The 72,089-nt window shown below is 38.7% G+C and overlaps 1 protein-coding gene across 2 annotated transcripts; it reads right to left on the bottom strand.

The window, feature by feature from the left end:
- Nucleotides 1-16,670: 16,670 nt before the first annotated feature.
- Nucleotides 16,671-30,121, bottom strand: FAM174A (family with sequence similarity 174 member A). Of its 2 annotated transcripts, none has more exons than XM_082784391.1 (3): nt 29,746-30,121; nt 20,130-20,300; nt 16,671-17,011 (listed from the first exon to the last, which is right to left on the bottom strand). In XM_082784391.1, the coding sequence occupies exons 1-2, from the start codon at nt 30,042-30,044 to the stop codon at nt 20,156-20,158; spliced, it is 444 nt and encodes a 147-aa protein (XP_082640517.1). In that variant the 5' UTR covers nt 30,045-30,121; the 3' UTR covers nt 16,671-17,011; nt 20,130-20,155. The 2 variants fall into 2 exon arrangements, with proteins under 2 accessions (XP_082640517.1, XP_082640518.1); XM_082784392.1 differs by having other exon boundaries at nt 20,166-20,300; nt 29,746-30,114.
- Between the last annotated feature and the right edge of the window lie 41,968 nt (nt 30,122-72,089).

The following is a 72,089-nucleotide window of genomic DNA, read 5'->3' as shown; positions in this document are numbered from 1 at the left end:
ATATCTTTTTTTTTTTTTTTTTTTTTTTTTTTTTAATAGGAGTGCACTGTTAGAATTTAAATATAATTTTACATGGTTATTCAGATTTGGACACTGCTGAAAAGGACTATGAAAATATGTATTTGTGGCTATAAACCTACTTTTTTTTTTTCTTTAGATAAGCAGCACAATATGATAAAATATTATTATTATTTTATATGTATTTAGAATAATGTGGCTAAAGCAGACCTAATTTATCATGATTCCAATTTATAGCTTGATTTAGCCTTCCTCATTTGATCTTCTAAAATGTCAGAAAGACAGTTCAGCTCAGTTCTTTGCATCCATGTTAAGTAAAACTGCATTTTTCTCTACTTTTATATGAATGACAAAGCTCCTGTAACTTTATTTCTATTAATTCAGTTTACTATCCTGGTGGAACCAAAAATGTATCGTTATGAAATATTTCAGTACTTAAAAATAGATATTTATAAATTAAAAACATTATCACACAACAAAGAATTAAAACAGATGTTAATAAAGTGCTTTATAAAGCAGCTGACAGTGAGAAGACAATGACCCCTGTACTCGGCTCTGGTGAGGCTGCACCTCAAGTACTGTGTTCAGTTTTGGGCCCCTCGCTACAAGAAGGACATCGAGATGCTCGAGTGAGTCCAGAGAAGGGCAACGAAGCTGGTGAGGGGTCTGCAGAACAAGTCTTATGAGGAACGGCTGAGGGAGCTGGAGAAAAGGAGGCTCAGGGGTGACCTTATCACTCTCTACAGGTACCTTAAAGGAGGCTGTAGCGAGGTGGGGGTTGGTCTGTTCTCCCACATGCCAGGTGACAGGACGAGGGGGAATGGGCTTAAGTTGTGCCAGGGGAGGTTTAGGTTGGCTATGAGGAAAAACTTCTTTACCAAAAGGGTTGTTAGGCATTGGAACGGGCTGCCCAGGGAAGTGGTGGAGTCACCATCCCTGGAGGTCTTTAAGAGACATTTAGATGTAGAGCTTAGTGTTACGGTTTAGTGGAGGAGTTGTTAGTGTTAGGTCAGAGGTTGGACTCGATGATCTAGAGGTCTCTTCCAACCTAGAAATTCTGTGATTCTGTGAAAAATATTTAACTTCAAGGTCATGTTTCTGACACATCAATGTTATTGAATTTTTAATGGTTCTTTTTATCTGTTTCAGAAGCACAATAAACACCTTGTTGGATGTCCCATTCTTCACACGTAGTCTGTATGAACATATTGGAAGACTAAAGACCTACTGCTGCATTATGAAGATGGGTCTGACAGCCTCAAAGAGAACTGTTAAACTGACCCAGAACCCTGCAGTCACCTATAACTCTGTAATGGCAGGATTCTGTCATGTCTACGTATCAGTTGGAGAAAGGGCATCACAAAATATTAAGTTTCAATGCAAATGAAAGCCTTAAAATCAAGCTCATTACTGAGAATTGTCTATCTTTGCATGCTATACACCTCTCCCACAGTCTGCTTAACTTCTTCTTCTTGGTGCAACAGTTACCATGGTATAGGTTGCTTGCTTTAAAGAAATACTACTAACTCAGACATGCAATTTAACCTGTTGAGTTAAATTGCTGATTTATTCATAAAAGAACAAAGGTTAAAACTTCCATGTTGAGGAGAACACCAGTTCAGAACATGAGCACCAGCACAGTTTATTTTACCATAGAAGTGAAGATGATAGTGTTTAAATAGTTTATGTGAAAAAATGCTTGCTTTGTAAGCTGTGAAACTGCCATTTACAATCTTAATGAAGAAAAGTCATTGATATTCTGTAAGAACAGCTTGATTTCTTAGGAGAATTACATCTTTTATAATCCAGAGCTTGGAGAATTTGACTGAGTCTCCTTAAATTATGGTATCCAAGACACAGTAATATACAGGATATGGTTCTACACATTCTGCACATCATGGTAGCATTGTGGCTTTTTGCAATTTTATTTAGATGTGTTAGCCTTTTCTTTATAGGTCAGTTATAAATCATGCCTACTAGCAGGCACACTACACAAAATAGGATTCAAGTGAACATTTACAGGACATTTAAGGGGATCATTAAATTAAACATGAAAAGTAGAACTTCTTATTGGTTTTCACCAAGATTCCTAATAGTTAGACATTAAAACAAACAAACAAACAAACAAAAAGCACCACAACTAAGGATGCAATTATTGATAGGTTTTTAAAAGCAGAGAACAATCACAACAAACGCAAACAAAATGCATTTTTTTGCAGTACATAAGTTTTCAATAAATGGGGTTTGTCATCCTTTAGTTGTCCAAAAGCATTCCTAAATCAGAAGAAAAACCTTATTTGTTTCAGGAAAGAGTGAAGACACATTAAATATTTTCCACTAATTGATACTACGTGAATCATGAGTCATTTTATAAACAATATTGGCTGTGTTTTAAAATAAATACTTTCCTTACATTATGAAAGGTGTTTTTTGTTGTTGTTGTTTTGTTTTTTTGTTGTGTTTTTTTTTTTTTTTTCTTTTTGTCAGGGGGAGAAATGTAAGGTCACACTTTATTGTTCTAAAATTCTCCAAAATGCAGTTATATTGTTCATTTGAAGTTTGGCAGTATATTTTACAACGCATACAACATTTCTGATAGATTTTTTATCATAATTAAAAAATTTCTATATTTAAAATACAGTATTTTAATTTTAGTTACAATTAAATTTTAATGTTTTATTAAATAGGAATAACATTATTTCTTAGAAAAAGATAAGTTCAGCTGTTCAGTTAGATAATTTTCTAAATAAAATGGATCTAAATGTAATGAAAATATTTTTTTTTCTTGTCTTCATTCATACCTGAAATACATTTGAAAGCTTTGTTGCTGGTATTAATTCATTCACTGTTCTGTGGAAAATTCTAGAGTGAATTTGGAAAACTCATGGTCTTAGTCAAGTAGCTGCTGCATCTGGCTTGATTTCCTTCTTGACAACTTTGAATAAAGTACTTTCTTTCACTTCAATACTTATTCCCCTCTGCTTGCAGCAAGTTAACGCAAGCATTGTTCTGGGGCATTGATGTCAAGTTGCAGCAATCTGTCAGAGACTCCGCTTGTTAACAAACATGAAATTAGAATTGATGTTCAGCTTAAGAATGGAGACTGCAAACAATAATGAGATACTGAGAGTCCTGCAGTTGTGTCTGGCTCAGCAGGGCATTAGAGGAGGGAGTCTTGAACTCCTCACTCCTCCCTCCCTGGCCTGGTGAGCCCCCTTGAAACATACATGTTTAGGAGCTTACTGCTGCCACTTGGCTAACAAAATGACCACGGACATCCCCTAAAATTTCTAAGCTATTACTCATCTTAACAACAGGAAATCAAAGATTTGTTTTGTTTTGTTTTCTTGAGGGGGAGGGGGAGGAGGAGGAGGGAGGAGGAAGAGGAGAGGGAAGGGGAGGGTTTGTAGAGCGAGAGTAAAGGGGGGGGGGGGAAGGAAGTTTTTATTTCCACAGAAAATTACACAACGTTTAATTAAAGGAAATGAAGGAGAGGGGGAAAGGACTCAGATGAGGAAATCTTGGTTGCCAAGTCAACAGATTCTACCTTACTAGAGCAAGATTAAGCCCAACTGTATAATTTATGTGACATGGTAAGTAGGATGCACCTTTCCATAAAAAGACATCCCCAGAAAAGATACCTTGCTTAAAACTGACCTTTAAATAAAGATGTTACAACTGTTTATTATTCGCTAATATGAACCATAAAAAGGAATGCTTCTGTTCTCATTTTTTAAGTGAAAATTTACAAGCAGTTAGTTAGAATATCAGTTTCTGGTGTGCCCAATCTGATGCAAACTATGTGGCAAAGTTGGTAGTCGACACCACACCTTTTTGTAAAATGAAGACACTTTTGTCTATTACCAGTTGTCTTTTTCTCCTGCTTAGTTTCTAAGCTCTTAGTCCGTTACTGTATTTGTGGTGAACCATAAGTAAGGCCTTAATATCATAGAATCACTAGGGTTGGAAAAGACCTCCAAGATCATCTGGTCCAACCATCACCCTGCTACCAAAGTCACCCACTAAACCACGTCCCTAAGCATCACATCCTTAAACACCCCCAGGCATGGTGACTCCACCACCTCCCTGGGCAACCCTGGGGCCTCCTCTTTTCCAGACTAAACAACCCTGTTCCCTCAGATGCTCCATACAGGACTTGTGTTCCAGGCCCCTCACCAGTTTCATAGCCCTGCTCTGGACACATTCCAGGGCCTCGATGTCCTTCTTGTACTGAGGGGCCCAAAACTGAACACAGTGCTCGAGGTGTGGCCTCACCAGAGCAGAGCACAGTGGGATGATCACCTCCCTGGTCCTGCTGGCTGCACTATTCCTGACACAGGCCAGGATGCTGTTGGCCTTCCTGGCCACCTGGGTACACTGCTGGCTCATGTTCAGGTGAGCATCAATCAGCATTCCCAGGTCCTTTTCCTCGGCAGAGTTTTCCAGCCACTCTGCCCCAAGCCTTTAGTGCAGCATGGGGTTGTTGTGGCCCAAGTGCAGGTCCTGGCACTTAGCCATGTTGAACTTCATCCTATTTGCCTCTGCCCATCGACCCATCCTGTCCAGGTCCCTCTGCAGGGCCTTCATACACCCTGGAAAATCCAAACTTCCCCCCAACTTAGTGTCATCTGCAAACTTACTGAGGGTGCATTCAATTCCCTCATCCAAATTATCAGTAAAGATAATAAAGAGGATGGGCCCCAACACTGACCCCTGGGGAACACCACTGGTGACCAGTCACCAGATGGATTTCATTCCAGCACTACCACTGACTGGGCCTGGCTGCCCAGCCAGTGTTTAACCCAGCAAAGAGTGTACCTGTGCAAGCCATGGTCTGCTAGCTTCTCCAGGAGAATACTCTGGGAGACCTTGTCAAAGGCCTTGCTGAAGTCTAGGTAGACTACATCAACAGCCTCATCCAGCAGGCTTGTGGCATCTTAAGATTCCTCTCATAAACATAACATAGGAATCAATTTTTTTACTTTTACAGATAAACAGAGAAAGTGATAGAGAAGAAAACACACAGAACAAATAGCTGTACCACAGCAAGCCAGATAAATTACATGTATTTGTTACAAACTGGTGTCAAACATATCCTCAGACAGAATTAAAAATGTACTCCTATCAGTTAAATGGTTCCTTCAACCTACTGGTCTGCCAGGAACTAAATTCCCACTGTTAAGTAGTAACTACAGAATTCTGGATAATTCCTGCACCTTGTAGATACAGCTTTGATACAGGTTGAATAACCTGTAAATACAGGTTATTCAAAGCAAATGAATTCAGAACTAGTTTCTCTAGGAGAATTAGGTATATTGAAACCTAGGGAATGCACACTACGAAAACTGACTACTCTTCCCAAACCACCTTTTATGTTCTGCCCTCAAAGAAGTCCCCTTTCTCTCAGGGGAAAAAAAAAACAAACAAACAAACAAAACAAACAAACAAACAAATCCTCTAATTAAAGATTCCAAAACAATAATGAATTTAACTGTTCCCAAGTTCATCCTCCTTTTCTTTTTCTTTTTCTTTTCTTTTTCTTTCTTTCTTTCTTTCTTTCTTTCTTTCTTTCTTTCTTTCTTTCTTTCTTTCTTTCTTTCTTTCTTTCTTTCTTTCTTTCTTTCTTTCTTTCTTTCCTTCTTTCCTTCTTTCCTTCTTTCCTTCTTTCCTTCTTTCCTTCTTTCCTTCTTTCTCTCTTTCTCTCTTTCTCTCTTTCTCTCTTTCTCTCTTTCTTTTTCTTTCTTTCTTTCTTTCTTTCTTTCTTTTTCTTTTTCTTCCTTCCTTCCTTCCTTCCTTCCTTCCTTCCTTCCTTCCTTCCTTCCTTCCTTCCTTCCTTCCTTTTTCTTTTCTTTTCTTTTCTTTTCTTTTCTTTTCTTTTCTTTTCTTTTCTTTTCTTTTCTTTTCTTTTCTTTTCTTTTCTCTTCTCTTCTCTTCTCTTCTCTTCTCTTCTCTTCTCTTCTCTTCTCTTCTCTTCTCTTCTCTTCTCTTCTCTTCTCTTCTCTTCTCTTCTCTTCTCTTCTCTTCTCTTCTCTCTTCTCTTCTCTTTTCTCTTCTTTTCTTTTTTTTCCCTACAGATTACTAGCCCAGTTCTCCAAAGATAAATAACCTTTCTTTAATCATAGCAGGAGAAAGTTGACCCCTTGTGCATATGTTCTGCAATAGTCCTCATTAATATAATCAGAAACTATTTTTCCCAAAGGACCATGCCTCGTTCAGCATACTAGATGAAGTGCACTTCTGGAATGAACTAGGGTTGCATGGTGATTAAAAAACTATATACTTAATTACAAGGGTAAAAGGAAAAAAGAAGGGAAACTAAACTGAACTAAACAGACTGAGTTTCCAGGTGATGCTGAACACATTATTTGAAACAAAACTTGTCCTGTTCATAATTCACTATCTATTTCTTATTTTCTGTTTGGCTAAATTAAGATTCTGGTTCTGATCTGTAAAGCTTCTTACAACACAACAATGAGTAAATGCACAGAGGGTAGCTAGGCTTTACAGTGTCCTCTGGAAGCCACCATCCCCAGACCTTCTGATAATTAGCTGTTGAGACATTAACGTTAAAATAATTCTTCATTCAGAATGAAAATTGCCCTTTTTTCATACATACTTAAATATACTTTACATACTTAAAACATGGAACACTTCAACACCTTGACAAATCAGTCTGTAGGTGTTTAACTACAAGTTAAAGTTAGTCTGAAACTAACTTAGTAAAGGTAGCAGCACGTAAGTCTCTCACAGTCTCAGTATCCAATTGGTAAAATGGAAATAGGATGAAACTTCTGATGTTTGTTTGAAAATTGATTTATTTTTATATATTTGAAGGCTGAAGCCACTATTGGAATGGGTGTCTGGAAAAAAAAAAAAAAAAAAAAAAAAAAAGAGTAAAAATAGAACATTGTTACTCCAAGCAAATGCATCAAAGGCCAAAAAAAACTTCAAAATTAGCAACATTGAGGAAGACTTAGAACAGATGTTAACCAATGCATGCAGATTTATTTCTGTATTAAATATACTCATATCAGACAAGAACCTTCAAAGCAAATCAGTTTAGTTTTGAAGATATTAAGGAATTTGATTGCCTAGTGAAAGCTGGTTTAATTTTTATTTTAATTCAAAACAGTGAATAATATTTAACACTGCACGTGGCTGAATTTTCAATATTGCATACAAACATTAAATATATTATTGATATTTTTAAGTCAAATGTGTGGTCCTTTTCTTGGTCCACTGGAGCATCTAACCTGCTGAATTCACATGATGAAAGTGGTTTGCAAATTCTTTGTACGTTGCCACTAATCATTTAAATACAGCTACTGCAAAGTGAGTCAAAACTCTGTGGTTTATCAATTTTTGCTGTGACACAAATTACTGAAATAAGCAGGGCATTGTGTCTGCCTGTGTATCCCCACAGGGAATGGCTTTCCAGTAGCTGGGTATTCTTAGTTTACTCTTGCAAAGGGGAATACCATTGCTGTAGTAATTTACAATATTTCCATATCTTAGCTGAGCAGAGGCATTAGTCAGGTTAAAACCAGTTGATCTCTATAGGAGTTAAGCATATAATTAAGAGCTTTCATAAGCTTCACTATTAATGTGTTAGTATTTACAAAGTATTACAAAGCAGAGCTGTGAGTAGTGCAGTTATTCAAGAGTTAGAAGGTATGCATCATTTGTAACCAAACTTTCTCCTCTTAGTACACTGTGTAGCATGCAGGAATATCTCTTGGAGTTGCTAGAGGAAAGTAGATATGTTGTGATGAGACGAGACATAAAACAATCAGGTCTAGATTGATCCTTCATATCAAATCGAGATTTGAAAAGATGTTATCATCTGCCTGTCTGAGCTTACATCTGTGTAAATTGAGCTTGGTTGCCCAGATGAATTCACCCATTCCAGCCCAGAAGCAGGCAACAAGGGACAAGCACTGCAGCAGGTTGGCCCTGCACAGTTAGCATAGTTACACTCAAGGTGCCTGTGGCACCACCTGAAACATTTACTGTGAGGGCCACAGACTTCAGGAGGTGTGTCAGCTCCAGCAGAGCCTGCCCACAGACAGGACACCCAGTGACTGACACAGGGAGCCTGCTCTCAGTCAAAGTATACAGTGAAATAACAGCACTGTCTGAGCTTTCACATATACTTAGCTGAAGTGATTCGAGCATACTTACAGTAAACATACTGGCTGTAAACAATACTTATAAGTATCTGTACCAGAACTTCAGCAGCTGTTTCTTGTGATAAGCTTGCCCCTGCTTCAAACCGGGAACAAGAGCTACAGCATTGTCAGCAGCACTGCCTAGCCTCTGTTGCTCTGGTGGCTGAAATTGCTCTTTAAAGTCATCATAGCCACTGGAAATTCAGTGGGTCTTTATCTTCTGCCAGGTGACCATGAATTGGGCCTTCAGGCATCTCCATACACAATGGCACTGTCTTCTATCTGGCAGGATAATGATATGCTGTAGAACTCATACCTTTTTTAAGGAATGGCAAACCCATCCAACTTGTTGGCTTGCAGTAGAACTGCATACTCTGTGATGGCCAACTTCCATTCAGCCAACAGCAACCTTTAATACTGCTTTCTTGTTAATTGTGCCATAGGTGCATGTTTTTTTTTGTGCAGTCTGGGCTTATTCCAAATAACTTATGACCCTATTCTTGCCTTTTCTCTCTGCAATGCAACTTTACTCCTATTTTTTTCCTCACTTTGCATTTGTGGGTGCAAACCTTGGCACCCACATTCCATCAGTTTTTCCTGTTCACCTATTTAGACATGAATTATGTCTTCTCGCTGTTATCATAGCTAGTACACTTCCTCTTCCAAGAACATGAACAAGCTACCCAGAGAGAAATCTCCCTCTTTTTGTTCAAAGTCACCTTTTACCTGATAGTACCACTTATCATTACCTACCTGTAACAAAGGACTTATGTCAGAAAACATACTTGTAGGAACATACATTGCTTCTGGACAGTGATCCTCTTTGGGAGGATGTCACTAGGATGAACATTCCTCTTTGCAAGCACTCATTACACACTGGTAAAGGGTGGATAGAAGGAGTGAGGAAAGGAAGAAGGAAAGAAAGGGAGGAGAAAGGGAAGGAGAAAGGCAGGGAGGGACAGAGGGAGAACTTGGAACTGTCCGTGGTTCAATAAAAGACAATAATGTGCTTCATTTACTCAGTATTTCCCACATCCACCTGTGAATACCTTCACAAGGGGGTTCACCTTCCCCTTCATTTCACAGTTTCCTGGAGGTAGGACCCTCCATTTCATTTCACGTTTCTCCAAGTGACCTGGAGACACCATCACCACCCTCAGAAGGTGAGTCACATACAGGTAACATTTACATGTCACGGGAAGAGTGAAACTTTCAGCATTTTTGAGATAGAAAATCTTCATTTTGCTACATGCAACTATTTTGTTGCTTTGTCAGCACCCTCTTCCCTTCCCCCATCCCCTCTCTCCCCAAATGGATAAATTTGCAATAAAAGGTGATGAAATATATTGCCAGTACTGTGATAACTTTCTCTGGCTTTTGCTCACTAGAGAATACTTCCCAAAACTAGATGCATGCTACCGAAAACTAAACTTGTGCATTTGCTGTGAAAAACAAACAAACAAAAAAGTTTCAACAGAATTTTGCTCTAAAATCTCATATTCAAGACAAGCCTCATGCATTGGCATAAGGAGTGTTGAGCAGTTACTTTACTGCAGAAACCAATAACACTCCTCATACTCAAAAGTTCACTGAGGTGACATAACAGTGACAACTGCAACATTACCCAAATAGATATTCTAAATCTAGTTAGGAAAAACCCTAAAACTTTCTTGTTCTGGAAGAACTGTGTGGTTAAAATTCTAGATTGTGAATCAGAGAAAAATAAAAGCCTTTACATCTTGACTATTTTAATCAGAATTTTGCCTTTAACAATTTGAGAAAGAAGACAAAAAAAAAAAAAAAAAACCTGTTAATTTTTAATTTTATTTAAAATTCAATACTTTATGAACAATTTTGTTTGGGGACTTAGTAATTCTATCTAGCCATGCAAATGGACAGAAAATTATCTAGTGTTATAAATTGAGGAAGATATTTCAGTTTCATAGGTACTGAAAACAGGTGCATCTCCACTATGGAAAACGTACTTTTCACATTCAAATTTAAAAGAACAACACATCTTTATATATATATCTATATATTTAAAAACAAGCAAACAAACAAAAAAAAAAAAATCAACTTCTGGCATATATCTTACTTTACTTTTACCTTTACCTTTCTTGAAACTTACATCAAAACAGGTGAATTTAAGGGATTTTCTTAATGACAGCTAGAGCTGTCTAGGTCATCAGTTAAAATCTTAATCATTCTTTGCTGTTTATATCCAGAAGACTATAAACATTTTAGTTACGTTAATACTGCACACTGGAGCTCAGATATTTCTGTATTATGTTAGTAGAGACCATACTGGAATGGTCTCGACCTTTGGAATCAGAAGCACCACAGCTGCTCAGGCAAATAAGCTCTGCTGTCATAGCCTCTCTGGGAAAATGAACTAAAATCTCTTAATGCTGTTATGTACCAGCTTGCATTGAACAAAGCTACAGAACCTGTGTCCTGCTTATAGATGTACAGCACATGTAGTTATTCACATTTAATTTAGAACCCTGTTTTCTTCATATTTACTTTATTTTACCAAATGGTTCTAATCCTGCCACGAAATCTAAGGCCTCTGTATTTACAGAGAACACTCAAGTTGAAAATGTGGTGAGTAACATCTCTTACCTGGGGAACAGAAGAAAGAAAAAAAAATCTTAAATTTGAAAATTTCAGAAAAAGAATTTAATGCAAATCATTAAATGATGCACAAACCTTCAATCAGTGAGCTATAGCTAAGTCTTTTGATCACCCCTTTCACAGAATCACAGAATCACAGAACTGTAGGGGTTGGAAGGGACCTCGAAAGAGCATCGGGTCTAACCCCCCTGCCAAAGCAGGTTCCTCAGAGCTTCCTGGCTGCCCAGGTAGGCATCCAGACAGACCTTGAATATCTCCAGAGAAGGATATTCCATCTCATCTAGGGGAAAAGTCTAAGAGGAAACATCAACCTGCTAATCTTTTTTTTTTCAGATGAAAATTTTTGCAGAAAAGCTCAGCAAACATGCATGCTGCACTCAGGTAAGATGTGGCCAATTAAATTCAAGTATTGCTTCAGCAGGAGAAGTTGTTTAGCTGAGTCTTCTCTAACTACTATTTTCTGAAAACTACATCTAAATGACATAAAACAGTACTTCATAAACATCTGATCCAAACAAGCTGGTTTAGATAAGCAATAGGCATTTTAAAAAGGCCAGATCAAGTACTGAGTTGGTATAGGTAAGCTCCTTTCACTCTTGAAGTTGGTGCAGCACTGCCATATGCCCAGATACATCAGACACATAAAAGTTCTAAGATTATCCCTCAGCATGCATAAACACACTTCAATAAAAGACTTTCAGCACAGCATTGTTGGGGTAGTTTGAAAGCCTTTTACATTGTGCTACCAACCACACATAAAGAACAGTATTCAGACATCCAATACCCTTTAATCTTAAAAACAAACAAACAAAAGCAACAAAACACAGTGATATTATATAGCTATAAGGATAGGTGGACTTTGTACGCTGAACTGTTGCTGACATACTTTCTACTGATGCAATCTCATAAACAGCATCCACCATCTTTTAGACATTGCAAATCAGAATGTGGAGTGTATAGACCAGCCAGTTTGTTTTCAGAATAAAAGAATAAAATGGATTACATATCTACATAAGACTACTAGGAAAAAAAAAATGAGGGTACTTCTTGAGATAAGAAAAGACAGAGGGGGGATATAATCATCTTCAAATATATGGCACAGTTTAAGGGAGCTAAGCTCTTTCCACAATTCTCTATAGCTTAAGTGCAATAGGCTTAAAATTTTGAGAAAAAGATTTTAGATTATACATCATGAAAAAAAATAAAACCCAATCTACTATAAAGGATAGATAAGCTTTGAACAGTCTTCATACTTGGAATTGCAAAAACAGTTTTCAGAAAAAACGCAACAGTGTCAGTATATTTGCAACTGCTTTGATCAGTTTGCTTAATCTTCAGAAACTGTTTTCTGTGTTTAGAAATATGAGGGGCACAGAATAAGAAAAGCTGTATTTAGTCTGAAAAAAAAAAAAAAAAATCCACCTAATCATGAATTTATTCCTGGACACGGTGAAAGCAGGTTTAAGAGAAGAAGAATAGGGCAAACATACTGCACTTCTGCTGAGGAATCTCCAGGTTTCAAAGCGTGTGTACCCTACTGGATTTTGAAGTGATCTCTTGCAGAAGTCAATGCTAGTCTAAAACCCCTAAAAACTGGAATGTCATAAAGATTCCTCGTGAATACCATTTACCCTACCTATAAGCATTTCCCTTCCCCCCCCCCCCCCCCCCGCCCCCCATTCTACAGCAAAAGTTGCAGAAAGAGTGGAGTTCATTGGTTAGAAATTAGTAATTCTTTGTACAACACTTCATCCAGTTGGGTATCTGTTGAACTCACACCAGCTTTCCTTCAGCACAAGAACAATGAAAAGTTTGAGCGAGCATTTGTATAGTTTCATTCCATATCTTTAGGGACTGATTAGGTTTTCTGAAGCTGTTGTAAGTAAGCCTTTCTTTCTGTTAAACAAAATGATGCCTTCGGAAGATCAATGAACAAATTGCCTTTTCAGAATATTAGTTCAAAAGGTTCTCTTGCATTAACTTACACCTTTGACTTCAGACTTTGTCCTTGCTCTATATTGTGCAAAGCATACTGCCTGTAAGCATCCAAAATTCTTATACGAAAAGAACAGACAGTGTCAGCTAAAAATTTTAAAAAAGGGACTGTTTCTCCAACAGCAGAAAGCAGGAAATTGTGTTTAATAAATAAATAAATAAATAAATAAATAAATAAAAATAATAATGATTTAAGATTTTTATTTTTACCTCTTAATAAAATCAACACTTGAACTTATCCACCCATCCATCCTGATATTATCTTTAATAAATCTTCTCATTATTCTGTGCCTTAAAATAAGAATTCTTCAACATGTAGGCAGAACAGAGTGCAAGCCACTTGGAATAAATAAGCAATTGTGGATAGATAAAAACAGGCAATCATATGATTAGAACACAGTAGTTCAGAGAGATCTGGGACAATTCTGCAGTGGCATAGCAGTTAACTTCAAACAATGGCATCACTAGTACTACCATGAGACAAAAAAATTGCAGCAAATAGCAAATCTATTCTAAAACTAAGCAGTCGGGCCACATGGGGTCTTTTGAGACCTGTGTGTTTCAATTAACGTATACATTAAAGTTTTTTCCTGGCTCTTACTAGTCAAGAAGAAAAATGCTTTTTGCCTCTTCTGCCTCATGGATTTCCTATTCTCAGAACAGTCTGCAGTTTGAGGAAATACTCTTATTCTTTCAATGCAATGAACTGGTTTGTTCAAATTTGATCAGGAACTACAAGCTTTGTCTCACATTGCACTAATGAACAAAAAAATGACAAAGCCCCAACAAACAATAAAAGCTCTGCTAGTTGTAAAATCTGCAAGGCCATCTTTAAAAAAAACTTGTTTTCCTGGAGTCTTCCAAGACTTCACTCCACATTCAGTTTCTGTCTCCAGCAGTCATATGCCTCTCCCCCAATAGGTTTATTTCCTGTATCTCCCAAATTGGTTTATTTCTCATTAAACCTGGGCCTTCTTATAAACAGCATTATTTCAGCAGATAGCTCCCATTCTTTACTGGTCTATTAACACTTTGTCTCAAACAGGAATACTAGTAGGTGAAGTGTAGCTATTCAACTTCATAATTAATGGTCTTCATCTTTTTGACCTCATGTTTTACAACAAATTGTAATGTGATAAATCTACTTGATACAGGCTTTAGTCCCATTTATACATAGATCAGTTACTGGCCTCTGTGATGACATATTCTTCCCCACAAAAGGTGCCAAATTTTTGTAAGAAGCTATTGTAACTTCTTTTTTATCAACAACTAGAAGGAGCTTTGGTGATGGTGTGTGTATCAACAGGGGCTGAGCACAACTCAAAGCAGATTTCTATCTGTTAAGACCAAGACAGGTGCAACTCAGGCATTTTGGAGAAAGTTCGTGTCGATGACTATCCAATTCAGCTCCTGAAATTAGATACTGCCTAGAAAAGATTGAGGAAGTTGCACCATGAACCACATAGTATCTGAAATACCAGAACGCAAAATTGTATCAACTTATTACTAGTTTTATGATTTCTATATAGCCACCTATGTTATATCCTCATAATTTTGAAGGAATGAACCCAAGAAGTCCACATACCGTTTTGAAAAATCTGTTTTATTGTTGTTTGTTTAAACCCAGAAAATTTGTACTTATCTATGCTTAGCAAGCTTAACAGCTCTTCAGGATGTATTCAGCTGAAGGCCTAGAAAGTTTCTACAGAATTTTAGGAAGTCAGGAAGACAGCCTTCTATGCTAGGGTTCATGTTCAACACCACTAGAAACACCATGTTCATGTTCAACACCACTAGAAAATAAATAAATAAATAAATAAAAATCTAGTGAAAGTATACAATTACACTGAATTTTAACGTTGATGGTCCCCTTTACATACGGGAGCAACATGCCTTACATTCTATCACACAACTAATTTGTTGTTCTCTCACCTACCTACAGTCTATGACACAGCTATTCCTCACAATGTTTCTTTCTGGATTCCCCAGCTAAACCTTTCTAAAGCTCAGTGCTGTTCTCATTTCAGTTTTAAACATGCAGAGAAAGAAAAATGCACAGAAGAGGGGAGGAAGTAAAATAAAGACTTGGTATATTGTAAATACAATATATTTCTAAGCAGTGTACAACATATGAACAAACTGTAGACAAACTTTACCTTAGGAAGCTGATTTTGCATCCATTAATTAAGACCCAATCTAAGTTTTTACTATGGCAAAATAGTAAATAGTAATATGGTTTCAGTACACATCATCTAGTAGATGGTTAAAAAATCTTTAACGCAGACACCCCTCATCATTATAGAAATATCCTCAAAGGCATTCCTACTGAAGAATCTGAAGAGGGAACTGAAGAATCAGGGAAAATACCCCCTACCCCTTTTCCAAACTACAAGAACTTTCAGGAAAAATAGCCAGCTGCACCAATGCTGCTAGAAGGTTTATGCCTTGATACTAAACATACACAGAATTTGTAATGCATTTACACTAATGTAATTTTAATAAACTAGACCTTGAACATTTTACCTACAATACACTTTACAATACACAGTTTTACAATACACTTCCTTTAATTTCTGGGGCACTGGCTAAAACAAACAAAAAAAACCTTCTGGTTTCATCTGCATTCATATGAATGTTACTGCACATTTCACAGTTTACATTTCACCAACTGCTTCTGATGTCACTTTTACATTTTAGATTTATGATTCAAGCTTAGTAATTGCCCCAGATTTAAAGAGTACAAAACTAAACAAGCTTAACTGAAGTCTTGAACTCTTGCTCAGGTGGCCAAGAAGGCCAACAGCATCCTGGCTTGTATCAGAAGCAGTGTGGCCGGCAGGGCTAGGGAAGTGATCGTCCCCCTGTACTCGACTCTGGTGAGGCCGCACCTCGAGTACTGTGTTCAGTTTTGGGCCCCTCACTACAAGAAGGACATCGAGGTGCTTGGGCGGGTCCAGAGAAGGGCGACGAAGCTGGTGAGGGGTCTGCAGAACAAGTCTTATGAGGAGCGGATGAGGGAGCTGGGCTTGTTCAGCCTGGAAAAGAGAAGGCTCAGGGGCAACCTTATCGCTCTCTACATGTACCTTAAAGGAGGCTGTAGCGAGGTGGGGATTGGTCTGTTCTCCCACGTGCCTGGTGACAGGATGAGAGGGAATGGGCTAAAGGGAGGTTTAGGTTGGATATTAGGAAGAACTTCTTTACCGAGAGGGTTGTTAGGTATTGTAATGGGCTGCCCAGGGAAGTGGGTGAGTCACCATCCCTGGAGGTCTTTAAAAGACATTTAGATGTAGAGCTTAGGGATATGGTTTAGTGGAGGACTTGTTAGTGTTAGGTCAGAGGTTGGACTAGGTGATCTTGGAGGTCTCTTCCAACCTAGATGATTCTGTGATTCTTTACCTATTCTTTCTGTCTGAATAGTGACACCACGTGGCATATACCCGTAAGTCAGTGGACCAACATCTGCTCACACCAGTTAAAGATGGCCCTCCCAAGTAAATTAAGCCAAAATCAGTAGTTTTATCAGCAAAAAGGTTCTACATTTCTGGTTCAACAAGACTAAGTAATATCCTTAATATCTATAAAGTGTTGAAGTATTACACCTAATGTTAGGAACATTGTGAACAGTCTTTATTTGTTCACTAAAACTTACATACAACATGTTAATTAGTTAAAAAAAAATCTCAACACAAAAAGCAGTAGTTGGAGTTTTTATTTCCAAAGGGCAAAACATCTAAAATAAAATTAAGTTCTAACAATTCTGAGAAGTCCACAGAGGATAAGTTTACTGATAATTTAGTATCAGAAAAAAAAAAAAGAAAAAAAAAAAAAGAAAAAAAAAAGAAAAAAGAAAAAAAACTGTTAACATTCCAGATTACTGTAGAAAAAGTGTATATCACACTTAGGGCATATAAGATTTACAGCAAACAAAAAATACCCTGTTTTAAAAGTAATCTCCCTTCCAAATAGGTTTTCATTTTAGTGCATCCTATCTCATAGACTTTACATTTACATTTCTCTATATACAAAAAGGTACAACAAATTGGTACAGTATTTATTGCAACAAATTAAGGATGCTATAATATACACAGTTTTAATTAGCCCCTCCCCAACTTGCATATCCTCTTGCTTCTTACTCCTCCCTTGAAGCAGTCTCAGGTTCTAAGATTAAGTTCTTTCATTGAAAGGCACGTACTTATCTACAACAGAAGAAATCAATGCATTAATGTGGAATATCTTGTTTCAAGAGTAACTTTAGCCCGTATTTTTAAAGACCAAATTTTAAGACAACAAAGAACTGTATTACATTAGTAAATTTATCCATAAAAACACTTAGTTACCACATTATTGTGAAGTGTCATAAAACACCATTCATTTAAACCTCCCAAATAGAAAAACAGTGCATTTCAAAGACACATTTGCCCTCTTCCACACGTTAGACGTATTTTTGAAGTAGACGGGTTAAATAGTGAATAGATATCTTGTCACATGAAGCGAACTACATGCTTCATATTTAATTACAGATCTCCATATATTATTATTTTTAATATACATATATATATGCACGCAGTTTATAAGATTAAATACCACTTAAGACACACTGAACTTACAAGGCTCTTGAGTTCCTATTCAAATTTTGGTAACTCTAAGTAGCATTCCATAACTGGAATGCTATCATAAATAGAATTATTGTTTACCTTGTGACTTGCAGTGCAGCAAGTAGAGCATGCATGAAGTGATTCAATGAAGACTGTAAACTATCAGTGTGATTGCACTGGGTTTACGTGGAAAGGGTTTTGCTAGCAGAGGGTTGCATGGGTGGCCTCTGTGAGCAAAGCCCAGCAGCTGTCCCACGTTACATCAGAGCCAGCACCAGGTGGCTCCAAAAGGGAGCTGCTGCTGGCCACAGCTGAGCCAGTAAATCTCGCTGGTTGGGCCTTTGGAAGAGCAGACTTAAGAAAGGGGAAAAAATTTTGCTGCACAACAGCTGAATCAGCTTTTGTGCAGATGCTGCTGAACCAGCACCACAGGTGAAGGCAGCAGGAGGGCAGGAGGTGCTCCAGGCAGGCAGCAGCAGTTCCCCTGCAGCCTGTGCAGGGAGAGGCCCCTGGTGGAGCAGGCTGTCCCCCTGCAGCCCATGGGTCCCACATGGAGCAGATCTCCACGCTGCAGCCCCCCCATGGGTGGAGGAGTCCACGGTGGAGCAGGTGGATGTGGCCTGGAGGAGGCTGCGGCCCATGGAGAGCCCCCGCAGGAGCAGGCCCCGGGCCGGAGCTGCAGCCCGTGGAGAGGAGCCCTCGCAGGAGCAGGGGGTCTGGGGGGAGCTGCCGCCCACCTGTGGGGGACCCGTGCTGGAGCAGTTTGTTCCTGGGGGATGGATGGAGCCCGTGGGACGGAGCCGTGTGGGAGCAGTGCTTGAAGAGCTGCTGCCTGTGGGCAGCCCCCGCAGGCTCAGTTTGGGAAGGGGCATCCTGTGGGAGGGACCCCACACTGGAAAGAAGGTGTTTTTCCTTTTGGGGGGTAAGTGGTTTTTTGTTTGCTTTCAGTTCTCACTGCTCTAGTCTGTTAGTAATAAGCAATAAAGTACATTAATCTCCAAATGCTGAATCTGTTTTGCTCATAATGTTAATCGGTCAATGATCTTCTTATTCCCATGAGCCTTTTTTCTTATCTTCTCCCTCCATTCTTTAGAGGAGTGAAAGCAGCATGGTAGAGCATAGCTGCCCATCAGCTTAAAACCACCACAATCTGTCATGCAGATACAAAAGATGTAGTTGAAAGAAGGTAAAATAAACTAACTGAAAAAGTGTATTCCTAATTATTGATATATGTTATATACATATGTAAATAAGGTGTTCGATATCAGCTTTCAAGCTTTCTTTCCAGCAATGCTGTCCCTTTGCAAAGTTCAGGCAGCATTTTATTAACCTGATCTATACTGAGCTTTGTTGAGCACATTCAGATTGTCCAGAACTGTTTTTCTCCTATGCGCAAACATTATTTCAAGATAACAGTAACTTCTGTTAGAAGAAATTTTTAGAGCTTCTCCCTACACAGAAAAACACAGCTAGCTCTCAGTATACGTACGCAGAGTAAATTTGCTTTATCGACTATATATAACTTATTTTTTTTCTCATAATGGCTTTGATCACTTAAACGCTTACTTTCTGAGCTATTCTGAAAAAACAGTAACATTTTCTTCCTCTATTATCTATTGTTATTCACTTTTGTGGTTATTACTTTTATTCTGTTTATTTCCTCAGCACGTTAACAGAAACATCTGCTGTACATTATCACCTCTTCTGTAAGCCAACACCATTACATTTCATGCCATTTTGGAGGCCCGAAAGAGAGAAGAAAGAGAGGTATACCTATCCTACAAGTTATATCACTATATATTTATATAGTGATATCTATCACCCCAGGCTATGACATGTTCTAACCTTGTTCAAATATTCCACTTTTCCCACTTTTTCTGAGCTTTTGGACTTGGATCAAAACATTGTGTATTTTTAGTTTTCATCTGAAACTGATGCTTTTAAATCAAATACTATGTATGCACTGGAGGTTCTTCTATCAACAAGATGCCACAGTATGTGAGGAGCTAATTGTTAATGTTAACACTAATAAACACTTGACTTATCTTACAACAGCTATGTCATGAGATAAACGAACTACTGCTAATCTATTCAAATTGTTTGTACTCTATGTCATTTAGACAACTATTTTTAAAATGGTCTGATCAGTAAGTTACTTTCAAACACTTCCAAATTACTTGGTATATCTAAAGCAAACTGATTTGCTGCAGTACTGAGAATAGCTGAACAGAAGTTGAGTATTTGGGACAGCTTTTTCCTCAACTACAACACTACGCCATAATGTTTTGTTTTTTTCTTAGATACCAAAGTTAACAGCAAGTGTAGTCTGGGGCCTGCTGTCTACAGTTGTAAAGCACCTTAGTGTAAAACATACTGCAGCCCTTACTGTTGTTGGTTCTATTTCATCCCGTAAGGAACGAGAGTGAAATACCGAAGAATGGAATAACTGAAGTATGTAAAGCAGATAAACTTGGTTAGCTTTAGTAATGACACTATTTTTAACCAAAATATCCTACCTTCCTCTCCATTTTTCTGGAACTCATATGCTGAAGACAAATGGTGTTCTGGAGTAGATCAAGAGTAGCAGAAGTACTAAGTTTATCTTCTTGACCACTTAATTCTTGCCCATTTAAAATTTAAATGATCTTGATACCCTTTCTCCAACCACGTATGAAACAAAGTAGTGAGCTGTTTCAGTCAAGATACTTATCATCCATACCTTCACTGCGCAGACATACAGCTCCTTTATACAAACCTTCGAGGATGATTGGCATCAAATAGTGTTGTATCATCATCATCATCATCTTGCTCTAAGGGAGTCAGCTCCATGTTTTCTATGTTTGTATCCAAAACTCCGTATCTTCGGGTTTTTCTGTTACGTCTTCGGAGCCTGAAATGTATTGTACAATATATAAGTTCTACAGATTTATCACTACTTTCAATTCCAACAATGCAAGAAGACCATCCCTTAAAACACAGCTATATTGATACTGATCATAAGTTTTAAGAAATTACCATATTTACACTGTAACACCCTTAGCTCAGTGAAATTCAGACTGTACACAATTCCAAGTGTGAAGAATTTACAAGAAATGACTGAAGCCAATAAAAATTTGTCACCTTTACTTTAGTATAGAATTACTGCAGAGAATACAAAAAGGCACTTAATAGCTAATACAAAAAAGTGAATACAAAACAGTGGTTAGTAACTATATGCAAGAGCCAGATAAAAACATATGCAAGCACACTTCTAGCAGATCCTACAATTAAAAAAAATCACCTTGCTATGAATTTGGTACTTGCTTTATAAAACAGCAGATCAAATCAGAGATAAACTCAGCAAAACTAGATTCAGCACAAGCCATGGGTTCCATCATTTTAAACCTGATGCCTAGAGAAGACTTCACAAATAACATTAAGAAGCTTCATTGTTCATAATTAAGTCAATCACCCATAAAATAACTAGCAGTAAAACATGCAGAACAGAGTTTGAAAAAAACAAAGATCTCTTTTTCATAGTAATGAGTAATAAACATCTTGCATTAATAACATTGCATATATAAAAATCCACTACCTCTTATATTGTAAGTGAATTTGTTTAGACCTTTGACCTTAAGTGTGAAATAGAATAAATTCTTGACATAAATGAAAACTTATGTGTAGAAGAGAATTAACTTTTTCAAACCAACTCATGGTGAAGGAAAACCTAAAAATACTCAGCAGACACTCACTATTCATCAAGGTCATCATTGCTACTGCAATCAGGAACTTGAGAGGTCAATTTCCTAATTTTAAAAACTAACTCCTCAGTTCCTCAGCTATTTCCTCTTCAATACCGAACCTTACATCCTCAGTTGTAGGATTTTTATTTTATTTTATTTTATTTTTAACATTTTGAAGTAAGAGAGAACTCGTAGAATCTATGTCATTTGCATTTCACAAAATTGATTCACAAAGTGATTCGTATTTCAAGATTAAGACAGTACTTACAAACACAGTCTGAATTTTCCTTTCTTATGTTCTCTGTGTGGGCCTTGGTCCCATGTAAGCCTCAAGCATGCTTTTGGCTTTGCACAACTATAGGCATTGAATAGACCTTGCTCAACTCTTTGAGGATCAGGAACTCAAGATAACTAGCTTCTCAGCTAACAATATACAAAGGTGTCTGTTACAAAATGCTGACAGAGCCACTTTCAGCTAATTCATACTCACAAACAGCAGCTATGTGAGAGCGGTATGACTGAGTAAAGTTGTCTTAAAAACAAATACTTTCTAGACATTTAGTTAAAACCACAGAGACACAACATTTCCTCTTAGCAACACCTAAAATAAAATTTACAAACCTACATTAAGTGCCTAGGAAAGGCATTCATGGTTTTCAGGAATTTAAATATGAGATGTTTCAAAGCTAATCATCAAAAAGAGTATAGTAAGTTATGCTTAAATAATATTATATACACTATACTATTGCTATACAACATATAGTCACCTCTGAGGCACCACTTCAGTCATCTTGTTAGAGAGACGAATATGATATCGAGAGTTACGGCTTCAGTTTGTCCTGAACTCTGGTATGCTTCTAGAATTCTTTTTATTTTTGCTTATTTATTTTTTAGATGTTACAGAAAAGAACCATCCTTTTCACATTAAGCAGCATCCATTCTTGGTCTACATTATATCCCAGTGAATTAGACCTCCTTTTGTAGTTGAGAAGCAAATACTAACATGTTCAGATGAGAAAGGTATAAAATATATACCTTTTTTTGAAGCATGCAAACATGATATTATATAAAAAAAAATAAATAATTATCAAGATAATTTCCTCCTCCTGATTTGAAATAGAATCAACTGTTTGCCATACGTGCTTTAGTACAACTTATTGCTTAAATCTAAGGCTAATCACAAAGACACGCAAATATCACCTTTCCGCTCAAGATAAAATTCATTGTTTTTCAACAGTCCTTAACATAGAAAGAAGTGGTATACTATAAAGTACCAAGCAGAAGAAAATTAGAAGCCTTATGATGAAAAATATGGTTGCTTCATACACATTGTGTCTTTCATTTTTGCTACACAACTTACACTTGGACAAGCACTTGTGGACATGTGAACAGTAGAAACCCTCTGCCATCCAGAGGGACCTTGGAGAGGTGGGCCTGTGCCAAACTCATGGGGTTCAACAAGGACAAGTGCAAGGTCCTGCATCTGGGCCAGGGTAATCCCAAGCACAAATACAGGCTGGGTGGAGAATGGGTGGAGAGCAGCCCTGAGGAGAAGGACCTGGGGGCGTTGGCTGAAAAGAAGGCCAACACGAGCTGTCAATGTGCACCTGCAGCCCAGAAAGCCAACCGTATCTTGGACTGCATCAAAGGAAACATGGCCAGCAGGGCTGCAGAGGTGATTGTCCCCCTCCACTCTGCTCTCTTGAGACCCCACCTAGAGCACTGTGTTCAGCTCTGGAGCCCCCAGCACAAGGAGATGGACATTTTGGAGTTAGTCCAGAGGAGGGCCACAAAAATGATCAAGGGTCTGGAGCACCTCTTCTACAAACACAAGCTGAGGGAGCTGGGCTTGTTCAGCCTATAGAAGACAAGACTCTGCGGAGACCTTATAACAACTGCCTGATACCTAAACGAGGCCTGCTGGAAAGCTGGGGAGGGACTCTTTGTCAGGGAGCATGATGATAATAGAAAGAGTAATGTATTTAAACTAAAAATAAAAATAAAAATATATATATAGATTCAAGTGAATGCTGTTGAGAAACTGACAAAAGAATTACTAGTGACATAAAAACTTTATCTGTATACAGATTAGTTACCAAACTGAAGCTAAAACGATACTGGAAATGCTTATATGACATACCTGTATGATTACTAGGACACTAAAGCACTGTCAAGAAAAACTAACTTAGGTCTGGCTACCATGTGACTGTTAGGAAGAAAACGTAGGACAAAAGCCCAATTTTGTTCAAGTCTGTAGCATTCTCTACTGCTCTCAGCAACTTAATGCAGACTATTTTTATCTCTGTAGTTACAACTTGTGGTCTAAGAAGATGAAGTTACAAAAAATGGCATTAAAAGTACATAAAAAGACATATTTTTCTGTGTTCAGTTCCAATCCTTTTTCAAAGACAGCTGACAGCAATAGAGGAATCTGCAACAAAATACAAGCAAATAGTATGACAATAACATCAGAGATGGTATAAATAACAGACTGTTAAAAGGGGAGATAAATAAGAAATACTGGTGGTCAAAAAAAAGGCAGAAAATATAAGAATATGAGAGTAGAAGCAAAACAGGTCAAGTTCAAACCACATCTAAGAAACATGAAAAAGGACAAAGGACATAGGAGGGTGAGGGGGTGAGATTTTTTTTTATACTACCCTAACTTGTGCAGTACAAGCAACTACCCTTGCTACAAACCACAAAGACTGAAAACAAGATCAGATCAATACAGTATGAATTGCTAATTAACCTTTCTATGTAAAGTGCCTTTCTACTAGAAGCTTTTTACTGATAGTAAGCTCTCCAATAAACCAATCTCCCCTGTTCCCTACTACTCAGCTTCACAATACTTTAGAGGATTCTGCGAAGTACATGACAAGGGAATTGTAGCTCTCCAATCACCTCAAGCCTCAGCTGTTACTTACAGGCCAGCAGCATATATCGCCTTAAAAGTGAAAATCATCATTTTTTGATCAACATTTCCAAAGACTGACTACTTTCAAATATGTGGATAAGTTGAAGTAAGCACAGCTCAGGAAAAAAAAAAAAATATGTCATTGAGGAGTTTGATAATGGTCTTTGTGACAGAACTAAATTTTAGCTGTCCCAGAGCTGACCCAGTGTTGGGAAAGTCACACCCTAAAGTGTAGTGCCTGGTATGAGCAAACAACAAGATACAGCCCATTCACATTCTCCATTAATGAATATTTCAAACTACATGGATTCTTCCTGAGCCATGAACTGGGTCAGTTACAAAACACATTCTCAATAAAAATAAAGTTATCACTATTTCACCCTAACTGAGCCCTCCTTTTTCTCTTTTTTTTTTTCCTCCCCTGTGAAGGGCACGCATGAGCTACACGTTTATATCCATAAAAGAAATTCAACAATCCAAATCCAAAGGCTTACAAATAACTTCCTGGAAAAGTACTTTAAGTTGACATTATGGAACACAATTCATGCTGAACCATGTGCATGTTCTGTCTTAACATGTCGCATTGTGTAGCACACTAACAGCTGTCTAAAAGAAAAAATAGCCATTTCATCTCATCTACTACACTTGCTTTCTCATCATCTCAGAAAGACTAGAGAACTAATGGCGTGTACTTCTTCCTACATAAACACCAAAGACAACTTTTGACTGCAATAGGCTTCATGTAAAAACAACAGAGCTGTACAGACAAAAGGAAGGAGGGAAAACAAAGGATGCATGAATTGCAACACTGGCTTTTCTGTGCATCATAAAGTGCAAACAGAGCGCATTTTTTGTAAAGTATCAAATCTAAGAGGCAAAAAAGGCAATAAAACTAAAGCTGGTAGACTAAACAAGGCATCATACTGTCCAAGCTTTCTTACTCCCAGCTTTGATGGATGTGCTGTGTGATCTTGTTTCTACACATATTGTTCCTTGAAAATCTTCCGTTATAAAAGGAAGGTGCAGGCAGCTCAACCTTTATAACAAGGCGAGTGAAACAAGTCCCACATATAAAACTAGAAATAAAATCAAGATACATTGTTTTCCTGACAGAGAAACTGCATCATCAGCAATGTCAGCGAGAAGGTCCACGGGAGCTTCCTATAGTTTACACAACCATACTCGGAAAAAAAAATAGTTATAGCCACAACAGCAAAGTTGTAACAGCTCTCAAGTTTTTCTTGAGAACGGATTTTCAGGGAACCACCTTGAAACAAAGTCAAATGGCTCTGAAAAGAGAAAAGTCATATCTTTATCAGAATGTACAAAATTTATTAATTATCGACCTCCATTAAGAAAGGTTGCAAGTTTCTGATGTGGTAAAGAATGTGTAGTGGCTACAGACTGAATTGTTTTGTAAAGAATCTTCCTCACCATTCAGTTTCTATACCTGAGCTATCTTTAATAATATCTAAATTTCTGACAAATAATTGTTTGAGTGTAACAAAACTACTCTGCTAGAAGAAAGATAAAAATGGCCGTAAAACCTCAAAATTGTTGAGAGCACAAATAGAACGTGCAGACATTTTCTCTCAGACCAACAGTAGCAAACAAGCATTTATCTCACTTGGATTTAAGGTTGCTGCTACAAGTCAATCTCCAAGTTAATCTGAACTGCTTACTACAGGCATAGATTGAATGTTTCAGACAAGCACTTCTAACCAGGAGCACCTTAAAAGTGCAGCTGTCAGGAACTTATCAATCCCAAAATGGACTGGTGCAAGCGGTGATTGTTTTTGTGCACTAAAAACAAAATCAACTGGGCATGCACTTAAACTAAACACAAGAGTGTACTTGAAAAAAAAAAAAAAAAAAAAAAAAAAGAAAAGGCTTTTAAGATCTAATCCTCTAAAGTGGTAACTACTTATTTAGTTGTCCCTAATCCTAACAAGACAAGTACAGAGCAATTTTTGTTTGTGTTTTGTTTTGAGAGTGGGTGTGTGTGCTGTGCTAATTTAAGCAAGACTTTCACTTCACGTTACCCCAGTGCTGGGCAACTTTGTGTTCATTCCGGAAGAGGTTTGTTTAACAATGTTTCCCAAAACAAAACAAAACAAAACAAAAAAAAGTTAACTGCATATTTATTTTCTAGATGTTGTAAAAAGCTCCACTGAAACTCTAGTGGACATGGTTCTTAAAACAAAGAATTAAAATCAGCTGCTAATGAAGTTGTGAAGTGTATAAGTAAATCCATACAAGCTTGAAAGAGTATTACATCTGTTTAAAGAAACAGCCTGATAACAGGCTGATTTGGTAACAACAAAAAGTGGAAGTATTCACAGCCCTGTGCGGTGGGTTGACCTCAGCTGGCTGCCCAGAGCACACCATGCTGCTATCTCAGCCCTCCACAGCAGGGCAGGGCGAGAAAACGAGATGAAAAAAATTCCTGGGCTGAGATAAGGTGTGGGAGATCACTCACCAGATACTGCTGCAGGCAAAACAGACTCAACTTGGGGAAGATTAATTCAGTGCCGATCCATACCAGAGTAGCGCAGTGAGACCTGAAAGTTATGAACACCTTCTTCCCTCATCTCCTCCCGACTTCCCAGGCTCAACTTCACTCCCACTCTTCCACCTTCTCCCTGCTCCTAAGCACCTCAGCAGGGTGAGGAATGGGGGCTGTGGTCAGATCACAGAGCTTTTATCTGTGATAAAAGCCCATACTGTTCCTCTGCTCCGGCGTGGGGTCCATCCCAGGGGATGCAGCTCTTCACAAGCTGTTCCAACAGGGGTCCCGATCTCAAGCAGGGGAACTTCTCTGGGGCCTGCAGCACCTCCTGCCCTCCTGCTGCACTGATCTGTGTGTCTGCAAGGCTGTTTTTCACTCCTCTCCCAGCTGCTGTTTCACAGCATTTTTTTCCCTCCTTCAACCTGCTCTCCCAGAGGCCCACCCAGCGTCGCTCCCTGGCTCAGCTCTGGCCAGCAGCAGGTCCCTTTTGGAGCCATCTGGAGCTGGCTCTGCTCTGACATGGGGCAGCTGCTGGGCTCTGCTCACAGAGGCCACCCCTGCAGCCCCCTGCTACAAAGCCTTACCACATCAACCCAATACAGATTTCACTTGCTGAGTCAAGGTGCATCTGGCAACTGAATAATAATCTTGCTCAAAAATACAATCAAATTTGAACTTGAGGTGTAATTTCCTAATATCATAGAATGGTTTGGGTTGGAAGGGACCTTAAAGATCACCTGGTTTCAACTCCCCTCCCATGGGCTGGGACGTCTTCCACTACACCAGGTTGCCCAAAGCCCCATCCAGCCTGGCCTTGAACACCTCCAGGGACGGGGCATCCACAGGTTCCCTGGGCAACCCAGTCCTGGTGTATTCACCACCCACTGAGTGAAGAATTTCTTCCTTACATCTAATCTAGATCTACCCTCTTTCAGTTTAAAACCATTACTCTTTGTCCTGTCACCACACCCCCTGACAAAGAGTCCCTCCCCAACTTTCCTGTAGGCCCCCTTTAGGTACCAGCAGGCAGCTATAAGGTCTCCACGCAGCCTTCTCTTCTCCAGGCTGAACAACCCCAACTCCCTGAGCCTGTCTTCGCAGGAGAGGTGCTCCAGACCTCTGATCACCTTTGTGGCCCTCCTCTGGACTCGTTCTATCATGTCCATGTCCTGCTTGTGCTGGGGGCCCCAGACCTGGATGCAACACTCCAGGTGGGGTCTCACAAGAGCAGGGTAGATGGGGACAACCACCTTCCTCAAGCTTCTGGTAATGCTTCTTTTGATGCAGCCCAGGATATAGTTGGTTTACTGGGCTGTAAGTACACACCACCCCGGCTCACACTGAGCTTCTCATCAACCAACACCCCCAAGGTCCTTCTCCTCAGGGCTGCCCTCCACCCATTCTCCACCCAGCCCATATTAGTGCTTTGGATTGCCCCGGTCCAGATGCAGGACCTTGCACTTGGCCTTGTTGAACCTCATGAAGCTCACATAGGCCCACCTCTCCAGCCTGTCCAGGTCCCTCTGGATGGTATCCCTTCCCTCCAGCGTGTCAACCGCACCACAGAGCCTGGTGTTATCAGCAAACTTGCTGAGGGTGCACTCGATCTCTCTGTCCATATCACCAACAAAGAAGATAAACAGCACCAATCCCAGTACTGACCTCTGAGGAACAACCACTTGTCACTGATCTCCACCTGAACATTAAGCCGTTGACCACTACTCTTTGAGTGTGACCATCCAGCCAACACCTTACCCACCCAGTGGTCCTTCCCTCAGACCCATTACTCTCCAAATTAGAGACAAGGATATCATGGGAGACAGTGTCAAATGCTTTGCACAAGTTCACACAGATGATGTCAGTTGCACTTCCCCTGCCCACCAATGCTGTAACCCCACTGCAGAAGGTCACCAGATGTGTCAGGCATGAGCTGCCCTTGGTGAAGCCATGTTGGCTGTCACCAATCACCTCCTTGTTTTCTATGTGCCTCAGCACAGTTTCCAGGAGGATCTGTTCTGTGATCTTGCCAGGCACAGAGGCGAGACTGACCGGCCTTAGTTCCTGGGGCTCTCCTATTTTCCCTTTTTTAAAATGATGATTATTTCCCCTTTTCCAGTCAGTGGGAACTTCATTAGACCACCATGACTTCTCAAATTAGATGGAGAGGGGAATAGCAACTACATCCACCAGTTTCCTCAACAGCTGTGGATGCAACCTATCCCATGGTCTTGTGCACCTTCAGGTTCCTTCGATGGTCTCAAACCTGATCTTCATCATTGTCCTAGGCCTTGCCTTTGCCTTCTGGGGCCTGGGCCATGTGGCTGGAGCTTTTGTCAGTGAAGGCTGTGGACAAGATGTCACTGAGTACCTCAGCCTTTTTCATATCCCAGAAACCAGATCTCCCATTTCCTTCCAGGGAGGGCCCACGGTTTCCCTCATCTTCCTTTTATAACCAACGTACCTACAGAAGCCACTTTGAGCACCTGCAGAGCCAGGTTGGCTTACACTTCAACAACACCAAGTTCTTATACTGTACCAGCTTTGAATTTAAACCAGCTTTTTTTTGCCATAAAATGGGATTACTTATGTCATGGTAAAATATGCCATATTTAGGTTAGAATTCTGCTTAGTAAAGCCAGTGTGAAGGAATTATTTTTCCTTTGCTCTCAATAAGCAAAACTTTACTCAGCACTTCTCATATCAAGTCACTATTCTGGTTAAGTGCCAGATTTTTGTTTTCTTTTTTTTTTTTTTTTTTTTTATTACTGTTTTGCATATACACAATGCATCACCTTGAATCTAACTTTGTGTTCCCTCCAAGGACAGGGAACCTGTTAGTCACAGAGTAATGAAGCACGGCTGTAACTTGGAGCACGAACATTCATCTGCCTCAGAGAATCTGTGAACGAAGTGAGCTCAGCGCCCCTTCCTCCCATTCACAGGCACTTGAGACCATCAAGATGAGGATGATTTTCTCTGCAGCACCCCAGCGGAGGAGCACACACCAGTACGGACGGTTCCAGACCTCACACAAGGGGCTGCAGACACTGGACACACAACACCTTCTGAGACGCTCTTCCTGCAGCTCAAGCAACGCCAGGCACTTATTCATTCTGCTTCCTTGGCCTCCCCATACTCGCACTCCAACCACCTCCCCCGTCCCCCCCGCGGCGCCCCGCTCCCTCACCGCACGGTCCGGATGACGAAGTAGACGATGAGGGCGGCGCTGGCCAGCACCAGCACGGACAGGGCGCGCTGGGTCATGGGCTGCCCCTGCTCGGGCGGCGCCGACACCTCGGCCAGCCGCCCGCCGCCGCCGCCGCCCCGCGTGGCGCTGCCGCCGCCGCCGCCGCCGCCCGCCGCCTCCGTGGGCCGCGGGGAGGCGGAGGTGGCGGAGGCCCCGGCAGCGCCGCCGAGCGCTTCCCCGCAGCGCGCTGCCAGCACCAGCCCCGCCAGCAGCCAGGCGGGCGGCGGCGGCGGCCACATGCTGCTGCCCCCCGCCTTCCTCCTCCTCCTCCTCCCCCTCTTCCTCCGGCTCCGGCCCCGCGGACCAAGCGCGGCCGGGCCCCGCCGCCGCCCGGCCCACGGAAGCGGAAGGGGTCGGCGCCCGGCGGCTGCCGCTGCCATGTGGAGGCGCCGGGGGGGGCCGTGGCTGCGGGGCGGTGCCTGCACACACAGGGCGGGTGCCAGGCACGGGGGTGTCCCCCTCAAGAGAACGGGGAGATTAATGCAGTGTATGGCCTGTCAGTAACAGATGAGAGCAGTGACGACTGAAAGCAAACGCAAAAGACTTCACCCAAACACCCTCTTGCACCTCCTCTACCCAGGTGGCGCCCAATGCAGCCTGGCTTGTTTTGGCTTTCCCAACTTGGAGGTAGCTGCTGTAGGTCAGAGTAGCAGAGGGTGCCCGTCTGGTAATGACGGTCACACCTTAATGTTTGGCGATTACGAATCAGAATTGTCATCTCCTTGGCTTTTCCTATAAGAAGCTTTTATGCAAAGTGTTTAAAAAGGGAGAAGCAAAAGGAGAGTTTGGAAGCAATAGTGTTTGAAGAGCTCAGATCCTCTTTCTGTTCAGGTAAATGGTGGATCAGGAAGTGAGTGTGTCTCCACTGGTGCCAACAACTCCACTAAGGCCATGGAGCCATCAATACCTTAACAAGCTAGTGGAAATTCATGAACTGGAGAAGTGAGACCCCAAATTATGTTCAGTTTTTGTATAGAGTGAATCCACTGTGATATTTATGCTGCTTGTGTAATGTGCGTGTCTACAGTGCAGTTCCTTCAGTAAATGTCATCCGGTAGGATAATCCTGTAATTATTCTTTAATTAGGGGGTTGTTTTCTTTGGCTCTTTTTTTTTTTTTTTTTTTTTTTTTTTTTTTTTTTTTGTGAATAGTAAACTACAGCAAGGAGTTCAGAGATCTGATCTGCATACTGAAGAAGAGGAAATAAACCTTTGCACTGATCCCCACTCTCTTAGCATGCTAGTTCAACCAGTTTTCAACATACTTCATGGTAAATCAAGGTGAAAAAAAATAAAGAAAAAAGACAAATCAAAACACCAAGCCAACCCAACAGTCTTTGTAACAGCTGGAGCAAAGTGCTACAGGCCCTGTGGGTCAGATGGCCTACGGTGATGGCCCCCACAGCCCTTGCTGCTTATCTTGGGGCACCAGCAGAGGCCACATCAGCCTGGCTCACGCCTGGACTCCAGCCGAGCGCGTGTGTGAGTCTTGGAGCATTGAGCAAGGGTTTGGTGGAGCTGTGCTGTGGGGCTGCTGGCAGCCTCTCACAGTGCCCATCCCTGCAGCCATTTGCATGTTTCCGTGGCCCTGCCTCGCTCAGGGGTAGGGGGTGGGGGGCATGGGATGGAGCAGCTGCAGGGCCAGGGGTTTCTGTTGAGGGGCTGGGGCATTGCTGCTGCTCACCCCAGCACAGCGAGTGACTCTGGCCCTTGTACGGTTTGGGACACCCTTTGGCAGCTGCAGCTTTGGGGCAGGGGAGCAGCTCTTTGACCTCAGCTCTCCTCAGCCCACAAAGAGCCCAGTGGTCATGGACATGCTATTGGACTGGATGTGCCCAGCCTGTGGGCACAGTCAGGATGATTTGACTCTGTCTCCACCAGCCTTGCTACACCTGTGCACTGCGGTGGGCAAAGAAAAATCCAAGTTGTCCCCTCTGCAATGAGACAATCAAGACCATCAAGTACTTGGTGAGGTCAGCCGACAATTACTTGGAGTGTGCTGCCCCAGAGTCCACAGAGTGCTTGGCTGAGGGCCAGGAGGATGGGCAGGGGGCTGCGGAGCTGGTACCCAGGGTTCCTGAGCTCAGCTTCCCACACAAGGTCTGGGCAGCCTTTTTTTGAGAGCACCTAGAAAACATCAAGTCCCTGCTCGCATGGCTGCAGCAGGAGCTGGAGATGATCTCTGGCGCCGAGTGGTGGGAGGTGGCTGCAGGCCAGAGCACTGTGATTGGCTTCCTGTGCCTCTACAAGCTTGACGAGGAGGGATTGGTGTGGGTGCTGCAGCCTTGCCTGAAAAACCAGACACTGCCATTTGTGGTGCGGCTCACCACTGCCGCTGTGGAGCTGTGCAGCACAGAGATCCACCAGCAGCACGACCACCAGGATGCCCATGCTGCAGGGGGCCAGGAAGACAGCCCCACAGCCACCCATGGCTACACCACTTCTCCACAGAGAACTCATGCCCATGGCCCAGACCGCTCCATCAGCCCTGTGGGCAGCAGCACTGTGGAACCCATGGACATATTGGTGGGAGTCCCAGGCACCCCCCAAGTGCCCCTGCCACCCCACAAGAGGAGGAGCCACCTGAGGAGCCAGGGCAGGTGGCAGCAGGTCCCTCTGCCCAGGGCAGGGAGTGCTTTCCTGGGGCGTCCCAGTGAACCCCAAAAAGGAGGGCCAGCAGCAGCCCCCAGGACTCTTCCCAGCCCTGCAAGAGGCCAACCCAACAGCAGGACTAGATGGGCACCCCACAGCTGGCAGCATCACATCTCAAGGGGGCTGGGAGCCACTCCATTTTCTCTCACTCTACCTCTTAGAGAAAATAACGAAATGCTACCAAAAGAGTCTATGTATTACTGACAGTGCAGACATTGCTGCTGTCCATAGCCATGTTGGTTTCTTCCTCTTCTTGTGAGAATTCTGTCCAGAGAAAGTTTTGAAGTTGGTGAAGGGACTGGAGCACAAGTTTTATGAGGTGTGTCTGAGGCTCTTGTATGGTTTGTTGGTTAGCCTCCTGATTCACCTGGGGAGCCTGCAGTGACTGAAGTTGTTGATTATCCATTCCTAGAAGTATTCAAGGCCAGGTTGGAAGAGGCTTTGAGCAACCTGATGTAGTGAATGGTGTCCCTGCCCATGGCAGAGGGGTCAGAATTAGATGATCTTTAAGGATCCTTCCAATCCAGACCATTCTGGAGTATTGTGTCCAGTTCTGGGCTCCCCGGTACAAGAGGGACATCGAACTACCAGAGTGAGACCAGAGGAGGGCTATGAAGATGATGAGTGGACTGGAGCACCTGTTGTATGAGGACAGGCTGAGAGAGCTGTGTCTGTTCAGCGTGGAAAAGAGAAGACTGAGGGTGGACTTCATCAATGTGTTTATACACAATGTGTTTATACCTGAGGGGAGGGTGTCAAGAGGATGAAGCCAGTCTCTTTTCAGTTGTGCCCAGAGAGAGGCAATGGGTACAAACTGAAGCACAAGAAGTTCCAGCTGAATATGAGGGGACACTTTTTTACCCTGAGGGTGGCAGAGCACTGGAACAGGTTTCCCAGAGAAGTTGTGGAGTCTCTGTCTCTGGAGACTCCAGAGAAGAAATGGGTAAAATATGGGGATAGAAAAGAAGCCTTATGCATTTCTGCAGTTGAAGTATAGTTAACATGGGTAACAACCAGATTTTGTATATGGGCAGATTTTCTTTTTAATTTAGTTTATTATTATTATTATTATTTTATATCCCAGAGAACTTCAGGTTTTCCAGTGAGCAGTTATATTGTGTCATATAAGATCATGTATAATACAGAGCATTTCAATAATGATTTGCTAATAATCTATTGACAAGTTTGGCTGTTACTGATAGTTAACTGGGAAAACATTTTCAAGTTTCAACCCAGAAAGAATAAGAGAATTTGGCATTGAAAGGGTGAAACTAGTTTACATAGCATGCACACCGTATCTTTGTCATTCCCTTGAAAATTCCTGGTACTTTTTGTGTGAATGTTCTTTTCAGATGCTTTGGAACAAGTTTTTCCTAAGGGTGCTGAAGGGAGCATGTGACTAAACTTTTTTCATAAGCTTTTCCATGGTTTATAACTTGGATAAAGTTTGCCTGACTGAGACCATAAGGGGTCCCTGCCAACCACAATGTCTATTATAATTCCTCTCCCCTGTGAATCCCCTTGATGTACTTCCTGCCAACTCCAAGCAGCTGCATTCCAGCCCAGTGGGAACATCAGTCATTAACGTTAAACTGTTCTAAGGATATGGCAATGACGTGTGGACCGTGTAAGCTGTACAGCGTTGGGACATTTAGTCAGGGCAATGTGGTGGTATATTTCATGGCAAACTGCATCTCTGCAGTCAGTGTTTGAAGAAGAAACAAGGGTGATTGTCATGATCAGTAGAGACTATGGAATGACTTCTTAAATACTCTCTTCTTTCACAGTGTGTATTTGCAAAGCTACTCTTTAAAAGCAAGGATGCCCATTTTGTATGTCCAGGAAAATTTTTTGAAAAAAAAAATTCAAAATTTTGAAAAAAAAATTTGAAGTTTTTCCAAAATTAGAAGATAATTCACTTGCCTCAGTAAGGTAATGTAGTCTCTGAATTTTCAGAACAGAAGCCAAAACTACAGTAGTTCGTGTTCATTGTTCTGAAATAATAACAATTATTTTAATGAAATATTTTCAGATTTCTTTTTATATCCCAAGTCATTGAAATGCTTAATTTTGTTAAGTATTCAAGTGAGGCATAAATAGATTCCAAGTTTGTAAACAATTTGCTTTGAGGGAGATGTAAGATAATTCTTTGATGAAATGCATTGCTTAAATTTGTCATAACTTTGAACCTGCATTAGGATTGATTTGACAGCCATTTTAAAGTTTTCTAAGTGTACCAGCTTGTTAGTAATTATTGTTTACTTTATTGTTTTCAGTGAAAGAAAGAATTAAACACAAATTGTGACATTCTGTGATCATTCAGGCAGCTTTCGAAAGAAGTGAGTTACATTCCCCATTTCATGTAGTTATATTCACCATTTCTTTTCTTGCTTCCAAAAGAAATAAAAAACTTTCAGTTTCATATCTTGTATCCAAAAGGTGACAGGACGTGAGTGCCATTGAAAGACTCTGAGACTGCTAAATTGTCCATTAAAATTAATGGAGCTTACATGACTTCCACCTTTGACAAAAACAAAATTGGACAATTTTTTGAATTCCTTAAAATAGACCTTGTAGATGAATTGAAAGAGCAGAGAAATTACTTTGCAGGATTATGTGAGTGTCAAGGATGTCTGGGAAGGGGCCTTTTCATCACAGAAAGAGCTGATAACTCAGAGCAAGGCACTTAGGAGCTCTGTATATTCTTTTTTTTTTTTTTTTTTTTTTTTTTTGTCTCTCTTTTTGCTAGTTCAACTAAAACTGCACTGCGTGTGTCCTGATACCATCTATTTCCTTTTCCCTTTGCCCTCTCAGTCTGTAGCTGCACTCCTTGATGAAGTCCTTGAAGAATACTTTAACGTGGTCTCAAGAAGTTACAAAACCAGAGATGACACTCTACACTACATGCTTCTCTGCTCTGATAGGAGGCTAGAAGGCTACTGCCCTCTGCCCCCTAAAAGCGATGTGAAACACCCTGAATAGCACTATCAAATTCTATATGTCTCCAAACCCCATTGTAGTCACTGCTATTTACACTATCTGAGGACATCATTGCAGAGGTATATCTATCTGTGCTTGCCCTTGTATAGGTCAAGAAACTTTTCGAACAAGCCAAACAAAAAAGAGATTAATATGTCCCTTTTAGTGATTCTTTCCCCACTGATATGCAAATTTAGTAACTGTGGTCTATGGCAAAGGATTGCAGATGAATGTACTCTGGAAAGAAACCACAGATGCTACAACTTCAAAAAAGACACATATAAAACTTTTCTATTTTTTTTCAAAATTTTTTTTTTTCAAGTGCAGTAGATAGAAGACATTTTAAATCAACCAGTCAAACTATTATCTTAAAACTACAACAATAACAACAAAAACACCTTTGTGATTTTGATTTTCTGGATGTAAAAATGACATCTAGCATTTGAAGGTAAGGAACCTTTCTGGAGTTTAAGTACTATCTGAAAAGAGTCTTTGAGTGGTATTTAGGTGGTGCACAGAGACAAATACTAGCAGAGATGGGGAATAGCTTTTCCAACACAATTAGAGAGCCAGAGACTTATACCTCTGTCTTGTACCTCTGAAGTAAATAATTCTATGATGTCATTTTCATGGTAGTCCTGTGCAGAATTTTTATCATAAATAAAATAATATTTTATGTTTCTATGTTTTCAAGCTTGTTTATTACCTTTTATCCTAGTAGTGTCAACAGTCTCTGTTGATTTCTTGTTAGTTTGTTGTGCTCCAGAAAGTGCAGTAATTTGAAGGGCAAAAAGAATTCTGCAACAAAATATCTCAAATGTTTCTTATTATAAATCATGCACAGAGGAATGCATCAAATAAGTTTATCTTCTTTCTGTGTTTATTATATGCGTAATATGATATTTCCTAATAATATCACAGCTTTTTGTATTCTCTGCTTTTTTTTTTTTTTTTTTTTTTTTTAATTTTATTTTAAACATGAGTATAATAAGACAATAATCTGTGTTGCTCTTTTATAGCGCTTTTGTAAATTTGGATAAAAGCAAGATACACTCTGCTTTTAACATAATTGCATATTGTGGAAGGTAGACAAGCTAGTTTAATTTATTGCAAAGATGAAACTATTTTATATACCGCCATAGAAAAACTCAGTTGTTTATAGTGGCGATAAATTGGCTTAAGGATTTTAAAATGAGTTCTTATTACTGGTCTGAGCAAATGTTTCTTTGGAAAGTTTTCACCTACATCAGTCTCCTCTAGTATTACAGCAGTGTTTTCTTTCATTAATCTTACATGTGTCTGCATCTCCAATGTGTTCCAGCAGAGTTAAACCTATTTATGTAGATGTAAGTTGAAGGGGTCAATCATGGTTGTATGTGATCTTCTATCACTACCTGCTGTTTATTTTTTCTTAACTGAATTGGTCGAGATCTGTGTTTTTTGGCCTATGGGCCATTGTCACCTCTTCCTCTGTTACACAGAAACTATAAGTTTCCTAGAAGCAGACTGCATCTCCATTGAATTTTTTGGTAGCAACAATTTTTTACTATCAGTAAAAAAGCCATGGGCATGCTCCCTGGAAATCTGTTCTCTCTCCTATAAATCACATATATGTCCTGATAAGCACAAGGAAAGAGAGGTCTCAGTAGAAATAGCTGCACTGAATGTTATATATTATTTGTTCGGATGACAGCAGCCACTTCTCTTCTAGGCAACTCCAGTGCAATTTAACCGCACAGGTCCACTACTTTTGTCACACTGTTTGCAGGGTACCCCTACTTCATGCAGGTAGGTGTGTTCCTCCCTAGAAGCATTGAATATTCTCTAAAAGGATGAATGGTATGTGGTTGTATCCCAATGGTGAAAACATGTAGAATGACTGCTGTCGAAAAGAGTTGGATACCTCCCCCTGATCTTCACTCTTCTTCACACTCTTCACAAAGGTGTTTACATAGAAAATGTGGGAAGCAAATCTGAAATACAGACTCAAAAAGCTGGCCCTGCTTTCCTGTCAGATGTGGTAGGATAGAGTAGGAAGCTCTTAGCTGCTTTGACATTGTTGTTTGTTTGTTAGTTTTCCCTCTCCCTTTTTCTCTAATAGCAAATGGCTGAGTTCTAATGGAAATTTCACTCAACCTGAAGACTTTTGTCTCTGACTTGGTCTAGTTGTAGAAGAACACACTTAATTCTGTCCTGTAATACCTCAAATAATTGTGGCTTCTGATACACACATTCAGTCTAGAAAACAATGACCTAAATTTATAATTTTAAGGAATAAAGTTTGGGTTGAATATCAGGGCTTAAAAATAAAGAGTACCACTTATCACTTATTATTATTATTATTATTATTATTATTATTATTATTATTATTATTATTATTATTATTATTATTATTATTATTATTATTATTATTATTATTATCTGATCTATCAGTTCTGGAGATTTATCTATCTGACTGTCTCATTAGATGCCAGAAGTTCAACAGTTTTTACATGCAAGAGTATCTTGGCTTGCATTATTATTTACATTTTAAAGTTTTATGTGGGCTTGTTTCTATTTCTGAAACTTCCATATTTTTGCTTGCTTGCACTCTTCTTTTCAAAAGTGTCAAGAATAAAATGTACTGTTTCAGTGGAGAAATATACCAAATAGGACTTTGCTGTGTTTCTGAAAGATTATTTCTGTGAACAATCAAAAAAAAAATGTCCAAAGTATTGTAAACATTTCTGAAAAAGACTTTGTTTTAGGAACAATAAAAGTACAGTGGTTATATAAAACAGTTACAAAAATCCATTTTTTTTCTCCATGAAACTACATAGCAGAGTTTCCTGCTTAGAACTGCCTGGACTGTTTGCAAAGTGTGAATTAAATCTCAAAGACTTTGATTCTCAGTGTTATGCACACACCTAATTTGCATTTAAACTTGTAAGACTAGATGCAACTGTACTTTGAAGACATGCAAAATAAAGCACATTATTAAATTTTACTGTAATCCTAAAGCAGATGGTTACATTAAAAGAGTAGTCAGTTTAAAACCTAACTGGTTTTCAACATAAAAATGACTTAGAAATGTTTTCAAATACAGCCTACATCCATGAATCAGGGTGTCAAAAGGAACAGTTTTATAACTGTATTTTAAGAAAGGTTTTTATCTTTCCTTATTTTTTGTCTTCAAAGACACAATGAAGTGGAAGAGAGGGAAACAAAGACCAGACCATATTGTGGTAATAGTTGAATACTATTTAAATAAAATATAAAGAACACTTTGTTTATAACACTTGCTATCTTTTATTGTTGGAATAAATATTTGGAAGTGCTACCTGTAAAGAATTGGATATATTAGAGTTAGAAAATGAATTTTTATTCAGCAATTTTTTTTTTTTTTTTGAGTAATATAAGTTTAGCAAAAGTAAGTATGAAGTGTATCATATCCAAGCAAGCAAGATGAAGACAGAAAATAGAGCCCTAAAGAGGGCAGAAAATGTCATAATAGTGCCTGTCTAGACATTACAGCAAGACTCAGATGTACTTTAAATAGAGTTTTTATGGCAATAAACCAGTGAGAATGTTTTTCACATTTGCATTGGGTTCTTTCACTAGATGGTATTAGAGCAGAGAAGAGAAGCTTTAATTGCCATAACTAATACCTACATAAAATTCAGTCTTAAATTATGTGATTAAATGCTATAATACTATCCTGATTTGTTATAGGAAGTAATTTGTTATAAAGAGTTTTCTTTTACATGTCAATCCTTTTTATCATTAACAGCTTTTCCAATATGAAAGTTTCAAAAGTGGCTTTGGGAATTTTTTTATTTTTTTTTACCCTCTTTTATGTACAAGTTCCTTGCAGACAAATTTAGCTGATGACAGATGACATTGCTAAATTAGGTTCTTAGAGTCATAACACCCATCTTTTCCACCTAAAGTAGATTAGCAGAGTACTTACAAAAATGAAAAATGAAAAAAAAAAAAAAAAAAGCACATTCAAAATGTGTCTCTTATGTGCAATCTTATTCCAAAAAGTGCCTCAGAGAAAGGTGGAAAATACCTTTAAAATTGTATGTCTTCTTAGTCTTTTAATGTCAGGGGAAAATACTGGTTTGTATATTTGAATCTAGTACTTTATGATGGAAAATGAAACTTGCAACCTTCTAACAATTATCTGCCACATTTAACTGAACACTGTAATGCTTATTTTTTCTCTGTAACACATCATACTAATCTAAGAAGAGATTTAGGAGGCAAGTGAGAGAGAGATGTAAGTTTCCTCTGCAACTGGAAGCAATGCAAAAATATATTGGCTGTAAATGATGCCTATATCAGAACTGTTTTTCAGACTATACATTACATTCAATCAGAATTTCCATTTTACATCCTCATTTTGTCAGATGAATGCTTCTGTGAGAAACTTGGGACTATAACTATAAGTGCATCATTATTCATAATATAAGAAAAATTTCAAAATATACATAATTTGAAAGCATAATTAAAAGCTTGTCTTTCATACCGAAAACTTACTAAGAAAAAAAGGGGAAAAATAATATCCTAAAATTAATTTTGTTCTTACTGCACTAAGCGGGAACCTACTAGAAGCCAATGTAATGGACAGTCAATACTTGCTAGCATATAGGATTGAACAGGCTTTTTGGGGTTAGTATGAGAGGCAAATCCTCAGTGCTGCTGCCTCTTTTGCCAGCAGGTAGCCCAAGTAAATAATGCTAATGCTTAAGTCCTTAGTCCTTCCTGCTCCTTCCTCCTACTGACACATTGTTCATTCTCTGTTCCTCAGTGTGGTGTGTGTGATGCCTGCCTCATTCATCTGCTCTGTCATTTCCTCCCTCCTCCAATTGCCTCAGAGGGCTGGAAGCAGATTCCTTGTGCCTGCCTTTGACTGGGGGGAGTAGATGGGCAAGCTGCTCCTGGGCGGTGAGAGGCTCTGAAGAGGGAAATGTGGGTGGTGGTACTTGTGTCTTTGGTAAAGCTGAGACCTCAAGACAAGAGCCACCTCCTGTGTGTCTTGCATTCTGGATATGTGCAGCCAAGTCATTGCTGAAAGACAGAACTGTGCAGAAGGATAAGAAAGAGCACTGACAGTACAGACTTGGCTGGTTTCTGTAATGGTACTCTTTTGTATTGGTTGAGTTTCCTATTCAGAAGCCTTGTAACTGCTGTTGTGTTGTGGTGGCATGTCACCTTCACAATTTAGCTGATGCAGAAAAGTCGAATAAATCTTTAGACAAGAAGCATTTAAAACTAGCCCTCAACCAGCTCTAGAGAAATCTAAATTTAAATTTAGTTAAAATTTATAACTTTAAAAAAGTTATAAAGGCAGCATGTCTTTTTGGCGTGCTTTAACAGCACTAAAACTATTTTTTCTCAACATCAGTGGTGGTATTGTTTGTTTTGTTGGTTGGTTTGGTATGGTTTGGTTTGGTTTGGTTTTTTAATTTGACCTGATCAGCATAACTTAGGAAATAAATCCCATGTGAAACAAATACAGGCTGGATGCAATAAAGGGCCCCTCTGGGATAACTGAGTTAATGTCTCAGTGAGACAAAACACCTCGGTTCTTGGGCAAAGATTGGGCGTAATGTTCCTGCACATTTAATATCTCTCAAAAATATCATGAAGTTTTTCATTTCTGAAAGTGTAAGGCAATGACTATAACAGAAGACAAATTGAAAAATTGGTGTTGAGGAGTGCACAAAACTACAGCTATCAGTCTGGACTTTTTTTTCACTTGTCTCTTTTTACTTAACTTCAGAGTCTCAGAAGTTTTTGCCCATAGGGGGAGACACCTGTGGACACGAAAGAATTTGTCCAATGAGAGTGAAATCCCTAAGGAAATCTCATAAACCTTTCCTCTTTTTCTTTTAGTTTCTTCCTTTCTCTGTCTTCCCATTCTCTCCTTAAAGCCTCTCACTTCTGTTCAGAAAATGAAGTAAGTTTACTTTATCAATGAGACAGGCTATGAAAGCTGTTAGCTGTGTCCAAGCACTGGCTTACTGAATTGCTGGTAGCACAACAGTTGCTTTCTTACTCTCAAGCCAAAGGGAGTCACAGGACATGTAGAGATACCTACACTGAAACGTTGGACAGAAGAAAGCTTCTTCACAGGGAAGGTTTTAGAATGCCAGCCTGAGCAAGGCACCAATCCAGAGGAAAAGCAGCTCTTCTGGAGGGTGTCCTTGCAGCTGGGGAGTACAGGAACTTAAGACTGCTAACACAAGATGAAAGAATGGAAGGGCTTTTCTGTGAGCACTGTGGCTAAGAGTGGAGAAACCTAGGAAACATGAGAACATAGAGGAGGACTGGGAGGATTTAATGAACTTAAAGGAGGGGGTTCTTCACAGAGAGGGTGGTTGCACACTGGAACAGGCTCCCCAGGGAAGTGGTCACTGCACCGAGCCTGTCTGAATTTAAGAAGAGATTGGACTGTGCACTTAGTCACATGGTCTGAACTTTTGGGTAGACCTGTGCGGTGTCAAGAGTTGGACTTGATGATCCTTAAGGGTCCCTTCCAACTCAGGATATTCTATGATTCTATGATTCTATGATTCTAACTTTCTTAGTAGGGCAAAGATAAGGATGGCTTTCCAGATCTTATGCTGCAAGAATGATGGAGGTTAGTGTGGACTGATACAGCTAAACACTCAGGAGTTCAGTGTATTGATTTAGTGTAGGTCATTGTATGAATTGTATGCATATGGGAAAGGAAGGAAATTTTAAACTCTGTAGGGCTACAGGAGCTAGTCCAGCACCCAACTACTACTGCCTCCTCTTACTCCACCTGGGCACAAACGATACTGCCAGGGGAATTCTGGACTACAGAAGCAATGACTACAGAGCTCTAGGGACAGTACTCAAGGGCATGGGGGCTCATGTGCTGTTCTCAATACTTGTGGTGAGGGGAAGAGGTGTGAGGAGAAGGGCACTAACAGGACAAGTCAATAACTAGCTGCAAAACTGGTGTTGGCAAAATGGTTTTGGTTTCTGCGACTGTGGGACCTTGTTTGCTGGTCAGCATCTTCCTGTGAGAGACTGGATCCACCTCAGTAAGCAGGGCAAAAGTATTTTTTGACCTCCTAAAGAGGGCTTTATACTAAGAATGACAGGTTAGGGAGAGGGTAACCAGCAGCCCTGTGAGGAAGGACAGGATGGGAAGATGAGGATGGGGAGTTGCCCTTTACGTGAGAATAGAGTGCTACTCAAAAAACACGTTAACATCAAATCAAGTCCAGTCTTTTTCATTAAAGTACTTAAAGTTCAGCTAGAAAATGAGAGACTTTTGATGTTTCTTAGGAGTGTGTGTTTATTGAAGGAGTAGTTTTGGTCACAGTAATTTGCCATGGCATCTGTGGTGTTTTAAGTATAAGTATAGCTGGTGTAAACTCTTTCTACCATTCTCAGCACTGCATTGGAGCTCTGTGGACTCTGTGTTAGGAGAACAGAGGTTGAGAAAGAAGAACTTCATCTTTTTCTCTCATTTCTAACTATCTTTTTGCTGTTGTTTCCATGCAAGTGCTACCTCCTACATACAAGATAGTGGAAAGAAATACAAAGTCCAATTTTATAACGTCCTTCAGACACAATGAAGATTTTTTCTGCACATCTAACACTTCTGAAAATTAATCAATTGATATATTATTAGCTATATTATAGCTACAGGGGTTTCTTTTTTCTTTCTTTCCCTCCCTCCCCCCCAAAAACAAACAAACAACAGAAAAAAAAAAAAAAAAAAAAAAAAAAAAACTCACCCATGAAGCATATTAGAAAAGCACCAAAAAAGTCTCACAGCCTGTGTTTTATTAGATCAGGACCAATTAGTCAGATAACTTCAATAACTCTGTCTCTAATCCTGCCAGGTCTGTGTTCTCAAGAACAAAACTCTGCATACCTGTTTGTAAGTCTTTTTTTTTTTCCTTCTTTTTTTTTTTTCCTTTATACATATTAAAAAAAAAAAAAAAAAAAAAAAAAAAAAAGCTTGTGTGTGTGTGTGTGTGTGGTCTCAAATACACTTGTATCTCCATGGCTGGAAAGTCGTCATATTCAATGATCATGAACCTGCAAATGGAATTGCATGCCTCTACAGGCAAAGTCTAAGAATCTTACAGGGAAATCTGACTGGCACCAAATCATCTGCAAGATGCATCTTCTTCATGTCCTGTGTGACTTCAGACTCTTTATGTGGCATGTGCATTAGGAAAGAAAATAAACAAAAATGCAATAAATGTAAATAAGGCAAGCAGGTAGGAGAGAATTGATCATCATGAAGTTAAGTGTTCATAGATTAACCCCTTAAAGAAGTGAATAATGAAGAAATAATAAAAATACCGTTCCTTGTTGTTGCTGCCCATGATAGTAAGCTTTTGTTTTACTTTTTATTTGCCATTGAATTTTCTGCAAAAATGAGCTCTAAGATAACTGGTCCAACCAAAAGAAACACTTACATGAATTAGTCAGAAATTCTCATGCCTTTATTTTAGAAAGGTCCTCTAATAAGCCAAGTTTTTATTTCCGTATCACATTAAGGTACACTAAAATCTGTAGTTTTAATAGGGAATTTTTGCTACATAAGATAGCCATGGGTAAGGGCACATTACCAATTACCCGTTACAGAAGTTTAGTGGTTACCAGTGAAGTGCATGCCAGGATTTCACAGATCACATGATATTGCTGTATTCAGATGAAGTTTAGAAAAAAAAAAAAAAAAAGATTTAACAGTATAGCAAGTTGTTCAGCAACATTCCTATGGGTTTTAATGTTAAATATATATATATATATATATATATATAAATTTCTGCTATTTAAAATAAAAAAGCCTGGATTATAAGACACTCTCCTTTCATTTGATCCCCTAAACCATCTTTTATTTCCATGTAATACCGTCATATTAAATTACACTGTTTAAAATATTCTGGCATGCAGTCTTACCAATTGGTAACAGTTCATAATTGTCACATTCTGTGTTGCTAAGTATCATTAAAAAGCACTGCCTTCTCCATACATATGGATTTTCATGGTTATGCAGATCATAAAAAGATCATTAGCAGGGACTCCAAATAATATAGTTTTCTCTAGCACATAATTTTGATAGACATGATCCACCTTCTTTATAAAAAGAATTAAAATCACTCAGCAGAAAAAAGAACTGAAGCTCAGGTTTATTGACAAAAGGGGATAGCTAAATCATACCAAAAGCATTACACAAATAAGCAGTACTGTGCTTTTCAAAGCTTAATGCTTGTCATCTTAAGTTTAAACAAAGCAATATTTGCTGAAGATCTGAAGTATTACTGTAATGTTTCACTATTAGAAGTATTCCTTTAAAATTTATAACCAGAATTTCCATTACCTGAAGTTTGAAAACTGATTGATAACGTAATATTGGTTGCTCTCCAGTCCTTTACACTGAGATGATTTTCTATAGTCTTGCATATTTTAGTCTTGCGTATTTGACTAAGGGTCATTAAGTACTTCAGTCTCATATTCTGTTGCTTATTAAAACAGTTTACTCTTATGCATGAACCTCTGTTAAATCACTAAGAAACATACACAATCTGTGATGCTCAGGGACCACTTTAACAAACTAGTACCTAAAGCAAATTAAGTTTGACTTCGTTCTTTAACTATTTTCAGTTATACACACAATCCTAATACATGTTGAGAACTAGGAAGAAATACATAAGAACACTCTGTACTATGCAGCTTTTCCCAACCATCAGCAGCTGCCTGCTGTTAGGGACATGATGCTTTTCTGAGTTGACCTTTAATCAGATTTAAAATCTTGCAAGGAAACACGAAAATACCAGAGGCAGCTTTAGAGAAGCCATGTGAATGACTAGAGAGCAAGCATCTTTTCTGCTGAAAACAACTATTTTCCATGCCATGCAATGCTGTACCGTTCAGCTCTCTCTTCATTGCCAGACATAACTAATGAAGGCTATAGCTATTTTTCCCTTCCATTAATTCAAAGATTTCAGGGATCCTTCTTTATAACATTTTAACATACACTATTCCTTTTTCATCTTTCCAATTTTCTCACTCACCTGTGCATACTCCAATTCATGAATGAATAGACACTGTCCAGAAAACACATCCCCCTCACTGGCTAGATGTAGTGTAAAACTCATTCCAGTATGGAGTGGGATGCAGCCAAGACTGAACCCTGAGCTAAGGGCCGCAGAGACACGGCTGAACCCAGCTGGCCTTTCAATTAACTCTGTTACATGTTCTTTGAACCCCTTGATTAGAAGTGCCTTCATCCTTGCAATACACTCATTTGTCTGATTGATTGCCCCCAAAATTCTGGATGCCTTGCCCACTCCCTGCTTCCTGTTTATCTCATTTTTAATTTTGCCTCTTACTGTGCCAATCTTGTCTGTTGCACTTGCCCTGTCTTCCTTTTTCAACCATTTGTAGTAAATCCATACATACTGTAAACATTGTTTATATATATACCTACTACATTTTATCCTCATGTGAGTCCTTTCACAAGGCCTGTTTAAATCATATTTTTTGGGAAAAAAAAAAAAAAAAAAAAAAAAAAGACTAAGTTTAAAAATTAAACCCACTGAAATTAAAGTCATTTGTAAAAGTTAGGCAAGCATTAGCTCTGCATATATTTTTATTAAGAATGAGGACAGGATAAAAATACTAATGAAAGAATAGTATAGTAGGATTAATTACAGTATACAGCACCAGTTCAACATTAATGTCTACTGGCAATGATCACTGGAGCCATGCAGACGTTTAAAGGTCAAATAGATTTACATAAATTCATTTCAGTGGAAGTTATAAACTTTAAGAGTTAAAGTCAGTAGCTACTAGAGACAGGTATAGTAAAAAAAAAAAAAAAAAAAAAAAAAAAAAAATCAACATAGGAATAAAGATAATAGAAGCTTAAGCTAGTTAAAATACAGAAAGAGGTACATTAGCTAACAATATTAATACTGCAAATGTTTCCTGTCTCTGATACAAAAGGTCAGCATCTGAAAAGAAATGATGAGTAAATGGTGTCCATTAGAAGACAAAGTTGGCAGCTGGGAAGTTGATAGAAACCCATCACAAAAGAACGTCTGATCTTGGGAAAAATACCTGGGGGGCAAAGTACCACCAAGAGTCACTGAAATTGTGATCAGCTACAGTAATTTTTTTTATCAAATAAAGAGGAAATGGGATTTTAATATATTAATTTTAAAAATAAGGTTAATAAGTGGCTATGAGTGAGAACCTATATTGGGAACAAGGCTGGCTTTACCAATTAAATCTCTGCTAAATAAGGGTACAGGCTGATAACTAACTTCAGGAAGAAACCATGAGCTATCAGAATTAAAACTATAAAAGAGTATTTGAGCACCTTAATTGGCTCATTATATTTTCTGTGCCTGAAATTTTCTTGTGTCTTCTAGTGTTAGTTTTTGAAAATCATCATTATTAATACAATGCTTCAGTATTTTGTTAAGATATCCAAATTACACTCAAGTCTGTTCTGCAGATCATTAGACCTAAATTCCACTGCATGCTGTGTCAGACTGGAGAAACTGGGACAATTTAATATACAGTAAAGTAGAAACTGATTACATTTTTCATTTTTCTATTTATTTAATCAGTGAATGTTTCCCATGTTATTTGTTTGGAGATTAAATTCATTTTATCTTAAGCCATCACCACACTTTTTTTTTTTTTTTTTTTTTTTAATGCTGATGGTTTTACTGGCAACACACAGCTGCACAGTTAAGGACTGCAGATTTGCAGGGTTTAATGACTATGTAAGGGAGAGTTGGACCATAACAGAGAAGATGTTAGAGAGCTTTTGAACTGTAATATAAATATCTTAGTTGGATGGTTTCACTAGAACACTCAGCAACTATATCGTTAAGGAAGGTTTTGCATTGTAATTTTTATTTTCCCCTTAACACTCCAGTGAGAGGGTAGGGTGCATAAATCCTCTTCAGATCTCTTGTTTCAGGCTGTACGTAGGTTTAGAGAGGAAATACTGAACTGATAATGAATTATTTGTGCTGCTCTCCATAACAGCATCTGTATGGAATCCACAGGAAAGACTTTATTTTCTGTACACATTTTACAATCCTTAGGTTTATTGTTTCCTGTAATGAATGCCACTGATTTTGTGTAGTACTCTCTGCAGTAGCTGCAAAAGATCCTAATGACAAAATATAATCCCTGTATTCAGAGGTAAACCACACATTACCACTGTAATCTCTTTGTCATTCCACAGAGTGCCAAAGACACCAAGGAACTGGTTTGCACTGTACCAGTATTGCTAGTCTGCACAGTGGGGACAAATAGAAGGCAAGATACTGTGCACTGTACATTAAACGCAGATTGTAAACAAAACCTTTGCCAGTGAGGTATGCCTCTCTGAAGCGTAGTGGATTTGGGTTCCTAGAACTAAGTCCTAAGAGACCCAGACATCTGAGTCATGGCAGAGCATGTCTTTGAGGGTTGCCAAATGTAATGTTTCAGTTTTCACATAAATATCAAATTTATTCCCATCATTGAGACCCATTTAGTTCTATGAAAGCAACCCACAAACACACAGATTTGTTTATTTCAAGCATTACTCTCAGGTAAGTAAAACTAACTGTAATTTCAAGACAGACTGTAGTCCTGAAGAACATTTTTATTCATGCAATTGGATAGTGAATCATGTGCTCCTAACTGCATGACAATATACTTCCTTGATTTTAGGCATCTTTTCAGTATCAAGCTTTATTCTGATAGTATTGTACCTACAAAAAATTGTTTTGCTACTACTTTCACTTTAGAAATGAATGAAGATGCAGCTAACCAGTGGTCTCTCTTATTTTCCATGGTCATTTTCACGTATCTTGGAATTTTACCATCTATTAAAACCTGATAGAGAAAAAGCAGAGGTTCCTTTTAAGAAATGCTTAGAGGCGTAGCAAAACAGAGGGCATCTGATGGAGCATAAATCAACCACTCTCTCCATCTACATTCCCCTTTACTCATTTTTCAAAATGAGAAGTACTTTAATAAATAGCATCTCTAGCCACTATACAGACATAGTGATGTTGAAAAATCACCCTCATTCCAGTAAGCTAGACTTGCAGTTAAAAAAAAAAAAATCAAACTGCAGTTAACCGTATCACTGCTGTATATTGCATTTGAAATATGTTTTTCAAAAAGATCTTTTCAATAGATCTATCACTACAGTATTAATTCAATCTTTTTTCTTTCCAGATAGTTATGGTGTTAATGCATAGTTCATTGTTCTCAAACAAAAACACACACATACAGACACACAATTAAAAAATAATAATAAAAAATACAAGTGTATAAGTGATCAAGTAAGAAAAAAAAAATAATATAAACCAAGTAAAAGTAAATTAATCAGGTTCTGAAGGATGCAAATTTGGAGAAATAGTTAGCACCAGATTTGGGAGCCAATGAACAAATGCTTTTTTTTTTTATGTGGGATGTGAAAACAGACAATGTTCATGTCAGTAAGACCTATCCAAGATCAAGACATCACCATGAGGAAACATACAGAGAAGAATGGGAAGGAGTAGCAATGTAAAAGGAAAGAGAACACCAAGGCTAGAAACAAGGCAGCTGTGAAACAGATTAGCTGACCTACTCTTAGACTTCTAAGATCCCCACTATACAACACAGAGTTACGGTTCAAAGTGTACTTTCAAGGGTTTAGTTTTCAGTTTGCCTGACTCACAGAATATCTAAATTACTCTTACACCATTCAAGTTCTTAGGCATATTAAATTTCTGCTTTTCTCTTATGTAGAACTGACTATGTCCAAAAGACTATGTAACATACATGTAAATGCCTATGTCATGGGTGAGAGCTAGCAGAATTCCCAGTCAAACCAATAACCTAGGGACTAGTTTAATAGCTCATTACATGGACCACAAAACAAGGGAGCAGTACATTGAGAAGACTTCAGCACAAATTCTGTTGTACATGTATAAGTGCTGTTTTTTCAAAAACAGAACTGTGCAGGGGAAAAAAAAAAAAAAAGACAAAAGTCAAAACACTTTCTGCCAAGCTGGAGTAGGCCTGGAAGACTGAGGTTTGAGGCACATGCCTGTGCTTTGCATTTCCCACAGCAATCTTAGGAAACCCATTTCTGATCTACCTGGCTTTTATTATCTTTATTCCTGCTAAGAATGTTGTGAACTGTGAACTCAAGTAGCTAAGAGAGCCTTTTATCTAGTAGTCCAAAACTCAAACTCATTTATGAATTCAGTCCAATAGAGGGAATGACATGTACCTCACAGAGTCCAGGACTTCTCAGCCATGCAAAACAGAGCTAACTGTTGCTCAGTGGGGATTTAATTTTGTTACTATATCATTATTCATTCTTTTATTGCTTTTGAATAAATTTATCAATTTAAGTAACATGTAGTTTTTGTTTTCATTTTCTCTTGTAATTTGTTTTTTCTACATCTGCTCTGCTTCTTTGTCACTTTGTTGATAATCTAATGGTGAGAAATTAAGGTACGGAGAATGGAGTGACTATTTAAAATGCAAGTGCAATTAAGACAGTATTAGTCGTCAAGACTCTTCTGTAAGCTTCTACTTGCATATATAGGCTTGTTTTCCTCATATATATACACAAAATAAGTAACTTTATTGAGGGTGGTGGGATTGTAACATAGCAAAAAAACAGGATGAAAGACAAATTCATCAGCCTTTCACCTATGTAATGGTAATTCATTATCTAGGTAATGAAAGCTGAATTCACTACTAAGTCATGTTATGTATTGGTACCTCATCCCTGAACTACTGAAGAGTTATGTGCCTGCTCACATCTGCACTTGTACAATCTGAACAGATCCTACAGAGTAGCTACGTGTTAATTAACGAGTCCAGATTAAGACAGTGAATGCACATCAAGGTGTCTGTCCTGTGGATAACTTAAATAATAAAATATGAAAACCTGGTGGAATCTTTGAAGAAGTCAGTAGAAAGGTTACTAGATTCTCTTGCAGACTTTCTTTTGTTGTTGTTGTTGTTGTTTTATTTGCAGAGCATCTGTTAATGGTTTGAAAATATTAGTTTAAATAAGGAAGAATTCTGCTTAGAGACTACTGGCACTGTGATGACACATAGAGTTTATTTCACTATAGTAATGGTTATTTGAACATAAAGGCTGAACCAATCATTGCCTTTGGCAGCAGGCTGAGTTTCTTCTGATCTCACATGGATGTAGCTCTTGGTGAGAAACTGGACAAAGATATTTATTTATTTATTTATTTATTTATTATTTCTCTAGCACTAGGTATGGGGACCATCACTGAAAACATTTTTTTCCCTCTCTCAGTTCAGTCTTTGTCCCAAACTGTTTTCCCACAAATCTGAAAGGTTTATGCTTTTCCTTTTTCATTGTGGTTCACTGTGGTACAGAAGGAAAAAAAGGAAGGTAAAACATTTAGAAATACATTTTAGTTGGAATCATGCTGTAGAAATAAGCAGCCTTACATAAGGGAGATATTTTCTACATATACAAACTGCTGTGAATGTTGACATATTGCAGCTCACAATTAAATTATATTGCTTGTTGATCCCTGATGCATTGAGTAAATGGTATCCAGCTACCTAAGACTACAAAAATTCTGACATGGATGTTTCTTGAATTCAAAGATTTTCTGCTTGGCTACAGTTGTCTAAGATTTGGATTTGTCAGTAATTGTTGTAAACTGTGATGTTGACTATTATTTGTGTGCTATTAGTGTATTTTATGTACAAAATTGACATTTCTCTATAGATTTCAAGCTTGTCTTACAGCAAAGTACTTTCTGGCCTCATCTGGTAATCTGTGAAAATGTACTGTTTGGCAAACTTCACTATTCTAAAAGATTGTTAGATGAACTGAAAAACATTTGAACACACTTTTATTGAAAAGATATATATTCAGTGAATTCACTTATTCAGTGAATGGTTTTGACCTTCAATCTCATTACAAACATTTACCTATTTCACTACACAGATTACAGAAATCATCTCATATTTTTCTATTGTCTGATTGGATGATTTATGTCACTAAGCAACAGAATACACACTGGGAACTACATTTTGTAAGTAAGAATTTGTGGCTTTGTTCACTGGGTATATACTAGTAAAATTACATGTTATTGTTTCTGTATAATGTCCACACAGTCAAAGAACCTCTTTGACTTTGAAATGGGGAACAGAAACATGCAGTGCTTTTGTCTAAGATCTCGGTGCTACTAGCATTCACAAACTCATTCTTGGCACCCCAACTCTACTGAAAAGCAGCTCTAGACACCTAATTTCTGTTAGCAGACAGAACTGCCTAAATTTTGAAAATTTCAAATCCTGCAATGACTACTTTATATTTTCATATTTTAATATTTTAATCTCCTAGTATTTTATGTGTTATGTGTTTCTCCCATTATAATTCCTGAAAGATTTTATCTGGAAAGGAAGTTTTGAACTCTACATAAAATGAAGCAAGGACTCATTATTGTTAATATTACAATGAAAGACCTGAAACACTCAATAGTTAAACACCTTTGGGGCCTATCCTTTGGGGCCCCAATCTTTATTGATGATTTGGGTGAGGCAACTGAGTGCACCCTCACTAAATTTGCAGACAACACCAAGCTGTGGGAAGTGTTGATCTGCTGGATGTCATGAAGCCTCCCCACAGGGACCTGGACTGGTTGAGCAGAGGCCATTGGGATGAGGTTCAGTATGGCTAATGTCAGGTCCTGCACTTTGATCACAGCAACCCCATGCAGTGCTACAGGCTTGGGGCAGAGTGGCTCAAAAACTGTGCAGAGGAAAAGGATCTGGGTTGACGCATGCCTGAACATGAGCCAGTGTGCCCAGGTGGCAAAGAAGGCCAATGGCATGCTGGCTTGTATCAGTAATAGTGTAGCCAACAGGACCGGGGAAGTGATCGTCCGCTTGTACTCAGCTCTGGTGAGGCTGCACCTCGAGTACTGTGTTCAGTTTTGGGCCTTTCTCTTCAATAAAGATATTGAGGCCCTGCAGTGTGTCCAGAGAAGGGCAATGAAGCTGGTGAAGGGCCTGGAACACAAGTCTTATGGTGAGTGGCTGACAGATCTGGGGTTGTTTAGTCTAGAGAAGACTAAATCTAGAGAAGAGGAGGCTGAGAGGAGTCCTTATTGCTCTCTACAGGTATCTTAAAGAAAGGAGCTGGGGGTCGGCCTCTTCTCACAGATAACTAGTGATAAGACTGGAGGGAATGGCCTCAAGTTGTGCCAGGGAAGTTTTAAATTAGAAATTAGGAAAAATTTCTTCTCAGAAAGAGCAATCAGGCATTGAAACAGGTTGCCCAGGGAGGTGGTGGTGTTACCATCCCTGGGGATGTTTAAGGAAAGTTTGGATGTGGTGCTCAGGGACATGATTTAGTGGGTGATGTTGGTAGTAGGGTGATGGTTGGACCAGATGATCTTGTATGTCTTTTCCAACCTTTGTGATTCTATGACTATAATTTCTATGATTTGTAGATCAAACCAGAGGAATATGTCAACAGAGATGTTTTAACCATTAGGCTCTTGGGCAACATTCTGTATATGACTGATATCTCTGAAGGGCTAAAAGGAAAAAGAAAAATCTAATTTCTGCCTAATTCTAGAAGGCATTTGCAGCTGCACATTAAACTTGACACCTGCCATTAAAATGTTGGTTTTAGACCTGTTTATCCTCAGTCTTTCCTACTGACCAGCTTACTTATTTTTATTTTATTTTATTTTATTTTATTTTATTTTATTTTATTTTATTTTATTTTATTTTATTTTATTTTATTTTATTTTATTTTATTTTATTTTATTTTATTATTTTATTTTATTTTATTTTATTTTATTTTATTTTATTTTATTTTATTTTATTTTATTTTATTTCACATCAATATTTATGTGAAACATTTTGAGTGTTTAACTCTCCAGGAAATCAAAAGGGAACTTAATCTAATCTCCTGAAAACACCTAAGACCCACTTTAAGTAGTGATGTTCATCTGTGGAAGCTAACAAATCTGCTAAGTCAATGTGATTACAATGAGAATGAAGATTGTTTAGGATCTTTTTCACAAAAATCGGTTTACCACACAGTCTCAAAATATAAATTATGAATTTTAAATGTTATAATTATCGTATTACTTAAAATTCAAACATAATATTGAAAGCAATTATAGAAGGAAAGGTTTTAGAAACCTTGTATTAAATCTGTTAACTTATTTGGAAAAATAGGGTTTCTTATGTCCTGTGTATCTAAAAATTTGTCCGTTTCTTCAAGAGAATCCATTTAACTACAAGAAAGACATTACCTCTTCTTGCAAACCACATCTTGCATGATCACCATCACAGCTGGAGCAACAACATGTGACTTGCATTTCACATGTTCATGACAGTACATCTGAAACACTCAAGGGTACCTGGAAATAGCCAAGAAAGGTTCATTAAAAGCAATCAAATTGACATTCAGTTTTAAATGAATACTCATGATTATCTGTTTTCTGTTATTTGCTCAGCTGCAGTTAGAGCACCAATCTATAGTTAAGACCCAAGTCAGACACCATCCACCTTTTTCAAGTAATAGATACAAAGAGAGCTGGCTTGGCAGTGAAGCTTAAGCTAACATGGTGAGGAACTCTTCATTCATACTCTGACTCATTTAGATGTGGCTATTGTCTTCCAGATTTAAGAACTACCACATTCCCCTTGCTTAAAGCTTAGACTGAGAAAACAACTGATTATTATTATTATTTTTTTTCATGACTTTTCTATTTTATGGCTGTGTGCTCAGACTTCAATATAACCATTTTCAAATGTGCAAGAACTTTACAAATTTTTTTAGTGTCAAGAGTTAGGAAACTATGCTCAGCAATACTGATGTAATGCATTCTTATAACTGAATTCAGTCAGACTGTTTGTTTAACATGCATATTCTGTACGAAATAACTACACATGCGCTTTCTCTTCTCAACTTCAGAAATATTAATATTTACACTACAGAACTCATCAAAAAGGTACAGTATGTACAAATATATATGCAGATATATTTATATGCAGATATATTAATACATTTCTTGCTGGCATTTCTTTTGAAAAATACAGTAATACAAAGCCATATATACTTACAGTCTTTTTCATTAAGGTGTAAATATATCATCTTTGTCTGTAACTATATACTCAATTTTTCTTTGGAAAATGTAATATCAAATTTAAAGATTAAATCTCTTATTTGATTTTTCTCCAAATAGCCTTTTCTTTCTGACACTTCTTTCATTTCTTGTAAGTAAGGTTTCATTGAAGATTTTATATATTCTGTATTTTAAATAAAATTATTTAAATACATTTGCTTTTAACAATTATTTTTTTAATTGTTCATTAAGAGTCCAAAAGTTGCTTGTTAATAAATAAATGAATAGTATTAATATTTCCAAGGAGATATTAGACATTTAGATCCTTTTAGTGAAGCATCCTGAAAAATGATAGTTTTTATATGGAAAAAAAATAATTTTAAAAAATTATATATATAATAAAATAAACCAAAGAACAGGTATTTTTAAATGTGCTTCTATATTTGTGATTTCAATCACATACAGAGTAGTTCCTGCTCCTGAGGGCTGCCTGTTGCCTTACAGTTTCCACAGCTCTGAAAAATGGACACTCAATCAGAAGTTTTAGTTACAAATTGCACAACAAGCCTTCTTTCATTCCTTACTACTATATGCTGTCCTTGACAGTTTCAGGATTTATTCATTATACCCACTTCATCCAAACACCATGTGAGAGTGCCCAATCAGTCAGGACTCTTACAAAGTAAGTAGGAAATCATCACAGAAAATTTCCTAGACCTGCAAATTTTGCCTCATAGGGGGTTAGTAGCTACTTTGATAATGCTGCTCATGGTTTCTCAAAGAACTGCAGGAGCCTCTCAGATTTTGCACACTTCCACGTCATGCCAAGCACAGGTTACTGCATAAACCCCATCACCTCTTTACCCTCCCCTTGCCTAAGCTATTCTTAGACATCTTTGCTATTAAAACTTTTACACTTCTTTTGATAAAACTTTTACTATTTTTCTAACATCTGAACACCATAAAATCCTATTTATTTATTTATTTCCCAGTGGTTTAGGGGAGAAGTCTTATACTATTGTACACATAAGAAACCACACAGCAGGAAAAAACTAGATTTACAAAGGGGATTTGCTGCTATTACACAGTTTTGAATCAGATACCCATAATACTGACAGTTTTTCTGTGTGGGAAAAACTGAACATGTCAGCTTTTCCTTCATAAAACACATTTGGTACAAGGAGGAGGAGCACTTACAGCAAGTAGCCTGCATATGAAACAGACCATCAACAGAAGCATTAAGAAAAGTGAGTTAAAAAGGATTAAGCAAGTTGAAAATAATTTAGTACTGGGAAAATTAAGCTAGCAGGGGATGTTCAGGCATCTATTAATTTAGGCAGCAACTGCATGAAGTACAACAATTTGATCTGGTATTAAGTTGCCCAAAGATGACCAACTGTGGATCTCAGTTACTGTAAAACTAAGTCAAAATGTCTTGGCTAATGCCACTTACAACCAGGAAATTTGGCTTGGGATCTCTCATATGCAGATTGAATACTTTTATCACATTCTTCCTCTCAAGAATGAAAGAAATACTTTCAGCATGTGTATTTCAGTTGAGGTCCCTGCTATGAGGAGGGACACCTTCCAGTAGATCTTCACTGTACCAATGGTATATTCTGGCTTCGTGACATCTTCTTACAGCTCAATAGCTATATTCATATAGCTATTATGAATATATAGCTCAATATGTCATGACATGCTTTCTATCAGATCCGTGAGCCACCTGGTTTTCATTCACTTGCTTTTTTTTTTTTTTTTTTTTTTTTTTTAGTGTTTAGCACTGTATCATTACATCAAAATCACTTTCTACTATAGCCTTATAGAAGACTTGAAACTCATTCCTGAGTATATTCCCTGTGTGGTTCATAAACTGGTGTGAGGCGGTGAATACAGACCAGATCAGCTTGAGATCAATGTGCATTTAAGGGCCTCTGTGGTCTCTGTAAACCTGTGTCAACAGCATGGTTGCAGGTATGAAAATTGTGTTTAGCTTCCATAATTAACAGGTTTTGTTCTTGTATTTTTGCTTGTTTGTTTTATTTTGTTTTCTGGTAGCCTGTAATCAGAGGCCCCACAAATAGTAGCCCTTCCCATCATTTTGTCACCACTATTCAGCCTTCTGCTCATCTCTGTCCCACAAAAATAATGTTGTTCATCTCTGTACCACCTCAGTTACTCTTAGCGATCCTTTTCCTCTTTCTGCAGCGTGGGGCTGCAGTCTGTGTCTCAAAGCCTTGGTCTTGATACCTGTGCATTAACCATTGTCTAACAGCACAATCCTCACTGAATGTGTGGTCTTCTGTATCTTATATGCAACATTGTCCTAAGGATAAGGAAGCACATAGAGCATTAGCCTGTATCCCATAATGGTCTTACCAGTATCTGTAGGATCCCCCCACAACTATGAGCAAGCACAGCCCCCACAGCATTACACCCCTTCTCTGTGTGACAACATCTTTGAAAATTATTTTGCTATTCAGGGGCCCATTGGCCAGCGTTTCTGTTTTATTTGGTCTTTTGTTTCCACACATACGTTCTTTTGAAGTAGGGCTTTTGTTCTGGTTTTATTTTCGCAGACAGCATTGTCTGAGCGCTGCTGCACTGGGCAAAGCTTAAAGGCTGCCCCTGTAACCCTGCACAGCCAGGCATCTTCAGGGCAGTAGCTCACAAGATTAGACTTTTCTTTGTACATCACAGGGCTTTTGCAGAGGACCTTTGCTGGGCCTCCTAGGAAAGGTTTTTGGGCTTGTTTGGAGCCCTCAATATTTGGGTGCCCCTCCATCCTCTTGAAGCTCCCTCGCAACAGCTAAGGGCATCTTCTGCAGTCTTGTAAGGAAGGGGATCCTGAAGCTGCCTTTAAGTTTTGTTTAATTACTCTAGTTTTTACTTTTTTATTATTATTTATTCCATTAGCTTGCATTAAAGAATGTTTTATCCACTTTATATTTATACCTTTATGGATACATGCATTTAATTTTATGTCTTCATAAATATGCATATACATGCACATGCATATGTAAATCTAAATAAAAATAGTGTGCATATATAAAATACAATATTTGTACATATTTGTATTCTACTTAATATATCTATATATATAAATAAATATATCTATATATCTAAATAAAGTATACATTGTATATAAATGTATATACTTTTATATCTGTGCACCTTCTGGACCACATGAAATGGACATCCAGTCAGACTGCTGTCTGGTCTGAGATCAAGTGGTTATAGGAGTTGCAAAATGGCCACCAGCTGAACACCAAGCAGTATTAAAACACACTGGGTATGACATACTACCAGAGCAAGCTTTCTTTTCTGATATTCCTTCTGGGTAAACTGGTGGAGGAGCCAGTGTTCTCAGCCAGTCACTGAGCAGTTTGAAAACACCTGGGTTATGATATTTGTCAAAATAGTAGCTTCCTCTCGTACGACAGAAACAAAATGGCACTCCACTCCACGTAGGGTAGGAGGAGGGTCAAATATGGCATGCAAGTAGGTGGGAAAAGAACAAGGTGGTGGTAGACCAAGTGCATGAGACCAAGTGGCACCCATCGGCCCCAGAGTGGGTGGGGCTGGGTTACATCACTTTGTGTCACGACAGGGCCTGGCACCCTTGAGGCTGGTGTCTGCTTGGCCTAGTTGGTGCCCATGGCATTGCAGTCTTCATCGTAGTCAGGAGCATGATGTGAATTCACTGTGTAATTAAAGGCTAGGTGAAAATAATTTATCAGGATCTCAGAGTGATTGAATCCACTGTGAGTCTGTGTGGATCTCAGGGTGATTGAATCCACTGTGAGTCTGTGTGGAGTCACAGACCACTAATTATTTTATTTTTTTATAATGTCTTTAATATGAATTAAAACCACTAGTTATTTTTTATAATTTCTTTAATTTGAAGTAAAAATATGTGTTTTGTAAACTTTGACTGAAAGCTTCTTAAAACTTTATTCATTTGCTACAGAGTGTTGGGGCCAGCCGGAAGAGCAATCCCAAAGGTTGCTGAAAATTTTAATGGAAAGGAGAAAATATTTTCATTGAAATTCTGCCATTTTAAATTATATCAGAATTCACAAACCAGGGATCCACTTAAAAAATAGCTATATTGGAAACAGAAAGTCGTTATAACAGAAGGTGAAAATAGAAGTCTTGTAGACATCAAAAGGAGGCTGAGGCATGAGGTTACTCCCTGGCTTGATCCAATCTGTACTGTGACATTTCAATACAATAAAGAAGCAAAAGTTAATAAGGTGAATAGAAAATGGATGAACAGTATTTGTTAAGCACATGATACAGTCTTGCTGTTCCTCTAATAAAATCAGTGTATATCTGAACAAAATAAGAATATGATTTAAGCTGAATGTAAGCTTGGCAAAAATATTGTGTTAGACAACTAGGGTGAAATGAACTACAGCTGAACAACAGAGAACCAAATATTCCAGTTAGGGAATCATTGTTTTAGATGACATGTACAATGGGAAAACTATAGTAATCATCATACCATACAAACACAAAAAATTTAAGGAACTGTGCTTGATGCCTCTCATTTAGTTTGATCATGAGAGGTATTCTGCTGGCCTTGAAATCCTGAGATGGAAAAGAATATTTTTCTATTTATACCAAGATAAAACTGACACCTGTCAAAATTTTCAAAGGAGACCCAGAAAGAGAGAGAGCCCAAAATAACTAATAATTTATATATCAAGGTTCTCTTTGGTTTTGGCAAAATAAAAATTTCCAATTAAAAAAAAAAAAAAGTTTTTTTTTTTTTTTTTTTTTTTTTTTAAATACTCTCATTGTGCTTTAACAATTCCATACATATGCTTCACTGACTACCATACAATGAGTGCAATTTTTCTTGCCTATTAGAGAATTGGACTTGTGAAACATACATTTTAGATTCAAATTTTGAATCTTAAGAGAATCTTCTGCCCATACAATAATCACTGAAATTTCTTGATGGAATTTGTGTTATTTGTGATTCCAATGTGTCAAAATTGTTTAAAGTCATAGATATTATACAGCCCACTACATCACAAAGTAATTCAAATTATTTGGGATCTTTTGAACTATGTTAACCATCTATGATGTCCAGCACAAAATAAACATTGAGGAGAGGTTACAGTATGTATGTCTGTGTCTGGCTAAACTAGTCCAATTTAACAAACCAGGGAAAACTTCCAAGAACAATGCAAGTGAACAGAATCAAGGAATGTTAAATAAATTTGCAGTACTTGTGCGTGAGATTGGTTGTCCTTGAAGTTGCAGAATAAAATTTAGCACTACTAAGTTTTAAAGAGCTAAGAAAATACTCTGTTATGAATACTATCGTGGCATTCTTTAAATACTGGGCTAGACAAAAGAGGTTTAAACTTCACATTTAGCTCAAGATAACAGGTACAAAGAGATATTCAGATACTCTTTCAAAGTACTTACTAATGATCTATAGTTACTGTAGCAACTGATCCTTTGTCATTCATTTTTACTGCAACAACAGTAATACTTGAATGTATTTAATATGCCATGAAAGAACTAAGCAACAAGAAAATAAGAATTTTGTTCTAATTTTGGCTCAGTAAGCAATATCTGTTGTTAATAATTCCTTAAGCTGCTAAAATGTTTTGTTTACTTCTTATTTTTTTTTCACTTTTAGTTAAAAATAAAAGCATAAAGTACCTAAGAAACAGTGAAATCAAATTATCTTTCTGATTTGGAAAAGTCTTTCAAGATTCTGCTGAGCAGATTCACTGGATTTTATACACAGCTTATTTTTGGAAAGTTCAAGATTAATTTAAGTGTACTTTAAAAGGCAGGGCATAAATGTAAATGTAAATAATATTATAGCTGTAAAAAGCAGTTTACACTCCTGTTTGCATACAAGCTCACAAACCCTCCAAAGAACCGACCGAGTCACCCAGATTTGTCAGTTTGGTAATTACTTGCTTGCATGTGATCCAAAATGATGTGACACTGACGAAGTTCAAACAATTAGCTAGCTGTTAAGAACATGATTCTGTACAATAGTCCTAAACAAAACTATATATTTTTTCCTTTTATGACATGGAGTTGCTGTGTTCTGTGTTAGTTTCTTTGTGCTTAGTTCATGTACGATGTCTCTCAGTATTAGTAATTTACACAGCAGAAACAACTACTCAGTCTTTTTCAGACATTTCTTTGGAGAATCAGCAGGTATGTATTTCTATAACTATCACACACTCTTCCTCTTTTTATACTCCTTCAGAAAAATACAGTGGTTCACATTAAATAATCAATATTCTGACTTTTTCCTGATGAGCTAGGTTATTTGTTTCACTAGCAACATAATATCATCATGTAGCAACAGTACATTTTCTGTTAACTTTCCTCTAGTTCAGAAGCAAAGCTCAATTCAACTGTATCCACAGCCTGTTCACTAGCTATGGAATGCTGAAATGCTTGAGTTCTAGCTGCATAGATAAACACAAAAAGAAATTATTTAGCTTGGCTGCTTGAGGATACCCTTACAATGAATTTTATATTGTCAATTTGATTGTGAAATTTACAGGTTTGCTATTCATGCTGGGCCAATGCATTACGCTTACAGCAGTCAGAACAAGAACTGAGAAAATAACATGACATGATGAACTCACTCATTCCATATAAATTATTAATTTCAGCTAATGACATATACTACAGAAATTATCCTCTGAATAAATGTGTGAAAAATTACAGGAGCAACCAATTTGATTACTGTTCTGACTCTTTCTGAGCAATCTGCAAACCAAAAAGAAACACAATTATTTGTTCTTCTGCTGACAGGTACACAACTGGAACACTTGGCCTTTCATCTTCTGATTTAGGTGGTGCTCTGCTGTGTGTCTGTGTGTGGCTGACCCGGAAGGAGCAACAGAAATCATGTATGACAGGAAAAAATGAAGAATAAGACAAAATATTTTTTTTTTTTGAGTTGGTCTTTTGAGACTTTTTAATTTATTAAGATCTGAGTTATAACTCATAGCTCTAATAATGTAATAAAACGGTCAACTCTCTTAAGTGAAAGAGTTGCATGCTTTTCAGTAAGCTGCTGTTAGAAATAGAACAGTGGTTCAACCATTATGCTCAAAGTTGAAAGAGCTAAAGACCTTGTGCTGTATGTTGAGTCCATTTTCCTTTCGCAGTTTGTCAATAACTCAACACCTAGAAATTCAACAAACAAAAAGTTTATAATTCATGTTGGTTTTGTTTGTTTGTTTTGGTGTGTTTGTTTTTTTTTTTTTTTTTAATAAAAATAATAAAATAACCTCTTTGCTGTACTTGCTAAAATGAATTAAAATTGATTCCCTTTTCTAAAAAATAAAATTAATAGTTCTAAGCAGAGATATAGAAGGGTTACTTTTTTTTTTTTTTTTTTTCTTTGAAACCTACCTGTCACATGGTGTCTGAATTCATGGGTTCAGGCATTTGGCATTAACACTGACTGTAGGATAACCTCTCATCTTCTTCTCTGTCCTGTGACCTAAGGCAGTGGATTATTGGCACGATAGCCAGCTGCCAGTTTGCCATGTTCCTGGGGGACGCTGAAAACAGGATGCTTTGTGACTGATAACAAAGTATAAGGTATCTGCCATCTGTGGGAGAATCTGATGCAGATGTAATATCTGGGGTTCAGCACAGAGACTTGAGAAATTTGACAACTATATCTTGTACCTCTTTTTCTGCAGAAGATTGGCATGGAAAATGGCTTGGTTTTGAAGATATATTAGCTCAGGAAAACAAGGTACCAAGAAATATTTCTTCTTAAATTTTTCTAAGAAGAAATATTTCTTAAGAAGAATATTCTAAGAAGAAATATTTCTTCTTAATTTTTTTTTAAATATTTCTTCTTAAATTGTGCTTTATAATCTATTTACACTTATATATATATATATATATTTTTTTTTTTTTCCCAGTGCAAAGTCTGTAACAAACATTTATTTCACTATTTTGCACATATGAAGCACAGTCAAAAAAAACATTGATTACTGCAGTTTAGCTATGGAACTGGCTGGACCATTTTTAACATTAAGCAGGACAAAACTTGTTTTGATACATCACAGCTGTGAAGGAGAACTGAGTCCCACTGTTGTGGAAGAAAATGAGAATCAGGTGATTTTTGAAAGGCACCAGAGAGGTTTAAAAGGCAGAGACAAAGGTGGAAGAGGAGGACAGAAAAGAATAAAGGCATCAAAATTGCTCTCAAATAGAAGATGTGAAAAAGAACTACTGTATTGATGAACAGAAATAAGTATGCATATACTGTACAGACATACATTAGCCTTACAACACATACTCTGGTTATCTCTGTAGCTAATGGAGCATAGGCTTGATTATCCCCAAAATGTCAAATTGACTACTGCTAGTCACACAGTACATAATTGCCCAAGAGCTCTGCTGAGGCATCCAGAAATCAGATTAAGACAAAGATTGTAAATATGGATATGCTGCATTCAGATGTTTAGAAATAAAAAATAGATAAATGTGTGATTGTAGTGGGTTTACATGGCAAAGTTTTGGTAGCAGGAGGCCATAGGGGTGGTTTCTGTGAGAAGGATCTAGAAGCTGCCCCATGTTTGGTAAGGGCCCCACTGCTGACCAGAGCCGAGCCAATAAGCAATGTTGTTTTGCGCCTCTGTGAGAGCACGTTTAAGACGGGAAAAAACGCTGCGCCACACAGCAGCTGGGAGAGTGAGAGGAGTGAGGAACAGCCTTGCAGGTGCCAAGGTCAGTGAAGAAGGAGGGGGAGAGGTGCTCCAAGCACCGGAGCAGAAGTCCCCTGTGGCCTGTGGTGAGGACCATGGTGACGCAGGATGTCCCCCTGCAGCCCATGGAGTACCACAGTGGAGCAGGGTTCCGTGTTGCAGCCCGTGGAGGAGACCACGGTAGAGCAGGTGGACCTGCGCTGAAGGAGGCTGCCGCCTGTGGAAGACCCCTGCCAGAGCAGATTCTGGGCCAGACGTGTAGCCCGTGGAGAGGAGCCCACGCAGGAGCAGGTGACCTGGCAGGAGCTGCTGCCTGTGGGGGACCCAGGTTGGAGCAGTTTTCTCCTGAGGGATGGACCCCGTGGTACGGACCCATATCTGGAGCAGTTCTGGAAGAGCTGCTGCCTGTGGGAAGCCCACGCCAGATCAGTTCATCAAGGACTGTATCCCGTGGGAGGGACCCCACAGCACAGGGGACGAGAGTGACTGAGAAGGAGCGGCAGAGAAGAAGTGCTGTAGACTGACCATAAACCCCATTCCCCCGTTCCCCTGCACCACTTGGGGGGACGAGGTGGAAGAGGGTGGATGGCAGGGGGGGAAGGTGCTTTTGGTTTCTTTCCTTTGTTTCTCACTTCTCTAGCTTGTTAGTAATAAGCAATAAATCTTACTATCTCCCTGTTCAGAGTCTGTTTTGCCTGTTACAATAATTACTGCATGATCTTCTCATCCTTATCTCAACCTTTGAGCCCTTTTCATCGTTATTTTCTCCCCATTCCTCTTTGAGGAGGGGGAGTGAGAGAGCAGCTGTGGTGGAGCTCGGCTGCCCACTCGAGCGGAACCACGGCAGTGATATCCTCCAGATGTCCTGAAAAAGTGACTGGCGAGAGAACATAAGTAAGTGCAGCCAACTTTCATGGCACAGCTGTTTACACTAGTGTAAATCAAAAAATATTAGTGAAACACATTCACTATTTCAATTTTTATAGTGCTATCGTATATGCAGTTGATATATGTGCTTATAAAAAGGCAGGCTTCTGTATTTAAAGCACTGCTGAAATGGATGTTTGGTCCTCCTGGATGCCAGGACACACTGTTGACTCTCATTTAACTTGTCAACCAAAACCTCCAGATCCTTTTCTGTGGGGCTGCTCTCCAGCCTTTTGTCCTCTATTCTGTACATATATTCAGGGTTGCTCCATCCCAGGTTCAGCATCCAGCACTTGTTCTTGTTAAACTTCATATTATTAGTGATTACCCAGCTCTCTGATTTGTCCAGATCTCTCTGCAAGGCCTCTTTAACATCAGTGGATTCAACATTCTCCCAGTTTAGTGTCATCCACAAATTTACTTGGTATACCTTTGAGTCTTACATTCAAGTCATTTATGAAAGCATTGAAGAGAAGTTCCTTCTAGATTACAGGCCTGGGGAACCCACAAGTAACTGGCTGCCAGCCTGATGTAGCCCCATTTCCTATAACCCATTAAGCCCAACCCATCAGTCAATTGTTCACGCATCATATTATGTTTTTATCTAGCTGTATGCTGGATATTTTGTCCAGAAGGATACTGTAATGAGCACTATTGAAAGCTTTACTGAAATCCAAAAATATTGCATCAACTGTCTTGCCTAGGTCAACTAGATGGGTGACATTGTCATAAAAGGAAATTAAGTTCATTCCACAGGACCTTCTCCTCATGAACCTGTGTTGTTTGTGACCAATGACTTCATTGTCCTTCGGGTGTTTTTCAATAACTCCCAGAATAATTTTCTCCATAATTTCACCAGGCACTGAAGTGAGACTGACAGGCCTGTAATTGCCAGGGTCTTTCTTCTTGCCCTTTTTGAAAATTGGAACAATGTTTACCAGCTTCCATTTGACTGGGACCTCTCAAGATTCCCAAGACCATAGAAAATAATTGAGAGGTCTCACAGTGACATCAGCCAGCTCTCTGAGTACCCTGGGATGAATCCTGTTGGGCCCCATAATCTTATGTGCATCCAGGTGTAGCAGCAATTCCCACACAAGCTTGGGGTTGTCTGGGAGTATATCATTCCCACAGTCATGGTCCTCCAGCTCAGGGCACCGGGGATTACACATCCCATCATCAGTGTTGTACATGTAAGGTTTGTTAATTCCTACATCTTTGGCATGCCTCTTTTTAACACTGTTGCAGAGACTGAATGAAGTGAATATAAATAGAGAAATTTGAGTCTTGCAACTTGGGATCCTCAGAACTTGGGTTTGCAATCTGCTCACTCTGCTGCCAGAACGCGAGAGTGCAAACAGATGCATCTATCACAACAGGCTTGGAAATGTGCCATATTTAAATACTCAATCCAATGCAATACTTAGTCCTTGAGTGGGAAGTCTGTCTAATCCTCCAGTGCACAAACAGCACAGTCCCCCAGTGTCATGGGTAGTAGAGGTACTTGTAATAAATTACTATTAGCAACTCGTATTCAGAAGTTGAACAGCTGTCTACCATACTTCAATATGAACATTTTGCAGCAAACACTACTAGACAAAAAGCTCTGTAAATGAGCTTACATTCATTATCAAGCCTTTCTAGAAAACAAAGTAGGATAAAGTAGTATTCAGTCATTATGCTTTATATAAGATCATTTGGTAGAATATTATCAATTAATACTAATTCTATGGTGTCAATAGATATAATAGTATTTACAGAGACTTTATTTTAATGTCAGACTGATTTGTCTCAAAGTTTCAAGAAAAAGACGTAATAGTCATTTGTCAATTGTACTCTATCACTTCTTTGCTTCTCTTTTTTAAATAATTATTCTGATACAGAAGAGAAATGACAGAAACAAAGCAGTTTGTTGCCCATTTTTGATTATGGTAAATAATGTGGATTAGTTTAGCTGCAGTATTTATATATTTATATAAATATATATTATATTAAACATATATTATATTTATATATTTTATATTATAATATATATTTTATATTATATATTATATTAAATATATATTATATTTATATAAATATATAGTATTTATATAAATGACAGTTACAGTGTCAAGTTTTTGTAACCCTATTTTATTTTTAGGACCAGACTGATTCTAGATAGTTCTGCTGTATAACACCAAAAATAATGGTAATGAAATAAAATACCATTACACATTAGTTAGACTGACCAATCTATCATTATTCAGTGACTGTAGTGCATTTGATAGCATGCCGTATTTTAAGTTTACAGAAAAATTAAGACAGATGAGTTTTGAAAGATAAAAAAATCATCATCTTTCTGAACTGATGAAATGCCTCTCTGGTACTTTTCTTTGTTACAGTAATGACAAACAATGAGCAAAAATGTCATGATTCTTTAAGGCTAATGTTGTAATTCTGAAGTATTCAGTCACTTAAGCACATTCACTTATAATGAAGTCCAATAAAATATTCCCAAAGTCCTTGGATGTGTAAATGCCAATTCCTCTAAAAAGAAGTTCAAATCTATTTGCTCTGGAAAACTTACTAACCACTAGTCTGCAAAGTCCATAATTTGCCAAACTAGTTCCATTTTATATTTTTAAATGGTGAGTAAAATTTTTATCTTATATTTATGGTCTGATGAACATTACTGTCAATTGTTGGAGCAATCTGGTGTCTCTTTATCCACATATATGAAGAGTTTCAGGCATTTCAGTAAAGATTATGTAGGTGCCTTGTGGAATTTATCAGAAAGCTTAAGGCATTAAAACCCTAGAAAATGGTGCACTTAGTGGAAGGGCCTTCAAAGCCTCACAGGGTAACTGCTCAGTCCTTAATATGACCCTTTCATTTTGTTGGAAGGAGGATGCTGGCCTTGATTCAGTTGCTCATTCTTGATCTGAAAAATAGAATGCTAGGAGAGAGGCAATCCTATTGCAACAAAACGTTACTATAGCGGGACTGTATAGATCATAAATCTCTTCATATACCTTCAGATACTCTTGTGAAATACATTTTTGCATGTTCTGTGCTATGTGACATATATGTCTCATAGTCTCATATGTCTCAACAGAGAGAGAAGGTCATTTGTGGAAAAGCTCATAAACCACTGTTACTACCTTCTGAAATTTAATTTTAACAACCCAAAGTATCAGTGAAAATGTGCAGAAACAGAGTTTAGTGTACCAAAGGCAGATATTTTGCTTTCTCATTCCCAGAACTGCACATGAAAATAGGCTGTGCTGCTGTCTGAAAATGAATTGTATGGCAGATTTTCCTACAGCAAGAATCTGATCTGCCATCCTCACGCATAGCAAGAAATACTTCTATAATTCTTTATTTAGACCTCACTGCCTAGAAAAGTTTAATACTGAGGAGTTGGGGAAACAAATTGTTCCACATTTGCATGCTGTAAGCTTAACTTTCATGCAGAACTGCAAAGCTTTATTTCTGCCTAGAAAGCTAAAATTAAAAGAGTCAGTGGTACCTGCAATATTAATCAATCCACAAACAAAAATATGAATTTCATATTACTTCTTACTCACTCCTATTTTAGATGTACGGTATGTGTTTTTGTTGTTGTTATTGTTGTTTTCTGATTAATATTAAAAAGAGATAGTGGGATGAAGAGGAGTGTGGGTGCCTTCAATGAAGCAGAAGTTACAAGTATTGTGATTATTGTTGCGACTCTCCTGCACTGCAGTGCTATCAGATATATATATATATATATATAATAAAGAACAAGAAGTTCCATGAGCAATATCTACAGCCAATCTACAATCTAGACATGTTCAAGTGAATATCTTAGTGAATTAGTATTTTTATTTGGGATTGCCATGATGGGCATCCTGCAAGCAGAAGCACACAGTAGCAACATAGCATAGCCCTATATTCCCTATTACCTGACACTTGATTCCTCCCATTTCCTCATTATCTGAGTACTACAGGTTCACAACCTACCTGACACTTGTTACTATGCCCTGTATGTACAGTTTTATTTGAACAACATTTAATTTCTCCTTTTTTTTTTTTTTTTTCTTTTTCCTGTTTTGTTTTGTTTTGCTTGGAACTGGGGGGCCCATGTTTTCATAGATTCTTGTTTTTGCTTATTCTAAAACTGCTTATCTTGTTTTTCTTTGCTATTTTCCTTATTTTGGGACAGTGAGATATTCCACTGTTCCCTTATCTGCTTATCATATCCGCAACACTCCCTTCCCTCCCCCCCGCCAATGCCTTCACGATCACTTTTGAATATGCAAGGTTAGTGGAATTTTTCACTGCAAAAACACAAATTTAATTCTTTCATTTCTTACAAATTCTGTCTTCAACAATTTCTGTGTATAAAATAAAATGAATGACCACATATAAGGAAGTTTGATTCTTGTTAGAATAAGTGTTGGAGGAGTAGCTGGCAAAAACAGAAGCACATAACCTCATTGGCATTGTAGAGCTGGACTGGAGTGTTGGAATGGAAGGATACAGGTGCTTTAGGAAGGACAAGAAGGGAAGGCAAAGAGGGGGTGTCACCCTCTATTGCAATGAGTAGCTGAAGTGCATGGAGCTCTGCCTGGGGAAGGGTAAGGAGCTGACAGAGAGCTTATCGGTCAGGATTAAAGGGAGGGCAGGGACAGGTGACATTGTAGTGGGGGCCTGCTACTAGGAAGACCAAGCAGATGTGGCCCTCTATAGACAGATAGAAGCAGCCTCACTTTCACAAGCTCTAGTTCTCATGGGAGACCTTAACCACCCCAATATTTGAGGGACAGCAGAACAGGGCATAGGCAATCCAGGGGGCTACTGGAGTGCATTGATGACAACTTCCTTCTTCAAGTGATAGAGGAGCCAATGAGGAAAGGTGCTATGCTGTACCTCATTCTCACCAACAAGGAGGGGCTGGTGGGAAATGTGGAACTCAAGGGTAGCCTTGGCTGCAGTGACTACGAAACAGTACAGTTTTGCATTCAGAGGACAGCAAGGAGGAAGCACAGCAAGCTTGCTGCCTTGGAGTTGGGGAGAGCAGACTTTGGTCTCTTCAGGGATCTGCTTGGTAGAGTGTCATGGGACAAAGCCCTGGATGGAAGAGGAGCCTAGGAAAGATGCTTAGTATTCAAGGGTGACCTCTTTCAAACTCAGGAGCAATGCATTGCAACAAAGAGGAAGTTTGACAAAAATACCAAGAGGCCTGCATGGATGACCAAGGAGCTCCAGACCAAGTTTAAACAGAAGAAGGCATAAAGACAATGGAAGCAAGGACAGATAGCCTGGAAGGGATGTCCAAGCAGCCAGGGATCAAGTTAGGAAAGCTGATACTGATAAAATTAAATTTGGCCAAGGATGTCAAGGGCAATAAGAAAGAGTTCTATGGGTACATTGGTGATAAAGGACGATGAGTGAAACCGTGGGCCCTATCTGGAATGAAGTGAGAGACATGGTTACCATGATATAGAGAGGTACTCAATGGCATTTTTTGCCTCAGTCTTCATTGGCAAGAGCTCTAGCCACATAGCCCAGGCCCCAGAAGGCAAAGGCAGGGCCTGGGAGGTTAAAGAACTGCCTGTTGTAGGAAAATATCAGGCTTGAGACCATCTAAGAAACCTGAAGGTGCACCAGTCTTTGGGACCTGATGAGATGCATCCGTGGGACCTGAGGGAAGTGGCAGATGAACTTACTAAGCCACTGTCTATCATATTTGAGAAGTCATGGCAATGCAATGACATTCCCACTGACTGAAAGACGGGAAACATAATCATCATTTTTTAAAAGGGAAAAATGGAAGACCAAAGGAAATACAGGCCAGCCAGTCTCACCTCTGTGCCTGGCAAGATCACAGAGCAGGTCATCCTAGAAACTATGTGAAGGTACACAGAAAATAAGGAGGTGATTGGTAGCAGCCAACATGGCTTCACTAAGGGCAGCTCATGCCTGACAAATCTGGTGGCATTCTACAATGGGGTTACAGCACTGGTGGATGGAGGAAGAGCAACTGACGTCATCTACTTGGACTTGTTCAAAACATCTCCAGGCTCTCTCAGCCTTTCTTCACAGGAGAGGTGCTCCAGCCCTCTAATAAACTTTGTGGCACTCCTCTGGAGCTGTTCTAACAAGTCCTCATCTTTCTTGTACTGGGGGCCCCAAACCTGGGCACAATACTTCAGGTGGGGCCTTACGAGGGCAGAATAGAGGGGGTCAATCACCTCCCTCCACCTGCTGGCCACTTCTCTTTTGATGCAACCCAGGATGCAGTTGGCTTTCTAGGCTGCAAGCACACACTTCTGGCTCTTGTCAAGCATTTCATCCACTAGAACTCCCAAGTCCTTCTCTGCAGAACTATTTTCAATGAGTTCTCCTAGTCTGTACTCATAGAATCATCAAGGTTGGAAAAGACCTTCTGGATCATCTGGTCCAACCATCCCCCTGTCACCAATATTACCCACCAAACCATCCATGTTCCTAAACACCTTGTCCAAACTCTCCTTAAACACCCCCAGGGACGGCGATTCCACCACCTCCCTGGATAACCCGTTTCAATGCCTTACTACTCTTTTTGAGAAGAAAGTTCTCTTAGTTTCCAAAATAAACATCCCCTGGCACAACTTGAGGCCTTTCCCTCTAGTCCCATTACTAGTTATGTGCTAGGAGAGGCAAACACCCATATTTCTTTTCCGTTGACTGCTTTGTTTTAAAGCTTTATTTTAAGTTTCTTTGCCACTTAATGTCTGCCTTTTAAAAGATTCTGCATCGCTACATTAGACAAGCTACATTCAGAGGAAACTAATGAGGACACACATAGAAACTCCAATAACCTAATCAGAGAAACAGAGTATCCTGACCTGGATACTTCTTAGACTGTCACAGAAAAGTGATCCCTTTCCCTCAGGACAATTCCCTTCAAGATGTGTCAATGGAAGCAGCTCTCTAGATTATTTTATAGACTGAAATGGGTCACTGTTACTGATATGTGGTACTCATTATGGGATGCGAAGGAAGTACAGCTTGGGGTTCTATAAGACTCACTAGAGGATTTTTAAGGAAGGAACCAAAGTTGGAGAAAAAGTGGGATCAGGGTGGACTGGGGAGGAACAAGCACGGAAAAACAGATAGATAAAGGCATAAAGGTGGGGTGGTTGCTTGTTAAACAGTTGCTGGTCCATAGTTCTGTCTGACCAACTTGGTCACTGTAGTCAGTCCTGTCTTATTAAACTTCATTTCTAATTATGTAATTATGTCCTGGATGATAGACTCCCTATTCTTTGTACATTTCCGTATATGGAGGCATTAGCAGTTCTAGCAACAGCACTAGGACCACAGGCCATAGTGCTCATGAGAGCTATGCTTGGGGACTCCTTGCCCTTTCTTTTCTGGCCAATGAACCTGTAGAACCCCTTCTTGTTATTCTTTGCATCCTTCACCAAGCTCAGTTCCATCTGTGCCTTGGCTTTCCTGATCCCATCCCTGCACATCTAAACACATCTCTGAACTCTTTCTAGATCTCCTGCTTTTGCTAGGATAGAATTAATTTTCATCCTAATAGTTGGCAGGGAGACACCAAAATCAGGTAGGTGATTTTCCCAGAGTGAGGCTCATCCCCTGCACTCCTTTGTGCTGATCCCTTTGATTTCCCCAAATGAAGAAAACTGACTGCATAATTTGTGGTAGTGGGGGACTTTGTTCATGCTTTCCCCTGGTAAAAGGACTGTTGTGGTTTAACCTGGCAGGCTCAGCATTGCACAGCCATTTTCTTACCCTCCCCTGTGCAGTGGGATGGGGGAAAGAACTGGGAAGAAAAAAAAAAAAAAAAAAAAAAAAAAAGTAAAACCCTGTGGGTTGAAATATAGATAGTTTAA

Source organism: Aythya marila (assembly GCF_965140915.1).
Source record: "Aythya marila genome assembly, chromosome: Z".
Lineage (NCBI taxonomy): Eukaryota > Metazoa > Chordata > Aves > Anseriformes > Anatidae > Aythya > Aythya marila.
This window is presented reverse-complemented; position numbering and strand designations above follow the sequence as displayed.

Coding starts and splice junctions, on each gene's coding strand:
- FAM174A (XM_082784391.1), bottom strand. CDS start 30,044: ATGTGGCCGCCGCCGCCGCCCGCCTGGCTGCTGGCGGGGCTGGTGCTG. Junction 20,301..29,745: donor TTCGTCATCCGGACCGTGCG/GTGAGGGAGCGG, acceptor AATACATTTCAG/GCTCCGAAGACGTAACAGAA.